General features: G+C 35.9%; 1 protein-coding gene across 1 annotated transcript; it reads right to left on the reverse strand.

Annotated features, from left to right (window-relative positions):
- Positions 1-3,567: 3,567 nt before the first annotated feature.
- Positions 3,568-25,613, reverse strand: LOC142348650 (membrane progestin receptor alpha-like). The gene is made up of 7 exons (XM_075400079.1): positions 25,338-25,613; positions 13,714-13,915; positions 12,487-12,578; positions 11,768-11,954; positions 11,217-11,452; positions 8,720-8,935; positions 3,568-3,817 (listed from the first exon to the last, which is right to left on the reverse strand). The coding sequence occupies exons 1-7, from the start codon at positions 25,546-25,548 to the stop codon at positions 3,666-3,668; spliced, it is 1,296 nt and encodes a 431-aa protein (XP_075256194.1). The 5' UTR covers positions 25,549-25,613; the 3' UTR covers positions 3,568-3,665.
- Between the last annotated feature and the right edge of the window lie 46,476 nt (positions 25,614-72,089).

Consider the following 72,089-nt stretch of genomic DNA (forward strand, 5'->3'; position numbering starts at 1 on the left):
TATGTCAAGTAACCCATCTGCAAGACATGAAAAACTTCGTTGGCCAGTATTGATAATTAAACTCAGAAAAAGAAAAATATTCAAAATTTTTGAAAACAATAGCAAATTTTAACAAAATCTTGCTAAAATTCAAGATATTAAAATCTTCAAAACCATTTCATTGTCTCAAGAGAATATCCAGTATCCCTATTTCAAGATTTAAAAAGTTTCATTGTCCCATAAAGAACCATTAACTTGGAACAATATAATAATCCGAAAATTTGACATAATAAATTTTATTCAAAAATTGCAAAAGCTGGTGTAATTAAAATATTGATAACAATTCCATTAACTCTAGAAACTTATATTAACATAACCAACTAACGTCGGGCGAATTGCTCTCAAACGACCAACGAGCGGTTGCCTTCGTCAGTAGCTAGCCACGGTTTAGTGAGGCTAGATTTAGCTTGATTCGACTCTCCAACTTTCGGTTTTCTAGCCTTGTTAGTAAGTAAATAAATCAAATAAAAAACTGATTTTTTAAAATTTTGCAATATATGACAAAAAATTAAATTTCATCGAAACATTGCAAAAGCTGGAGTCATTAAAATATTGATAACCATTCCACTAACTCTAACTCTTGGTTTTCTAGCCTTGTTAGTAAAATAAATCAAACAAAAAACTGATATTTTAAAATTTTGCAAAATATGACAAAATTAAATTTTATCCAAACATTGCAAAAGCTGGAGTCATTAAAATATTGATAAGCATTCAATTAACTCTAGAAACTATGCGACAGTTTATCGTCAGACCTTGCAGGAGGTCGCTAGGACCCTGGTGCCGGAAAAAAATGATAAAAATTCAAAAAAATTCAAAAAACTAGAAAATCGCAAATATTTTTTTAAAAATTGCTAATAGTGAAATCTTCTAACAGTTAAAAATTGCTAATAGTGAAAAATTGCTAATAGTGAAAAAAATTCCATTACATCTAGAAGCTATGCATTAACCTATAATCAAACCCCAGAGGAGGTTATGTGGCTCTTGAGCCTGGAGAAACCTAAAAAATGACAAAATTTCTTAAAAGTTGCATTAAAAAACTGCTACAATTTGTGATAAAAGTTGAAAACTAATCCATGGCCAAAAACTTTTTCCAGTAACTTATTATAAAACCGTAACGGAGATTTTCTGTTAGGCTGAAAAACCTGAATAATGACAATGTAAAAATTGTAAATTAATTGCAAGTTTTGTAAAAAAAGCTAAAATTCGTGGTGTCGAAATCTTCAAAAACAATTCATTACATTTAGAAACTACACAGTATAACCTATTGTCAAACCCTAGAGGAGGATCCTCGGCCCTTGACGCAGGAGAAACCTAAAAACCGACAACAACTTTAAAAAAACTTGAAAAAATGAAGGTTTTATCAAAAAAATTGCTAAAATTCGTCATATTAAAAAATTGAAAGCTATTCCATGGCAATTAAAACTTTTCCAGTAATTGGTTATCAAACCCTTGAGTACGTTTTCTGACGCCTGCGTCTGGAAAGAGGTGAATAATGAAAAATAAATGTCACAATATTGAAAAAATTTGCACGTAGTCAAAAAATGCTAAGTTTAAACCATGCAGTAACCTATTACAAAATCCTAGAGGAGGTTCTCTGACACCTAGGGCTGAAAGAACTCGAAAATGACAAAAATTTTCAAAGGTTAAAAAAATAGTGAAAATTAGTATAAAACTGCGTGTTGTCAATGATCGGTTGTTCGTCAGTAGCCACGGGGGGGGGGGGGGATGCACCGGGGCTGATGGGGAGGGAATGGGCGTGGGCAACAGTGGGGTGGGGAGCAACAGCGCGGTGGTTCGGGTGTGGGACAATAGCGGAGGGGGGTCAACAGTGGGGGTGTCTTCAACCTCTAAGAACCGGCCTTCACATCATAACTATAAGTCTTCAAAACAGTTTGAGCTGAAACAGAGCTGAAAGGCTCTAAGAGCTCTTAATGCCCGCTGGACACTACCTGTTTATCCCGTTTTGGGGGACGAAAAATCAAATGAGTCAGATGAAAAATCGGTCAAGCGAAAAATTGCATTAAAAAGACAAAGAGTACTAATATAATTGCTACAAAGTTCGCGGGGATTCAACAGTGGGGGGAGGGGGGTCTTCAAACTCTAAGAACCGGGGGGCACTTTACGACATAGGTATAAGCCTCCAGAACAGTTTGAAACACAGAGCTGAAAGGCTCTAAGAGCACCTAATGCCTGCTGGGCACTACCTGTTTATCTAGTTTTTGGGGACGAAAAGTCAGAAGATTCAGACGAAAAATCGATCAAGCGAGAAATCGCATTAAAAAGACCGACAGGACTCAATTACAAACCACTAAGTGCCAAAAGAATAGCTCAAAATTGAGTTTTAAAGTCGATTAATGCTAAACGGGTCAAAACGCTCTCAAACGTACAACTCATACTAAAATATGCAAGGAAAACTATTTTCGTCCAAAAAGTTTTGAATTTAAAGATAAGAAATTACCGAAAAATGCGCAAGTGTACAAGAAATCTCTCTTCCTTAGCAAAAAATTTTTTCCACATCTTTTATTTTTCAATCTCAAAATAATGAGTGAACAAAAAGCCCTGTTTTCTCAGTCCCCTCTGCTTTGACTTATGTTCACAAGAGTGATCAAAACACTTTTACATGCTGCATTGACTTTTACATCCTGTTTCACTGTCATGTAAAAAACCAACACTAGGCCAATGATAGCTTCTCACAGCTATCGCAGATATTAACACCGTTTCAAAGCTGTTCAAAATCATCTGCATATTGGAATATTGTTTGGCTAAATACCACTAACCTTACAAACAGATTAATTGCAACCGCAAAGTTGTAACATTTTAGAAGTTTAAACGATCTAGCCATTATTCCTCCTTATTGAAAAACTTTTAATATGCCAAATATTTATTGCTAAAACCGTTTTTATATAAATTTGAAAATAATTACTAGCCAAATATATATAAAGAACGTACAATACCCATACGCTACAAACTCATCTTTAAACTAAATAACTTACAATCTGTTAGAAATGATACAACGCAAGACCGATTCACTTCAACTTTAAGAGAATTGAAACATTTCATTCTATCAGTAGACAATTATCAAAATCAATTTAGAATTGTAACTGAACGTAATTAATCAAAAAAAAAAATAATTAAAATAAAGCCACATCTGCGTGAGGATTGTTAATGGATCACTGCAAAATTGTCCCCTCCTCCACGTCGTAAGAATATAAGCTTATCTTGGTAATTACTATTTCTACCTCTTTTCGAAAAGACACCAACTCAGAAGATTCAATTCTGCCTTTCATTTATTTGTCATTTCGTTTTATTGAGTTCTTCTTTAGTTTCTTGAGAACTAGTTCACTCTCAAAATTTTCAGATTTACATCACTTTTTGAAACATGAGATTTGCAGCTCTTTTTAATATCTATAGAAAATTTCGAAACTAACTTCAGAATTTACTTTTCTGTGTCCTATCACTAAATTTGGGTTCATATAAACGGCCTTGTACAAAGTTGTAACTCTAGATAATATTTTGAAATAATGAATCTATCCTAGGCCGTTTCTCATGCAAGAGGCGTTATTTCTCGCAGGAGAATTAATGCCAAAATTTTCTTCGGGGGAGGGGAGGAGCTGAAACAAGTGAAATCACTGTTTCAAGACAGATGTCTTTCGGAACTGTCTGATGAAACTGAAGAAATTTTCGACTAGCACAAAAATGACACTGAAGTTGGACAAGGATACAATCAGTGCGATTGTTGACACATTCTGCAGGGCCCACAACATCTCTTCTGATTGACCTGAAATATTTCAACAAGCAAACTAAAACTATAACTAAAGGTTAAACCTTTTTTCAGTACAAGCATAGCCGGCAGATTGCCGGAAAATAGCCGCCGTTGACGCGCTAGACGCACATCGAGATTGAAACAGAAAACGAAAAAAGATTGAAATTGACAAAAATTTTTCTTAAGTTTCAAAAATTATCCTAGTTCAGTGTGCAGTTTCAGTTAGATTCTCAGCCAGACTCACTTCAGCTTCTAAACTAAGCTGAATACTAATAACAGCTAGCAATCACTCTAATGAACTTTGATAACCTAATGCACTATGACTTAATGACCCGGCTTTATCGGTTTATCCCGTTTCTTTTGATTTTGCTCTTTTGGCATTGACCGTATTCACTACATTGCGTAATTCAATGCGTGGAAGGATTTAGAATATATTCAGTTGAAACAGTGAGTGAGGTAAGTCAGAAGTCAAACGTGAAAATCGTGACTTATGCAAAACGAAAAACGTGCCCAAAAGGAAAAGCGAATTAAAAAACATAGCAGGACAAGTCCTGACGTACAATTCAAAGAATTTTCATTGACTAAACAGAAAACTAGACCTAGAACGAACTATGAATGGATTGGGAAAACCATTTAGAAAAAAACGATCCGAAAAATCGAAAAAAAACAGTAAAAATCAAAGTGAAATTGCCGCATGTGAACAAAAAACCACTAGCGAGAAAGCGAATTTTTGTTCAAACACCCTTTTCTCACTCTACTTTAATTTTAGAGTGAAAAAAATGCACGCCGCAAAACCACTCGCTTTTTCGCTCCACTTCCTGTTTCGGCGTGACCAAAATCACTACTCCAATTTGACTTCAAAACTCACGAATTGTGTGAACAGATCTTAAAAAAAAGACAGCGCCTCAATACTATTCAAATTCTTTGAATTGTAAAAAAGGAGAGCGCCTAAATAATAGCCGGCTATTAAACATTATATAAGTCATTCAAGGATTGATTATTACTATTTAAGCCAACAAATCTTCACATAGCCGGCAGATTGCCGGAAAAAACCACCGCTGATCCCACTGGGATTTGACAGAGTTAGAGAACAATAAAAAAGCCGAAAAGTGTTCTAATTTTAGTCCGCACTTCCATTCGATTCGATAAATATGGTGAACTCAACCTCTAAATTGGATGACAATAAGCTTAATTAACACTAACACCAGTGAGCAGTATACTCTAAAGTAACTTAGAGTAACTTTATGCACTAAGTCTTTACATATTAAGTCTTAGTGTCCAGGCTTGATTGGTTTATCCCGTTTCTTTTTATTTCAATTTTCGACCATGACCATATTTGAATATAATTGCGTTATGAAATTTCAGTTCCCAATGAAATTCTAGTTCCCATTTATAATATCGAACCCTCAACGGAAACCGCAAACACCCCATTTGCGGCGGAAGAAATGAGGGTCAAATCAAAAGCAATAGATAAATTTGACAAAATAATTGTATTAAACACTTTGAAAAAAAGTGCCATCATAGTATTTTAAACACGAAATTAAAACATTAAATCTTTAGACCGCAAAAAAAGCACTTATAAGAAAGCATATGAATACCTTCTTCTAAAACATCCAAGCCATCGCGATGAAAAAAGAGCAAGCACAGCACCACCCAAAAATGCAAATATTTTTAAAACCAAATGTTCAATTAGCAAAAAATAACTACAAGCTGCAACCAATAGGTAGATACACATTAGTAATATAAAGCCAAGAAGACCTATAGAAACGGATTACGAGTCTGAAAACCAAATAGATTAAGAAGCACGATCAAAAATATAACAATTTTGCTGGAAATTTCTTCAGCGAAAGAACGGAAGCTACAAACTGAACACTTGAAATAGCTTTCAATCAGAAAGCCGATGACACCTGTCATAAACAGAGACTGATCAACAAGACTCACAAATACAACACGCAGGCAAACCCGAGAAAATCACTGATGTATTCTGAACCAATTATTTGCTTCAATCGTCATACAAAATGTCAAAAACCCATTAAGCATGACATAGAAGAGCTATTTAAACTGCATTAGAGAAACAAGGAGAAGTTCCATTAGATAATTACACTAATTTATAGAACAAAAAAAAACAGCTTAAAAAACGCTCAAAACTCAAAAAATCGTTCAAAGCAGTAAATAGAAAACCAAACATTAAATAGATTCAATTAAGACTAATCAAAGGGTCAATGAGAACCACCGAAAATAACATCACATGATAGGACAACAAAGAAACTATAAAAAGATCAAAACTAAATTTCTAAAAAAAAAGTGGTATCAAATTGGTTAAAACCGTTAGATATGTATACAAACCATTAAATAGCTTCAACAATGGCTTATCAGAGAGTCAATGAGACACAGCTGTTATAGCATTACATGATAAGACAACAAAAAAGACCATCAAACGAGAACTGAAAACTGGCAAAACTTAAACAATTTTTAAAAGCAAGTAGTGGCAAAGTCGCTTAAACATTAAATATGAAAAGAACCGCTTTTATCTGAAGAAACGGCCATGTATAACACTAAATTAAATGACAAACAAAAATACCTATAGAACGTGCGAACCACGCAAAATCAGTGCAAATTTTGAAAACAAGTAGTGTCTAAGTAGTTGCGAAACGAAACATAAATAGTTTCAAGTCGGAAGTCATTTCTGAGAGTGAATTAAGTCATGTGTGATCAAAAACTTATTCACGCGAATGAACAAAAAACACGCTCTGCTAAGAGTGAAAAATGAAGTCACGCACTCAATCCAATTGAAATTGCATGAACGAATGAACAATGCAAATTTGAAGTGATTGCGACGTCATACGGTGGTAACAAAAATCTCAGTGAAATAAAAAACAAGAGAATGACAATAATAGCCCCAGCTAAGTCACATAACCGTTACGCCCCCTTTCAAAAGCTAAGCGAAAGCAGCATTAGATTACATGTTTCAACTATTAAATTCATTAACTCCGAAAACCCCAAGATAAAGAAACAGTGAAAACAAAACTCAAATTAGAGCACGTGAAAAAATTTTCTCTTGACACAGATAAATTGTTCAAACACTGTTTTATCACTCCATTTTACAAGCAGTGGCAAAAAATGATTGTCCGGAAACAAATCTTAATTTCCAGTCTTAACTTCTCAGTTTTCGCTTTTTTATAAGACCAGAATGACTAAAATGACTACTCTCATTTGACTTCTCATTGACCTCAAAAAGTCAAAAAAGTGTACAAAGATCTTAAAAAGAACGAGCGCAACTCAATTGAAATCTTTTAAATAAAAGAGAGCACCTAAATAATACTCTTTTAGAGGATGAAGGCGGCAATTTATTACAAGAAAATTAATAAATTTGTTGGTTTCAACCAAACAAATTTTGAACAAATTTCATCCTGGTGATTTATATTCAAATTTCTAAAAACGAAGACTCCTTTAAGACCACTTGTTGTACACAAGTTGCCAGCACACGTCAAGAGTCATGATACAAAAAAGGCAAAAAATTGATTTGATTTTGAAGATAACAGAGGGAGAAACCTAGATTGAACTTAATCGATCATAAACAAACCAACTAAAGTCAGACAAATTGCTCTCAAACTACACTTGGGGCAATTTCATGCAGAGGGAGTTTTAGCGTATGTCTTTGGACACAAAAAATTTCACGGAGCAGGGCTCCGAGCCCGATACCTACGGCGTGTCGCACTCAAATTGCTTCAAAGTTCATTCGAGAGCAATTAAACAACTTATCTTTTTGTTTCATTCCTAAATTTTGCATAAAATTTTAAATTTGATTAGTTGCATCCACAATTCAATCAAAATTAATCTGTCGAAACTTGCTGGCTTATTGCTCAAAGTTTTTTTTATGAATTAAGATTAAACTGAGCCTAGAGGTGAACGCATATTTGCTTTTACACAGCCAGTTTTGACATTCCAATTGAACAGTTATTCAGATATTAGACATCACCTTGATATTTTTCAGGCAGATTAAAATGAATTATGCATTTTTACAAAAAGCACACCAAATTTGGGAAACCATTTAAGAAATCAGTATAGTCACAACGCTTAACAGCCAGTATAGTCACAGCGCAGTAAACATTGCTAAACATCTAATCTTTGCTACTACAGAACTAGAACTGCGCCTTCAGTTTTTTATGAATCTCATTACCTTTCATGGAATGGCAAAAAAACAAAAAAAACATAACCGACTAAGCATCGGAAGAATTGCTCTCGTACGGCCAGTGGGAGGTCTAATCAATTGCAGCCTCATTCGGGAGGGGAGCCTAAATGGGACTAAGAAGTTCAATAGTGGGCTTCAAATAACCACATTAGAGGTTAATATATACCACTATTAAGACTCAAAGTGAAAAATGGCAGCATTTTTGGTGCACATTTCTTTTGACTTTTCGTATTAAATTTCAGCTGCTTGAAATTGTGATTGAGCGGGAATTTTAGATCACGCAAAACGCAAAAGGTCAAAATAGCTCATGCAAAAAATTTGTTCAAAAAATTTTAAAGCACATGCGTTTTCACCAGCAACCTTAAAATTTTATGAGGCTTGAAGTTTCATGACAAGGCAAGAGCGGTTGCAAACACCCGAAAACGTTGGCTACAAATTCATCTTGGTATAATTTTAAGTTCAAAAGTAATTAATTCATTGGGTATTGATATTAAAATTGTTAATTGACGACCAAATGTTTCGGCGGCAATAGACACTTTAGTTACATTATTGTAAAATTAACAGTAACTTGTTATCATAATACAATTCTCGTCGTTTGTTTTTTTCTGAATTCTTAGATGAATGCTTTTCTATGGAAATTCTAAGTGGTACGAGACGGAAGGGCTGACCACTTTCAAGCTGGCTAGTTTGTATTACTTGATGGGTAAGGTTCCCATTACACTCACCAGGAAGCAGCTTCCGTTCCCAGTCAGTTTCGAGAGCTTCCAGGTGACATAGATTAGAAGCGAGGGCAAGGAGGTGGTGAATGGTGTGGCTGTGGAATATGTCCCAGAGACCAGAAGCACGAATCTTGGGAGGCAAAAGACTCTCTGGGATGTGGAACTTGTACACTGTCAAGTCACAGAAACTGACCACCAGCCATGCCAAGTACCAGTATCCCCCTGGAAAATTGGGTAAATGTGACCATAGTGTTATAATGAAAGCACTAAATCAGCTATTGAATACTACACTTCTGATGAATTTTTCAAACTTTTTCTAAAAAAGTAAGGTTTAAAAAAGATTTTAAAAAGAAATCGAGTACAAAATAATCAATTGCAAGAACATTGTGGAAACCACTGCAATGATTGCTGAAAACTGAGTCGAGTCTGATAGTCATTAATTGAGATAACTGCAATAAAGATACACACAGGTTGCAGCAATAATAATTCTCGATTTTTTTAATGTAGCAGAGAATGGCACATATATTTGAACCTTAATATTCCGCATTGCACATCGATTTGAACCTTCCGTCCAGAGCTTTTATCGAATCATTGAAAATTGCAGAATTGAGAGTTTTTACTGAAGAATTATCTGATCTACTGCGTCCAACTACAATAGGCAATCAGAATAATTTAGCACAAATTACTCTCATAGCCTTTTACACACCCGCACAGACAATCACATACACAGATGTCCGACTCTAGTGAAATAAGTTAATTTTTCAAGATCAATGTTGTCTCGCAATATGTTACAAAGATATAACATAGCTGGCAGATTGCCAGAAAATAGCCGCAATAGATTCGTAGATCGGCAGTCTAAAAAAACAGTAAAAAAGACAGACCAAAAAAATTCGTCTTTTCATTGAAGGCTGATCTGTTATATTTTGATTAAAAATCTGTATAAGTTATTGCTGCCTCCATTAGCTGATCTCAAATAACCTTCATTTAGAGTAAAGCGAAACATTTTTTTATTCGACGAAGTAAAAAAAAACATAGCAGGACAAGTCCTGACGTACAATTCAAAAAATTTTCATTGACTAAAAAAAACTAGATCTAAAACGGACTATGAATGGATTGGAAAAACCATTTAGAAAAAAATCCGGTCGAAAAAATCGAAAAAACAGTAAAAATTAAAGTGAAATTGCCGCATGTGAACAAAAAACCACTAGCGAGAAAGCGAATTTTTGTTCAAACACCGTTTTATCACTACTTTAAATTTAGAGCGAAAAAATTTCACGCCGCAAAACCACTCGCTTTTTCGCTCCACTTCCTGTTTCGGCGTGACCAAAATCACTACTCCAATTTGACTTCAAAAATCATGAAAATGTGTGAACAGATCTTAAAAAAAAGACAGCGCCCCAATACAATTCAAATTCTTTGAATTGTAAAAAACCAAGAGAAGGCCAATAATAGCCCCAGCTATCGCTGTGCGGCTATTTTCAAATTCTTTGAATACAATTCAAATTCTTTGAATTGTAAAAAACCAAGAGAAGGCCAATAATAGCCCCAGCTATCGCTGTGCGGCTATTAAAAATATCCGCTTTAGCTTTGTAGAACAATAGACTAAAAAAAAGAATTTCTATCTTTTCATTAAATGCTGAGATGTTATATTTTAATTAAGAACTGGTTGCTCTTAAATGAGCTCTAATTAGAGTGACACACACTCACTGACCTATCTCCTTGAATTAAAGTAAACAAACGTTAATTTGAGAGAGGAATTCATTTTTGAGAGAGGTAAATCACGTGTGACAAGATCAACTTTAGTTTTCTATTCGGGTTGTTAAAAACTATAACAACGTTATTAAAATATTAGCCGATTAATGTCGGAAGATTTGCTCTCGGACGACAGCCGATACTAGTGGCATTGCCTGTCAGGGGCTGTAGCCTAGATGAATTTTTCTTTATGCGGACAAAAATAGTTGCCCACGCCGGGATTCTAACCATGGACCTCCCGATTCATCACCAGAAGCATTGCCCAGTCGGCTATCAGGCCCTTCTCGTTGCTATGCTGCAATCGACTTTATTTTAGCAAAAAGCATTACTTCGGAGTGAGATCAATAGAGATCACTCAAAAATGAAGAACGAAAGCATGAAAAAGTCACTTGAGAAGTCAAAAAATGTTCTAGAAGAAAAGTGCAAAAACTGTCAAGCAAAAAAGTTGCATAAAAAGACCAACACGTTTACAATAATTGCTACGAACTTCGTTCTACTTCGGACAAATTGCAATTTGATTCAGAGGGAGCGGTAGCCTATACGTTCTTAGCCTATACATTCTTATACGCTCGAAAAAATGTTCTAGAACAAAAGCGCAAAAAACGGCCGAGCAAACATTTAATTTGACATTAAAAAGACACTCAAGTTTACAGTAATTGCTTCTCAAACTTCGTTCGAGAGCAATGAATCCCAAAAGCTATATATGAACAGCTTAATCATATTACTATATATCTTTACTAATATAATTTACCCAAATCATCAACAGTCGATCCCAGCACTTTGCCAAATTTGAGACCCCAAATTGGTAGATTGTACACCCTGATGGCGCCACACAGACCACAGAAGGCACCATTGAAGCAGTTGAGGAGGAACAGCTGAGTGGAGAGAGAAGGCCTCTGAGATAATTCATTGGTGCGTCTGTAGGCTGCCAGCGCACGTGAACAGAACCAGGGCCAAGCCACTGAGTTGAACAACGAAAGCACCAGTCTGAAGAAAAACAATCGAAGCTTCATGCAATTCAACATACAAATATATGCAAAGAGGAAGCACCTTTTATTCATGTATGCCCTTGCCTATGGCATCTAAAATCACGTATTGTCTTGGTATGTTATCTATCAAGCGCAAACCCGAATGGGGGGTCATATCATCTCTTCATTTCTTGCACTTCTTAACTGAGCCAAAAATAAACCCTAATTGCAGTCCCCGGTTGCATTCACGAAACCAATAACCTTGCGACAGAATTGATAACGAACTTTATTTATCATAGGATTCTATATGAACATCAATGACTAAGCTACTAACACGACAGTCATGAGTGTCTGAGTGGATCCGAGAGGTACAGAGTAGACGAAAGTGGCGACAGCTGCCAAGTAGAGGTAGATTGTGATGCCAAAGTAGTCGAACATGTAGAACACTCCACTGTACTCCACACTGTGGTGACACATAGTGTGTGCATTAGCAGAGGCCACATGGGTCGTAATCATTGCACCTATAGAATTCTAACCATTTGTTAAATGCCCTCTGGACTATACCTATTTTCCCATTTCTTCAAGACAGAAATTCAATCGAAAGCGTCAGACGAAAAATCAACCATGCGAAAAAAAGCGTAAAAAGACCGTAGGACTAATATAATTGATACAAAATTAAGTTGAGAGCAATAAGTAACTTTCCCAACACTCAAAAATACAATCTTTGGTCATAACTATGGTCAAAGATTGTACGTGAATATTTCACGAAAACAATCAAGACAACCCTTGCGAGCTTAACCTAAAAGAATGTACGGTGTCACTAGACATTAACACCGCACGCAATTTTGTTGAAATTTTTGTACTTGCAAAAAAATAATTGGGGTCACAGAAGTGAAGTTTTGGCATAAAGAGCCCTCGAAAAGTGATTTTTATCAAACATTTTTGGCGGTTAACAAGGGTCCTTTTCTAAAAGCATTTACAGTTAACCAATTGCTATATTTTGAATGTCAGCTCCACTTCAAATACCTCCCCCCCCCCCCCCCCCCCACTTACCAGCTACAAGAGTAATTGGCCATGCTTCTGGAGTGGAGAAGATGCTTCTCTCCATACAGTGTCTCCAGAACCACACAAAGATACAGATAACACTGAAACAGTTTCAGAGATCCTATCACCCAAAATTTGACACCTTTCATTTGCCTTTTTGTAATGAATTGCCGCCACTTAAGTCCAGAGGATGACACTTGTGAATGAGAGCGAAATTTAGATCACACAAAACGAAAAAGTCAAGGGCGCAGAAGTTACTCGAAAAATCAAAACAGTGAAGCTAGAATTTTGCATAAAAAGGCCAATACGTTTACAACAATCGCTTCAAACTTCGCTCGAGAGCAACTAAAAACAGGGGCTTATGTTCTACTTGTCCACAAGGTTCTCTTATCCTCATGATAGCTAACTTTTCGGTCACAAACCGTCAAGGTTTCAAGCTCAGTTATGTGTAAACAGAACTTCTCTGCTTTTTCAGATCGGCTGCAAAAAATTAAGCCACGAAAGTATTATTTTTTATTTAGTTAACGTTCGATTCCTCGTTATTATATACTCGTTTATTATATAGATTATTATCATGATCTTATTATACACTCGCTATTACCTGTTAGAAAAGTAATCGGCCGCTTTGACCACCGAATAAAAAATAACAACTTAAAAAACTTCCCAGAATATATAACCTGAAATGTATATTAATAACAGAAAATGGTGATTATTACATCAATATAAATGGTTAAAGCGTCAAACCTAGATGATACATTTGGTCGTTAATTAACAACATTGGAACCAACAACCAACAAGTCAATTACTTCTGAACTTAAAATCATACCAAGATGAATTCGTAACCAATAAGTGGAAATCAGGATTCGATTTAAATTTGTGATATAAAAATTAACAAGGTCAGCCTTAAACTTATTGTTGCTTGCATAATAATTCGAGGACTTTGGTTAAGTTATTCCCACTCTTAATGGCAGAGCGTGTGAAAGATTGTTGCAGTTTTTTGTTTCTGTTTACAGTTCCAGAACAATCTCTTGTCTCTTTTCGACATCGAGTTTCCAAATTATCCAATATCAAGAAATGAATAAAGACGTCCGTTTCTAATTTTCCGTATCTAGTTTTTTTTTTCGTTTCTAAGTACAAAACTGTTTTAGTACCTATAAATAGCTTTATAGGCAGAATGTTGTAGCGACATTTTAATACTCGAAGAGATTCAAACTTTTTCTGGCAACTTCATCTTGCCTGAGAATTGCGGTCCAAATATTAAGTGACTCATTATGTATCTCGAATATGGATCCCAAATAACTGGAGAACTTCTGGTGTGGTTCCCTGTAGTGTCCCGCAATGTACCTCTCCCTCAGCCCTCCTGGCATGTCTTCCACACTTAAGTCATGGTGCACTAACAAGTCACGCTCGAGCAAGGCAAGCTTCCTGTTCTTCAAAACTAAAACATCATTTAAACCAGTGAAAACTTGCTGTATAATAACCAAATTAAGTCTTTTTAAAGTCTACAGAGCAAAAAGTTTCTTTTATTCCAGGGCGGGAAAAATGTTATGATAAAGAATATCTCAAAAAGGGAGAGGGGTTGATGGCTTGGGAACAGTTCTCAGAAAATTGAAACCTGCCTAAAGTTAAGAGAAAAACTAAACATCGTGTTAAAGACATTTTAAGCACTCTTGCACTCCTGTTAATATTTACGCAACTAAAGCGACCTGAGACAAGACCGCAGCTTAAACTGCATGAAAGAATCGAATATTTATTGTTTAAAGCAATACCAAAAGTCCTTAATTTTAAAAGAGCCAGGACACATCTAGAGCGTGTTCAATTGACTCTCGTTGCGGTAAAAAACAGTTTCAACATGAAATAAACGATCGCTGAAAACAAACAAAATTGTCAGTGCCCGAGGTCTAACATTGCCTTTGGCATTTAAGTATGGAGTCCAGCGACTCTTACCTTTATACTGCTTCTTAACAGCGGCTGAACTATGTATGCTAACTATTGAACAAACAAAAAGGAGTAAAACTGATGAAATCAAGCTTTTTTCACTACCATATAATACTAAGTCGCTCTCGAAGAACTTGGCTTTGCATGGGAGAAAACAATATTTTTCAAAAAAGTTTGTTTTCAACAAATATGCCGATGTATTTAGCTGTGATGTCTTAAATTGACTTCAATTAGAGTGAAGATCTTTATTGGACTTTGACTCCCAATTTGAGAACTTGAGAGAGAGAGATTTATTTAGCTTTTTCGTATAAATACAATAAAGCAAGGATGATCAACGGGACATCAAGTTCCTCTTTTCAGATCACCCTCTCATGATGGTAGCACAAGACAATAATATACTTTGAAGAACACAAGACAGTAATACACATGACAGAAAAAAGACAAAATTAAGGAAGATCGATTATTTGGAGCGGTTGCCATAAACATATTCAACAAGTTCAGAATTATTACGGATATAAGAATATTTCAAGTTGTGACAAATATCAGAAAGGTCGTTCCTGAGTTTCTCTCAACTGAATTGAACTGAGTTTCTCTCAACTTTACTTTTTTTCAACGGAATATTAAGCAAATTCAATGTACTATTTCGTGTATCAACACCTTCAATTTGTTTTCGGAACATATCGTTACAAAATTTATTACAATGATGTCCATTTAGAGATTTGAGAACAAATTTGAGCAATTCATATAAATACAATTCGTAAACAGAGAGTATTGTATTGTTTATAAACAGGTCATTGCAACCGTCCCGCTTTTTTCAGAAGTGTATAATTTTCAAAATTTTCTTTTGTAATCGAAAAAGGGGAAAGAGTGAAGAATAGCTGCAACATCCGTAGACAAGTATGCCATATTGAATTATTGAATTTACATTTGTATTGTAATAGTTTAATAATTTTCTTCTGGGAACATAGTGTCTGAGTTTCGAAATAATTCCACACTAATTGCGAAGCTTTTTTACAACATGGGAAATTTTAGTTTTAAAAATTAGTTTTGAGTCCAAACGTACACCAAGATATTTACATGTATTGTCAACGTTTACATATTGGTTATTTAAATCGAAGCGTGGGTTCAAATTATCCGTTTTAATGTTCAATTGAATGGTTTTTCAAGGATTAAAACAAGCATGTTTTCAGTTAACCAATCATTTATGTTTTTAAGATCTGATGCTACGTCGTCATTAGAACAACCAATTGCTGCTATATTAGTATCATCTGCAAACAATATAATTTCAACGTCTTTACAGACGTTCGGCAGGTCATTTATGTAAATTATGAATATTAGAGGTCCGCCCTAATAATGAGCCCTGGGGAACACCGCATTTTACTCTTTTCCAAGATGGGCTTTTTCCGTTTAATTCCACTCTTTGCATTCTGTTCCAAGATACGATTTAAACCAAGACAGACACGTTCCTCGAATCCCATACAATTCCAATTTACTTATTAAGATGTCACGATTTATTGTATCAAACGCCTTTTTGAGGTCTAGGAAAAAAATGATTATGTTTTTGTTCTGATTTTGGCGTATTGTTTATGTTAGTTGAACCAATGCATCAAAAGTGCTGTGTTTTGTTCTAAAACCAAACTGGTTAATATCCAATAGATTAAAACATTCGATGAATGAATATAGTCGGTTGTACATGACTCTTTCAAAAATTTTGCTCCATACATTTAAAAGGGATATTGGCCTAAAATTATTTTCATCAACTCTGGAGCCTTCTTTACGAAGCGGGAAAACCTTAGCATTCGATAGTGCATCGGGAAAAACGCCTGTACTGAATGAAAGATTAATTAGGTATTCTAAGTAAACTGCTGTTACCGAACCAGAATTTTTGATTAAAACATTGCTGAGATTGTCGTCCCCTTACGATGACTTGTTGTCTAAACCCTGCATGATTTTTTGAATTTCAGACGAATTTGTTTTATATAAAAAATGGAATACGCATTGCTTTTTAATCTAGGTCTGGTATTCTTTAGGTGTTTTGTTAAGTTTGAACCAATATTGATAAAGAAGTCATTGAAAGAGTTTGCATTATCTACCTGACTGGGTCCCTCGATATTTTTCTGACAACTCTCTAGAATAGGAAAAAGTTTCGGAAGCATTTGTTTTCCCCTTGAGTTCATTAAGAAGTTTGTATGTTTGTCTTGAATTGCCAATACATTTGTCAAACTTATTATAAAATTGTTTTTTTTTGTTATGACTTCTTTAAGATTATCGCTCGCTTTCGTGAAAGCAGCAAGCGTTCGTTCACATTGGTTCTCTTTCCATTTTCTTTGAGCTTTGTTTCGTTTTGTTTTTAAGTTTTTCAGTTTGTTACAAAACAATTGTTGACATTTACTTTTCGTTTCACTGATTGTCATTGGTGCATAGACATCTGTCACCTCTAAGAAAAGTCTATTAAAAATATCAAAGGCTTCGTTTACATTGCTTTGATTAAAAATTGATTGTTCGTTATTTTTCAGATGTTGATTCAAGTCATTGACACATTTTTTTGCTCGTTCCGGACTTAAAAATTTTGTATCTCTTTACACTTTTTCATTATTTGTCGTTGTTTTGTAAAATTTAAACTTGAATTCGACTGGAATAATTAAAATACGGCTAGAATCGAGGATTTTGGAAGCCAAAGGAATTTTTGGATAGTATGGAGTGTGATAGTCCGGGTAAAATTGCATCCGTAGGTAGTAATTTTTTTTTGTAGTTTTGATTTCTGTTTTAAAAAATGTTAAAGTTTTCAAAGTTCGAGTTTTGTTGCTCAGGTCTTTCGTTATGCAACTTTTCACGTCTATTTTCACTTTCGTATGCCGGGTTTGTTCTGTTGGTCAGCTTTGTTTCAAAGCACTTTATAACCGTTTCATAACTGTATAGGACAAATTCAGCTCCTTCATAGAGGCCATGTACTTTTTCTATGCTCTCATTATCTTTCCACTCGAAAAATATTTTCCCCTCTATGATGCAAGCTTTGTTTATCCGTTCATCGTTTCTTAGCAAATTCAAGAAATTTACGCGAGCTTTTGTGGCATCTTCATATATCCTTACTTTCCCTAGAAGGGAATTTCCGTGCAGGTTTTTCTTTTTCGTTAAGAGCTCAATTTTATTCACTCTACGGGTAAACCTAGCAATTAACTGGTTTAGGTGTTCCGTTATTAGATCGCAGCCTATGAGCAATTGAAATGTCATTTTTTTCAACACGTACATTCATTTCTTGAGCAACTTTCTGTACAATTTCGGCTGTTTCTTGATAGGTTTCTCTCTGGCCATGAGCTAAATTTTGTTCGAGACCTAGTATTTTAAAGTTATCACGGCGGTTATAAATTTCGAGCAGTTCACATTCAGATAATGTTTTTAGTTTACCTTTTTCCTGCTGTGTTTTATTCTAAAACCAAACAGGTTAATATGCAATAGATTAAAACATCCGATGAATGAATATAGTCGGTTGTACATGACTCTTTCAAAAATTTTGCTCCATACATTTAAAAGGGATATTGGCCTAAAATTATTTTCATCAACTCTGGAGCCTTCTTTACGAAGCGTGAAAACCTTAGCATTCGATAGTGCATCGGGAAAAACGCCTGTACTGAATGAAAGATTAATTAGGTATTCTAAGTAAACTGCTGTTACCGAACCAGAATTTTTGATTAAAACATTGCTGAGATTGTCGTCCCCTTACGATGACTTGTTGTCTAAACCCTGCATGATTTTTTGAATTTCAGACGAATTTGTTTTATATAAAAAATAGAATACGCATTGCTTTTTAATCTAGGTCTGGTATTCTTTAGGTGTTTTGTTAAGTTTGAACCAATATTGATAAAGAAGTCATTGAAAGAGTTTGCATTATCTACCTGACTGGGTTCCTCGATATTTTTCTGACAACTGTCTAGAATAGGAAAAGTTTCGGAAGCATTTGTTTTCCCCTTGAGTTCATTAAGAAGTTTGTATGTTTGTCTTGAATTGCCAATACATTTGTCAAACTTATTATTATAAAAATGATTTTTTTGTTATGATTTCTTTAAGATTATCCCTTGCTTTCGTGAAAGCAGCAAGCGTTCGTTCACATTGGTTCTCTTCCCATTTTCTTTGAGCTTTGTTTCGTTTTGTTTTTAAGTTTTTCAGTTTGTTACAAAACAATTGTTGACATTTACTTTTCGTTTCACTGATTGTCATTGGTGCATAGACATCTGTCACCTCTAAGAAAAATCTATTTAAAATATCAAAGGCTTCGTTTACATTGCTTTGATTAAAAATTGATTGTTCGTTATTTTTCAGATGTTGATTCAAGTCATTGACACATTTTTTTGCTCGTTCCGGACTTAAAAATTTTGTATCTCTTTACACTTTTTCATTATTTGTCGTTGTTTTGTAAAATTTAAACTTGAATTCAACTGGAATAATTAAAATATGGCTAGAATCGAGGATTTTGGAAGCCAAGGGAATTTTTGGATAGTATGGAGTGTGATAGTCCGGGTAAAATTGCATCCGTGGGTAGTAAATTTGTTTTTTTGTAGTTTTGATTTCTGTTTTAAAAAATGTTAAAGTTTTCAAAGTTCGAGTTTTGTTGCTCAGGTCTTTCGTTATGCAACTTTTCACGTCTATTTTCACTTTCGTATGCCGGGTTTGTTCTGTTGGTCAGCTTTGTTTCAAAGCACTTTATAACCGTTTCATAACTGTATTGGACCAATTCAGCTCCTTCATAGAGGCCATGTACTTTTTCTATGCTCTCATTATCTTTCCACTCGAAAAAACTTGTCCCCTCTCTGATGCAAGCTTTGTTTATCCGTTCATCGTTTCCTAGCAAATTCAAGAAATTTACGCTAGCTTTTGTGGCATCTTCGTATATCCTTCGTTTCCCTAGAAGGGAATTTCCGTGCAGGTTTTTCTTTTTCGTTAAGAGCTCAATTTTAGTCACTCTACGGGTAAACCTAGCAATTAACTGGTTTAGGTGTTCCGTTATTAGATCGCAGCCTATGAGCAATTGAAATGTCATTTTTTTCAACACGTACATTCATTTCTTGAGGAACTTTCTGTACAATTTCGGCTGTTTCTTGATAGGTTTCTCTCTGGCCACGAGCTAAATTTTGTTCGAGACCTAGTATTTTAAAGTTATCACGGCGGTTATAAGTTTCGAGCAGTTCACATTCAGATAATGTTTCTAGTTTAGCTTTTTCTTGCTGTGTTTTAATCTAAAACCAAACAGGTTAATATGCAATAGATTAAAACATTCGATGAATGAATATAGTCGGTTGTACATGACTCTTTCAAAAATTTTGCTCCATACATTTAAAAGGGATATTGGCCTAAAATTATTTTCATCAACTTTGGAGCCTTCTTTATGAAGCGTGAAAACCTTAGCATTCGATAGTGCATCGGGAAAAACGCCTGTACTGAATGAAAGATTAATTAGGTATTCCAAGTAAACTGCTGTTACCGATCCAGAAGTTTTGATTAAAACATTGCTGAGATTGTCGTCCCCTTACGATGACTTGTTGTCTAAACCCTGCATGATTTTTTGAATTTCAGACGAATTTGTTTTATATAAAAAATGGAATACGCATTGCTTTTTAATCTAGGTCTGGTATTCTTTAGGTGTTTTGTTAAGTTTGAACCAATATTCATAAAGAAGTCATTGAAAGAGTTTGCATTATCTACCTGACTGGGTCCCTCGATATTTTTCTGACAACTCTCTAGAATAGGAAAAAGTTTCAGAAGCATTTGTTTTCCCCTTTAGTTCATTAAGAAGTTTGTATGTTTGTCTTGAATTGCCAATACATTTGTCAAACTTATTATTATAAAATTGTTTTTTTTTGGTTGTTATGATTTCTTTAAGATCATCCCTCGCTTTCGTGAAAGCAGCAAGCGTTCGTTCACATTGGTTCTCTTTCCATTTTCTTTGAGCTTTGTTTCGTTTTGTTTTTAAGTTTTTCAGTTTGTTACAAAACAATTGTTGACATTTACTTTTCGTTTCACTGATTGTCATTGGTGCATAGACATCTGTCACCTCTAAGAAAAGTCTATTAAAAATATCAAAGGCTTCGTTTACATTGCTTTGATTAAAAATTGATTGTTCGTTATTTTTCAGATGTTGATTCAAGTCATTGACACATTTTTTTGCTCGTTCCGGACAACTTAAAAACTTTGTATCTCTTTACACTTTTTCATTATTTGTCGTTGTTTTGTAAAATTTAAACTTGAATTCAACTGGATAGTGGTCACTGAAATTTTGGTGTTGAAGAACTTGCTCTTCTCCTTTAATGTTTTGAAATCGAAATTGATCTAAAGAGCTTGATGATGTTTCTGTTACCCTTGTTGGATTGTCGCAAAAAATATTCAAAACCGTTAGCGGCGATGCTATTTAAATACGTATCTACCATTAGGTTTTTATTCTCAACGTCAATATTGAAGTCACCACAAATTACTGTTGGGGTATTCGGGCTATTTTCATTTTCAAAAAATTTATCAAGGGTTTCTATGAAGGTCATTTTGTTGTATCGTGGAGGGTTATATAAAGCCATGAGTTTGAAGTTGAAATTTTGCATCTCTAGATTTAAGTACAACGCTTCATTAAAAGGATTAGGAATTTCTTTCACAATATTTGAGGTATTGTTACATTGAATCATAATTCCACCTCCTCGTTAATTTCTATTTCTTATTGCCCAGTTATTAAAGCCAGGTATAACACAATTTGACGGTTTGTCATTTTCACTTAACAATGTTTCACTCGGGCATAGAAAATCTGGTTTAGATTCAAGACTTAAAATTAAAGCCTCGAGGTCTAACAAATGCTTTCTGAGAGACCGTACGTTTATTTGAACATTTAAAATATGGCTAGAATCGAGGATTTTGGAAGCCAAAGGAATTTGTTGGATAGTATGGAGTCTGATAGTCTGGGTAAAATTGCATCCGTGGGTAGTAACTTTGATTTTTTGTAGTTTTGATTTCTGTTTAAAAGTGTTAACCTTTTCAAAGTTCGAGTTTTGTTGCTCGGGCCCCTTTCGTTATGCCACTTTTCACGTCTATTTTCACTTTCGTATGCCAGGTTTGTTCTGTTGGTCAGTTTTGTTTCAAAGCACTTTATAACCGTTTCATAACTGTATTGGACAAATTCAGCTCCTTCATAGAGGCCATGTACTTTTTCTATGCTCTCATTATCTTTCCACTCGAAAATTATTTTCCCCTCTCTGATGCAAGCTTTGTTTATCCGTTCATCGTTTCTTAGCAAATTCAAGAAATTTACGCGAGCTTTTGTGGAATCTTCATATATCCTTACTTTCCCTAGAAGAGAATTTCCGTGCAGGTTTTTCTTTTTCCTTAAGAGCTCAATTTTATTCACTCTACGGGTAAACCTAAAAATTAACTGGTTTAGGTGTTCCGTTATTAGATCGCAGCCTATGAGCAATTGAAATGTCATTTTTTTCAACTTAATACTCATCAGGACTTAATACAACACAAGCTCTTTTTCCACCTTTCATTAGAGGTGTTTGACCAAGATATGATAGAGGGGGGCATTCATTTTCATTTTTATTCCCATTATTATCCGATTTTGAGTTGTTAACTTCCTCTCTTTGTTTTGCAGGGGGAGCTTGATCATTATTCAAATTAGAGGAACTCATATTTCGACTTTCACTTAATGTGTAATTCAGAATACCTGCGGGGGCAACGAGCTGACTGAAAGCTCAAGAGCTACCAAGGTGTTCGGTTTTCGAAGTTGGAAAACAAATGGTTATTTTCAAAGTTCAGTAGAGTTAGAGTAGCAGTAAATCAGATTATTATGAATCGAAAAAAGCGAGAAAAAAATTAAGCGTGAAAAAAACAAGAGGGTGCGTAGGTATGTAAAAAAGAGAGTGTACGAAGTACGAGTGTAAGAGTGTATTGAGAGTGAACGAAGTCACGTGTGACAAAAGTTGTTCACGTTAATCAACAACAAACTGCTCAGTGTGAAAAAAGACGTCACGCACGCAATTCAGTCAAAAAATATGCGTGCTTGATGAACAAAAGGTGATTTGAAGCAATTATGACAAAGAAAAACATCCTGTATTAGAGTACAAAGAATTGAATACAGGGAGACCTATCAACTAACTTTATCAGACAAAGCCTTGGATTGTAACCTTGAAACTAACGCAGAGTAAAATGCCTGAGAGATTGCTGGAAAATAGCCGCGACTGATTGCTATGACACCTGTTAGAATAAAAAGTGCAATCAAACTGATTGCTTTCGAAAACTATCAAGGTTGCTTTATTTTGATTGGATTTGACAGTGTCGCACTCCTGCGACATAATGAGAGGATAGTAATTAGTATCAGTCGCATTAGAACTTACAACAACAATTAATGAAAACAGGGCTTAAGTGGCGGTCATCTAAAACGGTTTTACGCCTGTACTCCGTTCCTATTTTTGGTTTCGTTTTTCTAAATTGACTCTGCTCATTTTAGGTTACTGCTCTTCAACATCAGAATGAAAACACTTTGATCAGAACGAAAAACATACCCGGCATATTTCCGGAAAATAGCCGCGGTTGATTCTCATCAGAAAGATTGGGACTGAAAGAAGAGAAAAAATGATTTTTGTACACATACAAAATTAAAGTGCGAACTATTTTGATGTCATTTTGGAGCTACACATACTTCTGCTTCATAGTGAGACAAAACAGCGGCTAACATCTACCAATAAGCATTAGAGATGGTAACTAAGAACCAAATGCGAGTAACGGGCATCTAAAATTGGGCTTTAAGGATTTATCCTGTTTCTATTTCTGATTACGTTTTTGATACTAACTCTGTTCATTTTGAAATGTTTTGCCAAGGAACTATTGTCCAAAGGAACTGTTAACAGAATGAGAGGAGAGTGAAACTAGAGAAATCAAAAAGATTGCACGCAAAATGTTGAACAAGCTGTGAACTAAGGTAAAGCGAAGTAAAAAAAAATATAGCAAGACAAGTCCTCAAATATAATCCAAGGAATTGAATGAAACTAAGAACTACTGTATCTGAACAGCAGATTAATTAAACAATACGAGCCAAATAAGGCAGTATCAAAAGTTGAAACTCAAACAAAATAAACAAAAATATAATCATTGCTAAAGATCTTAGAGCTTTTCCCATGAAGCCCAAATTTAATCAATTCACGTATACGAGTTAACACAAGCATAATCCTAATCCTTGGAAGAGGTTTTTGGCCAGTAAAGACAGACAAAATTGAGAAATATGTCAGCTTTTAAGAACATTGAAAATTGCAAAACTTGAAGAAAGCTTCCTAGCTTCGCAGTATTAAATTATTCAAAACAGCTTTTGTCTCTGGAATCTAGCCTTTAACCCCTCTGGAAGACCTGGAAAATGTTTGTTGATCTGTACAGATTGATAAACTTCGAAAATGACAGAAAATTTCAAAAAAAAACAGTAGCAAATTTTAAAATAATGCAAAATTTTTGATATTATCTTCAGAGACAATTTATTGTCTCCAGCGGCTACACGGTTACCCAATTTCAAGCCTTGAAAAGTTTCATTGGCGCTGATCTAGGAACATGACAATAATTTTCAGAAAACTTGAACAAATATTTAAAATTTATCAAAAAACTGATAAAAGTCGTGACATTAAAAAGTTGAAAACTGTTCAATTGCCAATAAAAAAAATGCAGTAATCTTATATAAAACACTGGAGGAAGTTTATTGGCCAGAACAACAAAAAAATGCAACAAAAGTTATTAAAAAAGCTCTGCAAAATATTGCAAAAATTAGTAACGTGTTCATGTTTAGAGTACCAAAACATATAGCTCACAAAATGCTCATAAAACGCAATCATATCCTGCAAAGAATTTTATTGATTTTGAAAAACGTCAATTCGAGAATAATGAAACAAAAAACACAAAATTACGAAAAACATGAAAAATTGCGCCATTTTGGGATTAAAACTCCTACAAAGGACCTTGTAATCTTGAATTAAGCCATTCCCAGCGACTGCACAATTCTAAGAACTGGAAAGACCACTGACTCCAGCCTTAGGCTTCTAATGAGACTTAGTGACCACTGTTCTTCCCTTTTTCAAAGATCAAAGTCATTGAAAAATGTGTTAAAACATCTATAAAAGAATTAAAAGACAGAGCCCCAATGCAATCCAGATCTTGGATTGTAAAAAAATAGGACCACTATAATAGCCGGCTGAGCAGTTGAGGCGGCTACTAACCAGCAAAAACAACTAGAATGAATACTTAAATTGATTCCACACAAAATAATTTAAATGCGGGGAAAATAGGCAGGAAAAAACTGATTGTTACTCGACTAAATAAAAAATATAGCAAAATCTGACCTAGAGTTGATAAAATTTTCATTGAAACAAAAAAGACGGCTAAAAATTTAAATAGCTGACACAAAGTCAAATAACAGCACGCAAACAAAATTTGTTCGCAAAAACGAAAAATGTTGCCCCTGCACCGTCTTCTCACTTCACTTCAATCAGATTGAACAAATTCCATGCCGTTAAATAACTAGCTTTTTCGAACCCTCGACTTCAGATTGACTTGAATTTTCAATAAATTTTTAAACTGTCACCAATTGCGTTTTTAAAGACAGCTCTTAAATCACTTCAAGATAGCAATAATAACTGTTCCGAAAAGACGCAAAATTTAAAAACCAAGTGCGGCAAAAATCATTAGTTACCTTAACCATTCAATTTCCAAAACCAAACCCCTTTGCTACTGAAGCCGCTAGAGGACCCGAATTAATGTTTCCGGGATCGATGCCTAGAATGCTACGAATACAGCAAGGCTCATCGTAAGTAGCAACTTCCTTCACTTACCAATAGATACCTTCAACTGGAGTCATTACAGTAGATAACGCGTCCTACAAAAAAGGCACGAATTTTGTGCTGTATGAAAATACATACTTGAAGCGGGACTGTCCGATCTGCCCTTAGTTGGCGATGCCACATCACGATTGCCAACTACAGTTTTACAACTGCTAATTGGACTCGGTGAGCTGTTGCTGTTAATTGCGGAGGTAGATTTGGTCACATTTTGATCAGGCGGAGTCTCAATGTGTTCAGAGGCAACACTTGCAGTGTCACTTTTGGTAGCCACAGGCGTCGAATTTATCATTTTTGCTTCTGATAGATAGCTTTTGTGGCTTTCAGAAATAATAAATTAATTCTATCTACATTTTGAAGTCTGAAAGCGATCAACGTTCGAAATTATAGTACCTTCAAATTGACTTTCTAATTGTACTCACTCAATTACAAACACTCGTTAAATGAAAATTAAAAAAAAACGGTCCATAAGTTTGTTCTACTGAAACAACATAGCTGGCAGATTGCCAGAAAATAGCCACAATAGCTTCGTAGATCTGCAGTCTCAAAAATACAGTAAAGACAGACCAAAAAATTGTCTTTTAATTTTTGCTGCCTCTATTAGCTGCTCTCAAATAACCTTCATTTAGAGTGACACTCACCCATTAGAGCTTTCTAAACATAAGTATCCCTCTTGTGGAGGTTTTGCAAATTTCGTTTTGTCAAGCACAAAATGTTTTTTGCCCTATGTATCCTCATCTAGTCAAAATTATAATTTGAATTAAAATTTTAGCGTGAGTTCCCGCCCACTATTTTCATCGCGTGTTGTGAGTGTCACACGTATAATAAAAAAATGTACTAAAAACCTTGGGTTTCAAGGTTAAAGATTGAGTTTAAAATATGATTTATTACCTGATTTATGGTTGACACAAGGTTGATAGGTGTCAGAAAAGAAAATAGACCTGTGATTAGACAAAGTTCGGGCTTCGAGCGAAATCAACAACACTGACATACCTTTGTTGACTTCGTTAATTTACCACAATGACAGAACCGATATTGGGTACGGACCAAAGTGAGGAATAAATTCATTCATTGAATGTAAAAGAAACCAATTTGTCAAATTAAAATTACTTCCAATACTTAAAACAAACGTTTTCGAACTTTACGTTCATCGTCAGGTTAAAACTGTTTTACAAATTGTTAAAAGATAAAATGAATATGTATTTACATTTGTCTGAGATGACAATTAAAACAATTCTAGGAAACATTCTAAAAAATTCAATCGAAAATTTTTCCTTATATACAATATTTAGCCTATTTACAACACATATTTACATCTGTTATCAATTTACTTAAAAACATTCCTATTCCGGATTTTTCGATTTTGTCCATGTTCTTGTATTTTTAGGGTTATTCCGAATTTGCCCTAACCATAAGTATCCCTCTTGTGGAGGTTTTGCAAATTTCGTTTTGTCATGCACAAAATGTTTTTTGCCCTATGCATTCACATTTAGTCAAAATTATGATTTGAACTAATATTTTAGCGTGAGTTCCCTCCCCCTATATTCGTCGCGTGTGTTTAGTGCCGGCTTCAGCTTGCTGATATATATAGCTTCGATGATCATTAGTTTTTCTACTGACCGACAGGCGTCCAGAATTCTCCATTCAATGTCATTCGTGGCGCCACGACATTCAACTAGATGTTGACCCACCTGTTAATCCTTCTTTTGATGTTCTGTTATCCTTGAGGTAACATGCCGGCTTGTTTGCCCAACATAGATGGATCCGCATCCATTACATTTAATTTCATATACCACGTGGGATTTCAGATCTCTATCAAAGGATGATTTCAGTGTGGGGAGGCACGATCTTAATTTTCGCGTTGTAAAAACTACTTGCAATTCGCATAGTTTCTTCAATTTGCTTGCGAAGTTTTGAGTGAGGTTGCCTCTGTATTGTAGAAAAATAGTTGGCTTATCATTAGATTTAGTCTTGCTTTTTTGATGCTCTTTTGGTGTTGTTCTTAATTGGTCTTTACCGCCACTTATTATTTTTTCTAGAGTCTGATTCACAATTTTTGAAGACCATTCCTCTGGATATTGATTTTTGTTCCAGCAAGATTTGTTCTTTTCAAGAGCCTGATCGAAGGCCAACCAATTAGAGGTTGCATTAAAAACCCTGTGAACCGTCCCTTGAATCACATTTTTCTTATGTTGAAGCGGTGCACAGCTGCGAAAATTCAGTATTATTCCAGTGTCAGTTGGTTTTTGATACCAATGACAGGTGATATTATTTTTGCTGCTCACATTTACGTTAATGTCAAGAAAAGCCAAACCCCCATCCATGTTCACTTTTTCTAAGGTAAATTGCAGGTTGTTGTGTAATGAATTTGCAAATTTTAAATACTCATCCGGGTCACCACGAACCGTGCAGATAATATCATCCACATACCTTTTAAACAATTTCATCTCCTTATCGTGTCCCACTGTCTGTTGGTTGCTGCAATAAGTACAAATCCAAACCACATCCTGCATGTTGGCGTATTCCTCATTCGATATTTTTTGGCATCTTGCATGAAACCAGTTTTTGCATGACTCACATTCCACTCCTTTTCCTCGGTAGGTCACTCTCCGGTTACAGTCTTTGCAATTCCCGTTTTGGTCGCATCTGGAAAAGTTTTTACTGAGCTCTGGTTTTTGAAGTGATGCCTCAAACGATTTCATCCACACATTTGCTAGTATTACAGCCAGTGATGCACCCATAGCCAGTCCCTTTGATTGTACATACCAGATCCCATTACATTTGAAATGAGCATTCGTCACCGCAAGCTTTAGCAAACTTTTCATGGCGGACCTTGGGATATCTGGAGCTAGGTTGCTTGAATAGAGATCTCTTAGAGCAATTTCTATAGCCTCTCCAACTGGAACGTTGGTGTACAAACTTTTTACGTCAAGAGATACTATCTGCTCGTCATCTTCAAGAGTGAGAGACTCTAAGGCTTTTCTAGCATCTTGCGTGTTGGTTTCAATGTTTGCGCCCGGTAGTTTCTGGAAAAATGGTGTCAAAAATCTGTTCAAGTTTTCGTAGCTGCTACCCGGTATTGAAAGAACAGGTCGGAGAGGTGTATCTTTTTTATGTACCTTTGCCAGGCCATAAAGCCTCGCTGGTTGTGAACCTGTTGACCTGAGTCTTTGATAAATTTTGTCACTAATTTTCCCTTGCTTCATTAAATTTTGCAGGCTGTTATTGATCTGTTTTTCATTTTTGATCACAATTTCATCATTAGCTACTTCGATTTTTTGAAATTGATCTGAGTTCAGTACCTCATCAAGTTTTTCCCTGTACGTTGACTTCTTCATCACACAGAAACCGCAACCTTTGTCAAATGGTACCGCCAGCAAATCATTGGCTTTTAGGTAATCATGCACTTTTTTGACCCCTCTATCCAATGGGGTTTCACGTACGTTTTTTGCATACCATTTTGCGGACGCCTCAATTTCACAAAGTTTCTCACCCTCAGTGTTATTCTCGCGTAACTCACGTACAAGTTTGTCTACATCTGCGAGAAAGTGCACCTCATTAAACTTGTCTCTCACTGGGTGTTTAGGTCCCAACGATAGGATGTCAAGTACAAACTTTGGAAGTTCCGGGCCATCCATTATCACAACATTACTGTGGGAGCCATTCCGCAGTGGTCTATCCTGTCTCTCTGACAGTTTATCAAATTTTCCATTAAGTCTGTTCTGAACCATTGCGGAGTGACCCCTCATTTCACGCTTAATGCAGCTAACAACGGATGGCATCAGTTCTGGTCTCACCTTCTCCCTAAAACTACTCCTATCTGTCTCAAGTTTTTCCCTGAACACTTTACGGCCTTTCTCCGCACGGTTTATTTCTTGTTTTAGGAGCTTTAATTGAAAACTGTGCACCGCTCCTTCAGAAAAAATTTCATTTTTAGGAGCGCGAAACCTCAAAAAATCCGGAATTATATCATTGTTAAGGCATTGTTTTAGAAATTCAATTCGGTAATTGCAGCTAGTGACCTTATTTAAAGATTTCAAGTAATCAAGATAAAGTTTGAAACAGTTTGATTTTTTCAAAATATACCTGAGCCACGTCTTCGGTAGCAGCAACCACATACCTCAAAGAAGCTCAAGGACAGGGGGCAATGAAGCCCGATTGTTCAGGAGCTCCTCCTCAGTCTGTGTCTGTTGCACCTTCCTTGCCTTGGCTCTCACTTTCCTCTGCCTTTTGCCCAAGTTCTTGCCTTTTCCTTTCTTGAGCAGCACTCTTAAATTGTATTGATGGCGTAATACTGTCTCCAAGGTCTTAATCTCCAGCCCAGCTTCCTGATGCAGCTGAGAATACTTTCCTGGCTGCGTCTTCCTTTTTCTCTTCGAAATCTGGTGCTTGGTTACGCTTAGCACCAGTACCTCGGACTTCAGCAGCTCCTGAAAAATATCCTCTGTGCCTATACGTCGACAGTACACAATAGCACAGAAGCGGTCTTTGTTCGTTCTAAGAAGCGATGTCAACTCCGGCACGCTGCAGGGTTGGTAGTTGTTTGACTTGTGACGTGAGATTGTGTTGTTTATCAGGTCGTGCCACACTACCAAGCCCTTCCTCTTGCTCAGATGACCCTTCTGAAGGAGATTTCTCGCGTTCTTGAACCAATTTCTGGAATTTCTGTTGAAGGAGAATCCGGGAACTGATGTTACTTTCCCTAAAAACTGTTTCTTGCTTGAATATGGGAGACTATTTACGGCGTGATGAAGCGAACTTGCAGCCAAAATATGCACCATCTCGGTAAATCTATAAAATTCATACTCGCTAAAACACTAAAACAGTGAAAACTTCTCAAAGTATTATGTAATGAGCCCCTCTATAGGCCTTGTTTTCAAAATATTTGACAAAGTAAATAATGTAAAAGAAACCAATTTGTCAAATTAAAATTACTTCCAATACTTAAAACAAACGTTTTCGAACTTTACGTTCATCGTCAGGTTAAAACTGTTTTACAAATTGTTAAAAGATAAAATGAATATGTATTTACATTTGTCTGAGATGACAATTAAAACAATTCGTACGGTTCGTACAAGTTTTTTCGATAATGAAATAGCGTTCAAAATTAAGCGAAATTGAATTCGACATAATTTTACTTAAAATACTCCATTGATCCTCGAGTTTTTTGTAGTTTTTCGGGGGAAAATACAGTGTCAATAGGGTTCAAAACCTGCTGAGTCATCAGAGCTAACCACTCTATCAAAACTAGTCTAATTAAACCAAATTTTCTTCGCCATAATCTGAATAATTTAACTTATAACTTTGCATTTTAACCAAGAACCACGCTCAATTAACCAAAGACAGAGTATTGCGCTCGGGTGGCTACTATAGTGGCGACAAAGATTAAAAGTAAATAGTAAACCACCACTCAATAATATTGAGCGTTGCACTGATTTATAAAAGAAATCTATTTTTTGTTTTAAAATCAACTTTCGACACGAGTTTGACGTCTTAACATCACGACACGAAAGAGGAATTCTGAACTGGTGTCGGGATTCGACAAGAAACATTGCCATCGTCGAACTTTCAATTGAGTACTACCTAAAGTTCCGAATATAGTAAAGCGGTTCGTACAAGTTTTTTCGATAATGAAATAGCGTTCAAAATTAAGCGAAATTGAATTCGACATAAGTTTACTTAAAATACTCCATTGATCCTCGAGTTTTTTGTAGTTTTTCGGGGGAAAATACAGTGTCAATAGGGTTCAAAACCTGCTGAGTTAGAGTGTCAAAAAGTAGTTCGGGCTTCGAACATAATTATTGAAATAATTTGGAAAACAGCAGCTTTTAAATAAGACACTGATGGCGCGGCACTCCTCAAAAACGCTGTTATCGGAGCCTTTTGAGGTTTCAAATGATTTTGAAAATTATGTTACACGATTTCAACTTTTGTCACAACTTCAAAAGTGGCAAAGAAAAGAAACAGTAAACGGCGTCGAAACCGAAATTGATGAGCGGCCGCATTATTTTGCGTTAAGGCTACAAAATTCGGCTATTCATTTCTATCGTACACTTTCGGAGGACACTAGGAGGTGCTATGCTGAGACCGTAAAAGCTTTCAGACAACATTATAATGAGAAACCTGTAATTTTCGGGGGAGTCTAGCTAGGAGAGTCCAGCAGCCGGGTGAAAAATTAACATTTTCTCGGTGATTTGCAAACTTTAGCCTTGAAGGCAAACCCTCAGGAGTCTAATAAGATAGAGAACATCTCATTTTGAGGGGATGACTCTAAGGCTTAGAATAGAGTCAAGTGCGACCCGACCTGAGAAAGAACTTGGTTGACGCGGGTATGAATATAGACAAAGCTTTAGAAAGAGCACTACATATTGAAGCAATCACGCGAATTGAGGAGGATGATAATCAGCCGCGGATTTCTGCCATCCAGTCGAATGAAAGCACTCAACTAGTTAATTCGATTAATGATTTAGGGCTAACACTAAGGACTAACCAATCTAACAGGCAAGATAATCAAAAGTTCTCATTGCAAAGAGCCAGGCCAAAAGAGTTTCTGCGCGTAAGTGAACGTAGTTCAAGAGATGGAAATAAACCAGAGATAGAAGTAGAAACTATAATAGCTATAACAGAAGCAGCGCTGATAATAGACGTACCAATTGCGACAGTAGAGCGCAATCGCCAACAAAAGGAGGCGAGAACAGAAGCCGAGATTGGTCGCACGAGAGTTGTGTTGAGCATTCAAAGACAGCGGTGAGTTTTGAGAGAAAAACTTGTCGGCGTTGTGGTCAGCAAAATCACGCATCTAAGGAATGCAAAAATTGCTTTGGTTGTGGGAGTCCAAATCATTCCAAAGGAAATTGCCCGTATTTAAACGAAAATTAGCTGAAGATGGCAGGGCTTCGTTTTCAGCTAGCTACGTGAAAATTTTGTTTTGCCGAAATGGAACAGTGGAGGCCTTGTCTAACAAAATAATGGTCAAAGACAAACTGATAATGACTTTAATTGATAGTGGAAGTAATGTTAATCTTTTAAGTGACACATTCTACCAGCAATTGCGAGAACTGAGTCAGATCAGAGTGTGCAATAAAAATATAATAGCTACCAACAATGGAAAAATGCCTGTGAAAAGTTCAACAGCGATTCATGTCCAGTTTCAAAAAACTTACACCTGAGATAACAGTTGATTTTCTAGTGACCAAAATTGAGATAACGCCTTGTTTATTGGGCATGGAATTCTTATATAATTTTGACTGTATTTTAAACCTCAGAAAGAACGAACTACTTTTTTTCGGGACAATTGCGAAAACATTAAAATTGTCCCTATCAACGAAAATATAAGAAGCTGTATTTAATTGCTGCTGAGGATCACGAACTACCTCGTTGCTGCGAAGGTTTCATTAAATGCAAAATTATCGATGAAGAAGGTAACACAACACAGCAAACAGAAATTATAGTCGAACCCATGAAAAAATTTGAAGACAAATCACACTTATTAATAGCGAGGTCGCTGATTGACATGGTTGATGACGTTGTATGGGTTCGAGTTCTGAACCCTACATTAGAATCAGAGAAAGTTCTACAAAAATGCGAGAATCGCATGTGCGGAAAACATTGAAAAAATTTCAAGAGTACAACAAAATAACCCTGACAATAATAAAAAACATAGGGATGAATTTGATTTTGAGAAACATCTGAACTCAAATTAAATGTGCTTGTATTGTGAGGAAATGACAAAAGTGAGGTCATTTTGCACAAAACATGAAGTAATATTTTCGCGAAACTCAATTGATATGCGATTTTGCGAACGAATATATCGTAAAATAACATTAAAAAAGGATGCTGTGCCATTCAGACGTACATACGGCAGCATGAGCTTTGAGAAAAGAAAGGCAATGAAAAAAGTTGTTGAAGACTTGGAACGAGAAGACTTAGTCGAACCAACACATTCCGACTGGGCAGCACCATCATTACTTGAACCAAAAAAAGGTGGAAGCTTTCGCTTGGTTGTAGATTACCGTGGTCTGAACAAACAAATAGAAAAAATATGCTGGCCTTTACCACGAGTTAATGAGGTTATAGATTCACTTGAGGTAAATATGTGATTCTTGAACATATATCTCTTGTCGGGATACTTTCAGATGACGATCGAGGAAGACAGTCAAAACTTAACAGCTTTCATAACGCCTCAAGGCCTGTATAAGTAAAAAATACGCCCCATGGGACTAGCGTCTGGTCCAGGTGCTTTTCAAAACCTAAAGGAGTTAATTTTTATGAACCTGGACTCTGTTATGAAATGGCTCTAGTGTATCTAGTTAGTTGTAGACTACCGTGGTCTAAACAAACAAATAGAGAAAACATGCTGGCCTTTACCACAAATTAATGAGGTTATTGATTCACTGGAGGGAAACATGTACTTCTCAAACAGTGATCTTCTGTCGGAATACTTCTAAATGGCGCTGGAAGAAGAGAGACAAAATGTAACAGCTTTTATAACACCTTTCGGCCTATATAAGTGGAAAAGGCTCCCTATGGGACTAGCTTCTGCACCACGAGCTTTTCAAAGCCTAATGGAATTAATTTTTGCTGTCCTCTCTTACGAAGTAGCTTTAGTTTACTAGACAACGTTATAGTTTTTGGAAGAAATTTTGACGATCATCTGAAACAATTAGAACTGGTTTTCCAACATTTAGTGGAAGAAGGGATTAAAGATTAAGTGATCACAATGCAATTTTTTTTTCCAAAAGTGTCAGCTTCTTGGGGCACATTATATCCGAGAGTGGTGTCAAGGTCAACCCAGAGAAAATAGGAGCGGTAGACAAAATTTTACCCAGCGTTTTTAAACTATTTACTTGGTCAGCAATTTTTAATTATAACGGACCACCGGGCGCTTGTCTTGATCTATAGTTTTAAGGAATCAAACGGTATGGTTGCAAGATAATTAGAAAAAGTTGGGCAATTTAACTTTATCATAAAGCATAGAGCAGGCGAAAAAATCCCACGCATAAGTGGAAAAGACGCCCCATGGGACTAACATCTGGTCCGGTGCTTTTCAAAACCTAGTGGAGTTAATTTTTATGAACCTGGACTCTCTTATGAAATGGCTCTAGTGTATCTAGTTAGTTGTAGACTACCGTGCTCTAAACAAACAAATAGAGAAAACATGCTGGCCTTTACCACGAATTAATGAGGTTATTGATTCACTGGAGGAAAACATGTACTTCTCAAACATTGATCTTCTCTCGGGATACTTTCAAATGGCGCTGGAAGAAGAGAGACAAAATGTAACAGCTTTTATAACACCTTTGGGCCTATATAAGTGGAAAAGGCTCCCTATGGGACTAGCTTCTGCACCACGAGCTTTTCAAAGCCCAATGGAATAAATTTTTGCTGGTCTCTCTTACGAAGTAGCTTTAGTTCCTCTAGACGACGTTATCCTTTTTGGAAGAAATTTCGACGATCATCTGAAACAATTAGAACTGGTTTTCCAACGTTTAGCGGAAGAAGGGATTAAAGATTAAGGGATCAAAATGCATTTTTTTTCCAAAAAAGTGTCAGCTTCTTGGAGTACATTATATCCGAGAGTGGTGTCAAGGTCAACCCAGAGAAAGTAAGAGCGGTAGAAAAAATTTTACCCAGCTTTTTAAAAACTATTTACCTGGTCAGCACTTTTTATTTATAACGGACCACCGGGCGCTTGTCTGGATCTATAGTTTTAAGGAATCAAACAGTATGGTTGCAAGATAATTAGAAAAAGTTGGGCAATTTAACTTTATCATAAAGCACAGAGCAGGCAAAAAAATCCCACGCAGGTCACTTTGGAATTGAGAAAACCTACCAAAGGGCTTGTGAAAGATTTTATTGGCCGTGCATGAGAAGTGACGTAAGAAACTGGATAGAAAGCTGTTACGTGTGCCTGAAAAGGAAAGGCACTAAGCAGAAACATCGACATTCACTCACAAAATGGAAACCTAGTCATCCATTTTGGCAAGTATCTCTTGATATCATGTTTCACTTCCCGAGTGTCAGGGAAACAAGTACACTTTGCTTATCAGTGATCAATTCAGAATGTGGTACGAAGCCATAGCTGTACCCAATCAAGAGGCAAAAACCGGGTTAAAAGCGGCGTTTGTTGAGATTCGGCTGTCCAGTCAACCTACACAGTGACCAAGGGTCGAATTTTTTGTCAAAATTATTTCGTAGTCTTTGCAGTGAATAAGGAATTCAGCGGACATCAACAACGTCCTACCTCCCACAAAGGAACGTGATGATTGAAAGAATAAATCGAACAATAGAAGAATGTCTCTCCAAATACATAGGCCAATATCAACATGAGTGGACGAAATTTCTACCTTTAGCGATGAAGGCATACCAATCATCAATTTATAGTGTAACGAAATACAGCCCAGCGTATGTGGAACTGGGTTTTCCACTGTTGCTACATATAGACTGCATCTATAGTACACCACAGACCGCAATATATGCAACACTAAGTGACTATGTTTTCACAATGAAACAGAAACTACAGGAAACGCATCAGTTAATGGGAGAATATATGGGTGTCGAACAAGAACGCCAGAAGACCTATTGTGATCGCATTAAGTATGGACCGAGCTATAAAGTTGGCCAAGAATTGTTAGTTTTCAACCCAACTGCTATAAAAGGATAAACAAGAAAATTTACTTCTTTCTATAGAGAACTATACATTATTACATTACATTAATACATTATTATTGAAATTATAAACGATTTGTATTTCAAGGTAGAAGATAAAAAGACGAGGAAAGCTATTAAGGTCCATTATGACCGACTGAAGGAATATAAAACACGAGAAGAACCATTCACGCCTGAGCCTCAGGCGGAACGCAAAACAATCATTAAGGAGCAGAAGAATACCGATTTGAACAGTTCAGACGATGGCAATGTAATTGAAATAGAATAATCAACACACAGTGAAAGCAATCTAAACACCGAAAATCAATCCGAAGCTTAGAATGCCAACGATTCACTAAATGTTACAAATGACACGTCGGAGAATGAAGCTCAAAATTCCATTTTGCGAAAGATCAAATTGAATGGCTCGGACACAGTATCATTCAAACAGGCATAACACCATTATCAAATAAAATTGATGTCATTGAAAAAGTATCTTCACCATCAAATCTCAAAAAATTGCGAACTTTTGTGGGATCAGTACATCATGTCGGCAAATTTATACCAAATTTATCTCATTTGTGTCACACACTTAGACCTCTACTTAATAAAAAATCAAAATTTGTCTAGACAGACGAGCATGAAAAGCATTTCAAGTTGATAAAAATGAAAATTCCAGAAACAGCGGACAATAAACATTTTAACCCAGATCTGGAAACACGAATAAAATGCAATGCCTCTCGGAAAGGTCTGGGTTGTGCATTAGAGCAGCGAACTCCGAAAGGTTGGCATACTGTAGCTTTTGCATCCCGTTTCTTAAATTCAGTTGAAGTTCGATATAGCATTAATGAGCTGGTGTTATTGGGTGTTGTTTGGTCCATCGAACACTTCAAATATTACCTTTATGGTAAGCCCTTCACCGTCATAACGGATCACAGAGCATTATTATCTATAATGAGAGAAAACAGAGCTACCAAATCTTATAAAAGTCCTCCTACAAGTTGGGTCGATAGACTTTTATCTTTTGATTTTTCAATAGATCAACTCCCTGGCTCGAAAATGGGGCTGGATGATTATATCTCGCGCGAACCTTAACAAAAAGCTGTCCATATTTCTACTTATGATGAGCAATTCATAGTTCCCAAATTGCAGGCTATTAAACGCAGTGCGAAACGCTTTTTATTAAATGCAGTAAATTATACTGATTTTGCGGCGCCAAATCCATTTATAAAACAGGCCTCGAACTATCCGCATTCCAGTGACAAATTATGCAGCGAATTTGCACTGTGAAATCGAGAATATTCTGGGATTACGCAAAATGGCAATACAATTAGCGGTGTAACACCAAATAGCTCCCGTTCCAATGACAAAATCGAGAACGCCAACATTCCTCACTCGCATTTTGCCTTAAATAACTCTACCGATCATTTGGATAAAGAATTCAATAATCTTGAACGACTTGCTAATAGCTTTCACAATGTTTTGATGATGTCTCAGTCCATCTCTACACTGACGCCTTTAACATTGCCCAGTCAAAAATCTTCTCCAGTACGCTCATGGCAAGTCTAACTTCAAAAGATGCAATCCTCAAGGAAATCCGAGACTGCGTACTAACGGACAACGAGGACAGGTGCCGCCTACATAATCAGCGCATACATACACAGCTTTTGGAAAGGTCTCCACGTGAAGAACGGCTGTGTATGTATCAACAATCGGAACGCCATCCCCAACTCCATAAAGGACGCCTGCGTGGGAGCAATCCTTGCCACACATCCCGGGAGTTGGGGGATGACGGACACGGCGGTACATTCATGTGGCCATGCATGCATCGAGACCTCATTACAAAAACGGCCAAATGTAACCCTTGCATCAAAATTAGTAAAAATTTAAAGTCTATCTTTCTTTCTAGCAAATGGGCACCAAAAATTTTGTAAAGTTCCAAATGAGGAAATTCAAATTGACTTCGGTGGACCAATTTATAATGAAAAGAATAAAAAAAGTTGTTTTTTTATTATGCATTGATTGGTTCTCTAAATTTCGAAGAGCAGAGGTATTTGACAGGGCAAATGCTGAAAATATTTTGAAATTTCTTCAAGAGTATGTTTTGCTACACGGAATTCCCCGTACGATTAGATTAGACCAAGCGCAGTGTCAAATAGGCCACCAAATTAAAGCCTTCTGTAATCAAAATATTGTATAGTTAAGAGAAGCTCCAATACACGATCACAGAGCAATTGGGCTAGTTGAGAGGCTAATACAAACAATCAAGAATCGCTTTTTACACGGTCTCTCTAGTCTTATACTAGTATCTGGGGACGTCCACTGGAGTCAGTGGGGATAGAACCCAAACTATCCGTCTGATAACAGATAATTACCAGCTTAACTCGACACTAGTGGTTTGCACTAAGTGAGACAAGAAATGATAAATTTTGAGTGAATATAAAGGTAATATGTAGTAGTGGATAAAACAAGCTAATATATAGTAGTGAATAAAATGGGGCTATAAACAAGTAGTAGATATATAGAGTAGTGGGTGGAAGGTGCTCGAACAAGTGCATGAAAATTTTTTGAGGTGTTTTTACTATGTAAAAATAGGTCAAAAATTGAAATGCGCTTGGAGAGCACCTTTTACCCACTACTTGCCTTCAATTTTCGTTCATACAGGTATTTATTGAAATATTCTTTGGACGAAACAACTCCTTCCAATTATAGTTTATTCACTCTTTTAATTTGTCCACAGAATATTGGGAAACGAGTGGCAAAATCTATTGGTCTCCAGACATCTTCTCTAAAGTGTTCTAATGCGCATCTATTCTTGAGTGTGTCGCGTCTTTTTTAACGCATTTTTCGAGGCTCGTGTTATAAAGCAGTATTCCATTGCATTTGCTTTGCCTTATTTCTTTGATTCGTTTCTTTGAAATTTTTTCAATATAAATTTTTCGCAATTTTGTAAAAGAGGGCGATGTGGGCGACAGAGAGGGGCTAAACTTACAATGAGAGTGATCTTCTACTTGCTGCCGGAAGCCACCGGCGTCGTGGCTGAAGTATTGCCTCTCTATGGCATGTTTATCTCATAGCAACTTTTTGTTTCCATAGCTTTCAATTTATTAAACTGGTTAAAGAGCTCGCCATGAGAGAAACATTCCACTTACGATAGACAATATTTCATACACGATGCTGGCAGCTTCCTGCAGAGCGTATATTATCTTTAACAAATCATTTGCAATGCAAACAGCAAACTGATGAATACATGCGTCTCGGGCAATAAAAGTTAATAAGCTTCAAAAATACATTATATAACTTTGGTTTCAAATAGAGATTTTGATAACCCCAGAAGTTAAACTCACCGCCTTTTCAGCTTTTTGATCTTTAAGCAGGTATCTTTTCTGTAACGATTTTACTAGTAATGGCAGTTTTTCTTCTTTAATTACCGCTACCATGCTGTTATTATAAGTGCTGTCTTCTGAATAATACAGTTTTGGATTTAGAGCCTAAGATTTGACAAAATTGACCGATTTCGTTCTTTTGTGTTGTCGATCTTCCTTTACTAATTCCTTAATGTTCGAATTTTAGTGAGTCGAATTTCGAAATTCTGGGTTTTCTGCGAACCATTGCGAAATGGTTTCCTAAATTGCAATTGCATTTTTGCTTTCCACGTGCAACGCTTTTTTTTCCTGGAGATATTTAGTTTCGGTTGTATATGAGGCTGATTGAGGTTTGAATTTATTTGAGATGCATTCCGACGGGTGGGAGAACATACAATTGTGAGAACGCACACAAAACCTAATTCGGTTTGCTCAACTCCATGACCAGGTTAAAAATTTCTATTTTAAAAACTGAAAACGCTCATGAGCAACAAAACAACTAATACAGCTCATTTTTTGTCCTAGGCCAGCTAGCTCAAAAATTTTTGATGATTTGCACTTTATATACAACGGGAAATTTCCGTCAACAATTTGTTCTAATTTGAATTACTCCTTGACCCTGAAAAAAATACTTTAATCGAAACGTTTTTCATTTAATTTGCTTTTAAATGAAAAAAAATAACGAAAAAGCTAACTTTTTCCTAAAGCAATCAAGATCAAAGTCTTTTGATGCCGTACTCATAACCTAAAATGGGAGGTTCCACCCATAATTAAGGTTTGGTTTCAATAATATTTTAACTCGATAAAAGATTTCTTCATTGAACCGTTTATTTACTTATCAAACAACAAAAAACAAAAAAAGTTAAAATTATTTGAGGGCAAGATGTATCGGAATATTTTGAAAAATTTAACCTAGCATACATTGGTAAGCTTCTACGCAAAAAATAGTTTGGTTTGAATAAAAATCTATTTTTCAAAACATTTTTTAAAATTATTAGCAACAAAAATATGATATAGCTTACTTTTTTTCTCGGCAGACTAGATTAAAAAGATTATTAAGTTCGCTGCTATGGTCTGCTAAACCTAGAAAATAGAAAAAGTTTGTGAGTGGGTTTAGTGGCTTAAGAGTCAATATTTTGGACGATTTGCTTTCGAGCGCTAAGGTACCAAATTGTCAAAAAATCCTAGCCAATCAGATTGAGATTTAGGAAAACATCATAATTGTAAGTTGACATGAAGGTCTTTCGTATATAGATGTTTAAAACAATCAGAGATATATTCTTTATATTCTAATTCAAAGCCTTTACTTACAATTCATTTATAACCAGAAAACAATATGCATTTCTAAAGTCGATAAAAGTGTAGTCCGAAGATTTTCCAGTTTTTTCGCCTATATCTCTTAGTTCATAAAATATGGTTTTAAACCGGTAGATGCCTGTGATTTCACAAATATCATGTTAAAAAGCAAAGTTTAAATATGTCAGTATGTAGATTTTGCTGGTTTTACGCGTACCTCGTATCGATAAATGAGAAATATCATGTTAAAAAGCAAGGTTTAACTATGTGAGGATGCAAATTTAGCTGGCTTTACGCGTACCTCATATCGATAAATGAGAAATATCATGTTAAAAAGCAAGGTTTAACTATGTGAGGATGTAAATTTTGCTGGCTTTACGCGTACCTCATATCGATAAATGAGAAATATCATGTTAAAAAGCAAGGTTTAACTATGTGAGGATGCAAATTTAGCTGGCTTTACGCGTACCTCATATCGATAAATGAGAAATATCATGTTAAAAAGCAAGGTTTAACTATGTGAGGATGCAAATTTAGCTGGCTTTACGCGTACCTCAAATCGATAAATGAGAAATATCATGTTAAAAAGCAAGGTTTAACTGTGTGAGGATGTAAATTTTGCTGGCTTTACGCGTACCTAATATCGATAAATGAGAAATATCATGTTGAAAAGCAAGGTTTAACTATGTGAGGATGCAAATTTAGCTGGCTTTACGCGTACCTCATATCGATAAATGAGAAATATCATGTTAAAAAGCAAGGTTTAACTATGTGAGGATGCAAATTTAGCTGGCTTTACGCGTACCTCATATCGATAAATGAGAAATATCATGTTAAAAAGCAAGGTTTAACTGTGTGAGGATGTAAATTTTGCTGGCTTTACGCGTACCTAATATCGATAAATGAGAAATATCATGTTAAAAAGCAAGGTTTAACTATGTGAGGATGTAAATTTTGCTGGCTTTACGCGTACCTCATATCGATAAATGAGAACTAGCTAGTGCTTGGCGACATATGATCACTAATCTGTTGTAAGATTGATTCAACCATTGTAAAGGTTTTCCACATTTGAATTTTAAATGTTTAAATTTTTTTAAAATTTTTGATTTATTCTATTAAAATAGGCTCTTTATGAGGTTAGGAAACAACAAGCGAAGCCAACTTCTACACGGCATGGAGTTGTAATAATTTTTACTTTTCTATCTTTTGATGGATGTGTTTTTTTGTGTGTTATTGAAGGATTCAGTTTCTCAAAGAAGTTTAATCCAATCGTTGGCCTCATGTCATCTGAGACGGCAGTGAGATTAGCTTTTGGGGGTATTCCAACCACTATTTGAATACATAGTTTTAAGCGAAATTGTTATTTTTTGTAGCGCGATTGCATGTTTTCAAGATTTCGCGACTTGTGTTGAGAGTGATCTCTTAGACATTTATCGTTTTGTGACTAAAATACTGCTAAAGTAAGTGGCATGTTTATCTCATGGCATTTTTTTCAGTTTCTTAGCTCTCAATTTATTTAACAGGTTTCTGAGCGAGAGGAACATGCAACTTACGACAGGCAATGCTAAAGACAGAGCGTACGTTATCATTAACAAATCACTCGCAACGCAAGTCGCAAAATTGTGAATGCAAGCTTCTGGGGTAACAAAAGCTAACAATCTTCAATATTTTCCTTTTCTAACTTTGGTTTCAAATATTGGTTTTCATAAACTCTAAAGCTAAATTCACAACCCTTTTGATATTTTTGATCTTTAAACAATTGTCATTTCTGTAACGGCTTAACCAGGAATGCCAGTTTTTTCTTTCATTACCGCTACCATGCTGTCATTGTGAGTGCTGTCCTCTGAATCATACAGTTGGATTTTGAGCTTAAGATTTATTGTCGACCAGTTTTTACTGATTTTTAATTGTTCAAAATTTGAGAGTCAGGTTTTGAACGTCTGGGTTTTCTGCAAACCATTTGAAATGATTTGCTAAACCGCAATTGTTACACGTACTGCTTTCCACAAGCGACGCATTTCATATGTCCTGGAGACGTTTAGATGCGGATGTATGTGAAACTGATTTAGGTATGAGCATTTTGAGAGGCATTCCGACGGGAGGGAGGTCATCTGAAAAACGATACAGTTAACGCTTGTCGAAGCCAGGTTGTTGTTGTGTGCTTGAGTAGGATGTTGGCTTTTTATTCCCAATTACACATGGATTGCTAGTTAGAACTTTTTGAAGCTCCGTTGGTTTCCTTTAAAATTTCCTTTTGAATGTCCGGATCAAGTTATCAATGAGATGAGTGTCTCAGCTTTGTGTCCAAGACCCCATTTTTGTTTGCTAATTCTCTAAGTTTCTTTTAAAAAAAGTTACATTGTTCCGCCCTTTCGTTGTTTTGTAATTAGGAGCACATGTCAATCAAATGCTAATTTTCGCATCGAATTTAGACTTCTACTTTATTCAAAAAATCCCAGTCAGTTGGGTCTTCCAGCACTGTGTGGGCTTTTGCAGATAAAAACACGTCTGTTTTCTACCTTGAGGCTCTATTAGAGCACTGAAATTGACTTTGTGTCTGGAATTGCCCAAGGCTGCCCCCACATGGGATACCCACTTCGGTGGTACCTTGACACTTGTTTTTCCAGTTCGTCTTTTTTGCGCTCTGTTTCTACGTTGCGTTCTCGTTTTGATGGTCGTGAGATTGTTTCCCCGTAGAAGAGCTTTCAAGGTATAAAAAATGGCGTTCTCTTCGGCTAGTATAGCAGGCCTGAAGTGATTTGCCCGCTTCTAAAGACGAAGAGGAGGGTCTTGCTTAGATTTGAACCTGAAAGCATGTGACCATAGAGGGTTTTGTTGTTATTTGGTGACTGTGTGATTTTGTGCGTGAGAATATTTGCACTCTGAATCGCGATGCCAAACAAGTTCTTAATTTTTAAGGCAAACTTTGCAATCAGATGATTGCAATTCGACTGAGCTTAGTTTACTAGAACTTCCTTAAGGGAAAACGAAGAGTGAGATCAAGATTCAATTTGGCAACTGAGCACGAGATGCAAAAGCGAGATAGTGAAGTTGTCTTTATTGCAGAGACAACTTATCATCAGAACAGACAATTATTTCAACAACGCGGGAATTAAACAATATGAGCAGAATAAAACCGATGTGTGAAACAGGTCCACCAAAAAATTTAGGGTTTATATAAGGCGAACCAACTTTGACATGGTATTAAAAGTTCACTGCAAAGAATGATTAGCTTTCGCGTATGACAAATACAATCAAGAGGACCCACATATTTTTGGTTTGAGACGCTACTTGACGCAAATGTTTGATCTCTTGTCAGTTAAAAAACACGTGATATATATTTTTTTCACAGTCAATATAGTTCGAAAACTCTTTATTCAGTTTAACAGTCAATATAGTTCGAAAACACTTTGACTCTACTTGCAACATATACAATCAGGAGAAAGCACAAAAAACTTGATTCGGTTTGAGCAACTCCATGACCCGATTAAAAAATTTTATTTTAAAAACGTGGAAAAGCCCATGAGCAACAAAACAATAAATACCGCTAAATTTTTGTCCTGGACCAGCTAGCTCAAAAAATTTTGATGATTTGCGCTTTACATACAACGAGAAGCTTTCGTGAAAAATTAGTTCTGTTTTGAGTTACTACTTGACCCGGAAAAAATTACTTTTAAAGAAATGTTAATTTGCTTTTAAATAAAAATCAACGAAAAGGCTGACTCTTTTTTGGTAGGCAATCTGGATCAAAATCTTTTGCTGTCTTACACCTAACCTAAAATAGGAATTTACGCCCATAATTAAAGTTTAGTATAAACAACTTCTCGCCTCGATGAAAAACTTTATTCATTGAACCGTTTATTTACTAATCAAACAACAAAAGGAAGAGGTTGGAAATTTTTCTAGGCAAGATGTTTCAAAAATTTTTGAAGTATTTGACTTAACATACAATGGGGAGTTGTTACGAAAAATTTAGTTTGTGTAAACAAAAAGTCTATTTTTCAAATTGCTATTTCACTTATCGAAAAAAAATTGTGATTCAGCGAACTTTTTTTCTCGGCAGACTAGATTAAAAAAATTAATAAATTTGCTGATGTAGTCTACTAAACTTAAAAATTAGCAAAAATTTGTCAGTATTTTCAACGGCTTAAGAGTCAATACTTTGGTCGATTTGCTTTTGAGCGGCGAGGTACCAATTAATCACAAAAATCCTAGCCAATCAGATTGAGACTAGGTAGGCAGATTAGATTAAAAAGTTAGCTTTGATTTTTTTAGTTTTACGTCAGAACATTTCTTTGATCCAAGAAAAAATCACTGAAACAATTATTTAATTATTAAAAGCCAAAAAAACAGCATATGTTTTTTCTGAAGCAAGACTTTTGAAAATTTTGTGATGTGTTTGACTCTACATGTTATGGGGAGCTCCCATACAAATTTAAATTTACTATAACAGTTCCTTGACCCACTAACAATTCTTATATTTGGACATTTTTTCGCGTATTAACAACAAAACAATTGATACAGCTATCATTTGGTCAAACTAAATTAAAACTGTTCAGTGTTTCAAACTCTGCGTACAATGGAAAATTCCAATAAAAAATTTCCTGGTGTCAACATTTGCCTTGTAAGAACACTTCCTTGTGCTGACGGAAATTACCAATTCCCGGAACTTTTATTCGCTTATCAGTCAACAAGATGGTTGATCTGGTTTGAACTACTCCTCTAACCGGCAAAAAATACTAATATTGAAACGTTTGTTTGCTTTTAAACAGCAAACTAACAAAAAGGCTAAACTTTTTATAGGGAATCCAATGTCGATTTCAATATTTCCCTGAACCAATGAAAATTTTTACACCAAATCCTCCGGATCAACATTTCCTAAGTTTGGGAAAAAACATGCATTGAGAAGAGTCCATTCAACATTCAGCATTGCGATGCAGAGGTATACCCAAATCGTAACGGGCAGATATGCCCGATGCGTGTATCTCGTTTTCGTTTTTACTATGTTAATACATTGAAAGTGGAACAATATTGCGGAAAATAGCTACTTTAGCAGAAACCGGCAAAATGGGAATATCGCATCCCGTGTTCGCGAAAGTGTCCTAATTTTAGCCGCGAAATACAAGTACAAACTTAATAACCTATTTTTCGCGCGACTTGTATCACGCATCCGCTCCATTTATGTATCGATTTTTCGCACGCAATTAAGCTGGATTTCGCATATAATCCGCAATTAAGCTTTACTTAATTTATAATTATTTAATTAAGCCTAACTTATTACTATTAGTAATACTTTATTACTGCTTTATTACTACTTATAGTACTTTATTACTACTTATTAGTACTATTTGTTACTACTTATTAAAATCGGCCGGTCCCACATTGATATACAAAGCCTTTGATGTGCGAGGGATTTTTCGGGAAAAAATCAGTTTTTGTGGTTGCATGTATTTAAAGCACTTTAAAGCTTTGAAAGCTTTAATTAAATCTTTATTAAAATGCTTATTGCATGCTCAAAATGCGCGTGAATAATAGGTACCTAAATTGAGCGGAAACCTGCTACAAGACTTGTAACCTACTTTTCGTTCCAAATGTTCTTTTATTTCGCAAAATTGGCGGAACCCCTTTTGCGAAAAGTAAGATACAAAGGATGCCTCCAAATTTCGTTCATTGTATGTATCTAATTTTTGAGCCAGTTTTACTAAGGCGGAAATTTTGGGGTATACCTCTGCATCGTAATGAGTTTGGTTTAAACAACTACTTGATCCGATAAAAAATGTTGTTTACTGTTTTTTCAGTTCTAAGCAACAAAACAAGCTAAAATTTTTAAAAGTTTATAATCTTTCTGTTTTCTAATTAGAATGGTGAAATTTAATTCAGAGTTTTCTTGTGGTTTGGGCAGTTAGTAGGCTTCCAAAAATTGGGAGGGAAAACTCTTTAAAACTGTTTTTTAAAACGTTTAATTGTGGCTTATGAGCAACAAAACAAGTAATTTTGCTAACTTTTTTGGCAAGCGAGAACAAAAATTTCAAATGTTTTTTCCTACAATGGGCAGCTTGTACTTTAAAATTTGACTGGATTCAGCACTTAATTGACCCGCACTTATATGACAAAATACCATTTCCTGAAACGTTTTACTGGTCAACGTTTATTAACCAACAACCTAAATAAAAAAAAACGAAAACTTGGCTTCAACAAGCTGGATCACACTTTTGCTAAAATTGGAGCTCCAAAACAAAATTTAGTGTAATTTGAACAATTCCTTGAAAAAAGACCTCTAATTTTGGACTTAAAAGCAACTTAATAGCTTATGAGCAACAGATTAAGTGATATAGATTATTTTTAAGCATGCTATATCAGTACTACTTAATGTTTCCAATGCTAGGTAGAGATATGATCTCCATTAAAAAATTAGCGCTTGGTTAACAATTCCATGATCGGGCGAATATTAACATTTACCGAAAAGTTTTTCTTTTTTTGAACAAAGAAAGCAATTACGTAAATCCCATTTTTTTAATCTTCAATCATCACGTTTTAGCAATAAAACAAGAATATAGCTGATTATCTTAGGGAAGTCAGATTTAAAAAATCAAAATTTTGTACGGAGGTTTTTACCTGTATTTTGACCTGAATTCAGTACTTCTTTGACAAAAGTGCGAAAACGCAAATTTTTCTCCAAGACAAGCTAGAGCAAATGTTTTGATAATTTAAGCACTTCATACCATGGAGAACTCAGATATTTTTGGTTTGCTTCGAATGGGTAGGAGAATTTTCCGTTTTTTAAAACTATATTTGCTTATTCGCAATAAAACAAATGATAAAATTAACTGTTTTGAACCAAAGTTTGTTGATCAAAACTTCTTAAAGATTTGAAATTAACCTGCATGAGGAGAGTCCATAGAAAAATTTGGTTTGATTTGAACTGCTCCTTCTACATAATCCTATGATCTTCTTTTTTGAAAAAGCTAGTCGTTTATGAGCAAAAAAAAACAAGAGTAATAGCTCTTTTTTCCTAGGCAAGCTCGACCAATTTTTTTGACGTTTCAAATTTTACGTAAAAAGGGGGTTTTCCAACCGTCCATTCTGCGGCATATGCTAACCTGACTAAAAATACTATTCACCGTTTCATTGATTTGCTCATTAAACAACAAAAAATGGAAAACTTGAAATTTTTCCTAGCCAATCTGTATCAATAATAATTGTAATAATGATAAATTGTCCATCTTCTGTAGTCAGGTAATGAAAAAGTAGAAAAATTAGTGTGTTCAAAAGTTTTTTCATTGAAGTTTTGACCGAAGAAATTAGCACATCATTAGATACTCAGCTGATCCGTTTTCAAGTGCCTCAAATTGTATGGAATATTCAAGAACTGTTTGTTTTAGAATAAAAAAAGAATTGAGATAGTTTGACCATAATCATGAATGGTTTTAAAAAAACAGTAGGATAGTTGAGTTCACGGGGCTTAAAATTGAAAATAATCAAAAGAAAAAATTTGAATAGCCCTGGATGTCAACTGTGTATTTTTCTAACAACATGCGGCAAAAATTTTTACCAGCTGTTTGTCATCTTTAAACCCGAGTTTACAAAGCAAAATTCAAGAAAGACGAACATACTCAACAAATTTTGAGTCTTAAACCGCAATCCTTTGGTCATTTTTTGGTCACGGCCCGCAATGCAGATAAATAGTTGCTTCACTGTTTATATCTGTTTAATTATTTGCACAACAGTTTGTGTACTTCTTAGAGTTGTAATAGTTTATAATTTCTCCTTAGAATGCTTATTGATTTGGGTTTTTGTCTATTAAAAGTTTTTTTTTGGTTAGATGTTTTTGTTAGATATCGAATCATCTAACTTTTTTCTGAGCAAATTTCTGCGTCTATAGATTAGTCAACCGAATTTATTGGTTTCTGCCTAACAACTTTCTTCTAAATTTGTACACAAATTATGATATACAGTTATTCAAAGATATTATATTGTATCAGCGTTTTCATTTCTTTATTTATCTAAGTTAAGATCATCTCTTTTGTTGTGAGTTTTTGTTTTCCAAAAAGGTGATATCGTTTTTCTAATATTGATTATTATTTTTTTAGTCAATCATTGGTTGCAATTGTCTAACGGAGATTGATGTTTCATCACTGTATCCTCTGCTCTGCCTGAAAATTCAATCACTTTATCTTCTGCAAAAAATGGTACTATTTTCAAAAATAGTCAAGCTTCAAAATAAACTTAAGTATATTGAAAACATTACCTCCCAGAGCCATTATTGTAGCAAATGCCTTATACAATTGTATGGTCGACCCTATCTAATGCCTTTTTGAGATCCAGAATTGTGAAAAAAGAATTAAATTATTTACCAGTTGATTTTGTTGAAGTTCAGTTCGAAACAGAACAGCGTCAACGGTACTTCTTTCGGCATTGGAATGAAACAGAGAGTTCGAGGGCAGTTGAAAACTTCACAAAATACAAATAATTTCTTGCTGAATCAATTTCTCAACAACTTTTGCAATCGTTGGCAGTAACGACGATGAAGGCCTCAAATTCAATGGAAAACTCTTATCTTCAATTAGTTTTAATAGAATCTAACGCCCAATTTGAAACTTACATAGAAACACTCAGAAACATTTTGAAAGAAGGAGACCCATCACATTAGAAAACTTCCTGATGCAGTAATAACAGAGGTTATATTCGTGTTCAATGTACTTATTCGAAGCAATTTTTTATATCAAAAGCTCTTGATTAAGAAACACAGATTGTTCTTTTCGATGGTTTGTTCTGGGAAAGGGTTTATGTGCTAAATATGCAGTTTTATTCAAAAACTTTATATTCTTGCACTGTTTTTGCAATCGTTTTTGGCTGATATTGATGATTTCGCGGTAATCTTTTCCACAATTTGTTTCTTTACTGTAGCTTTTTTGACTTCATTGTAAATTCAATCTAACAATCAAAATTATTCTTATTAAAAAAAGTGATCTAATGCTTCTTGTACAATTTTTTGCAAGAGTTTACAATTCATGTGTGATTAATTCGTTTTAAACGCAGCCATAGACCGAAACCTGTTTTTGCTGTCAAAAATATTTTCCAGTTTTGCCCCTTTTTTTATTGAATTAAATTTTCTGTTTCTAAATCTATTTTATTTGGTTAAATTCAAAGAAAGCGAGTAGTGATTAGTAATTTTTTTTCCCTTTGGGTGGCTATTTTTGATGTAAATTTGGCAGAAAACGGTACATTGTAAGTACTTGACTTTTTTGGCTATTAGTTTGGTTCAAAATGTTTCGGTCCTATATGGGTTTGGTTGTTTCCTTTGGAGAGAAAATTTACAATAAAGTTGACTGCAAAACATTCGCAGGCTTCGTGTTCTGCATGACGGTGCATTATGTTCTAAGAAGGTATCAACATTTCAGCAAGCTACAAACCCTGCATTGGTTGTGCACTGAGTATAATTTTCCCGGGCCGACGTTTCACCCCTATTCCACCCCTAATTAGCGGGAATTAGGGTGTAATCCGTTTTCCACTGTTATTTATCGGAGAAAACAGTGGAAGAGTGTAATTTTAAAAAATTATACTTTAATTACACTCTTTTGTCCACTCTTTTTACACACTTTGTAAAGAGTGTAATTAAGGGTGGTATTATAATAGATTACACTCTTTTTTCCACCCTTATGTTAAGTATCAATTATTTTTACACTCTTACACCCTTATTTCTAAGACAGTGTAAATTAAGGTGGACGGATAAAAGATTACACTCTTATTTCCACCCTTATATTAAGTATCAATTATTTTTACACTTTTACACCCCTATTTTTAAGACAGTGTAATTTAAGGTGGATGGATAAAAGATTACACTCTTTTTTCCACCCTTATTTTAAGTATCAATTATTTTTACACTCTTACACCCTTATTTTTAGGACAGTGTAAATTAAGGTGGACGGATATATGACCGAGCAAAAAATCGACCCCTCCAACCTGGGTTTTTGAACTCTTGCTATAATTTACGTTCAATCTACCCTTGCGTTCTTTAAGAGTGAAATTATAAGAGTGTAAAAAAAATTGAAGTGTAATTTTTAACAGTGGAAATAATTATTTTTCCACTCTTTCTACTCTTAATTTTTAAAATTCCACTCTTTCAATTCCACTCTTCCACCCTTAATTAAGCGGAGAAATAGGGGGAATTTTTTTTATTTTTACACTCTTTACACTCTTTTCCCCGGTATTTTTGGGTAAAAACCTCGGCCCGGGTGAACATTCTCATGAAGAGAATACCTATGAGAACACCTGATGACTTTGACATCACGTACAATGAGAGCGCTCCTCAAAACTTAGTTTGGCATAAGGAAAAGGAAAAACTCCTTCACCCGGCAGAAAACGCATTTTAACAAGTTCAATTGCTTAATAGCGGCAAAAATTAGAAATTTTTGTTAGGCAAAATAGATCAGAAACTATTAATGTCTCAAGCTCTACGTACAATGAACAGTTTCGACAACAACAACAAGTCTTGTTTGAGCCCTATTTAGTTTACATTTTTGATACAAATATCAAGATAAAAAATTAGAGGATTTAATTTAGGCTCTAGATACAATTGAGAGCACCCATGCAAAATTTGGCCCGGTTCCAACAATTGCTTTACGCTTTGGGCGTCCTCTTTCGTGATAAGTTTTTTGACTGTTTGCAATCAATTGAACAAAGGAATCAATATTTGTCTTTTGTTATTTATTTCTATAAATTTAAATGTTATGTATCTTCGAATTGATAGCTCATTTTACGGACTGGTGCTATTTTACTACAATCACGACTCTGCAAATAAAGTTTTGATGAAAGCCATTGGACCGGGTTTCAAACAAATTTCTTTCAGTAATTGTTTATTTTAAATTTCTCTGGCCCTTTGCTCCAAGGCAATAAAACAGTATTTCTATAGCTAGTGAATATTGAAAAAGCACTCCCCGCGTGTAGAAATAAAGAACCTTGTTTAAATCCGGATAGTAGATGCTTTTTTGAGGCTAATATTATAACTCGAATTGCTGCTAAGCTTTGCTACATAATTAAGAAGTGCCGATTTATTTGTAGGAAACTTTTGAACGATATCAACCTTCGAAAAAACTTGTATATCAATTTCAATGTTGCTTACACTTTGCGTCGGTTGATTAGTTTCTATTTTGGGTCAATTTCTTGCGGCAAGTCTTGACAATGTAATTTTGAAGATCACAATGCTATCATTTCTAAACCACTGCTGGACTTACTTGTCTATGAATTGGTAATCAATTCTTCCCACAATTTCTGCATTGGTTGTTTGCCCTCGATTATTGTCACTTCTCCAAGGCTGCATTTTTGCTGTTTTGCGACACAAAAAATGACCTCAATTGCATATATGATAGACGTGTTGTTAAAATGTTCGCTGCTTGCTTAATGAACCCAACTCCATTTTGATTGATAGACTTACAGCCCTGTCCGGGGTCACCATAACTTTTAGTGATTCTCCTTGAATATCGTCGTCTGACATATTCGTGATGAATCTATCCGGAATTTAATAGTTTTCGCTGTAGTAGAAAAAACAATTTTCACCCACTTCTTCGAGATTTTCTCGAACCGTTCCACTGCTTCATCTCTTTTTTTTCAGGAGAAGAAAATGTCTTGGTCGATTGCTATATTCCTTGGTCAAATGAAAAATATTTCCAGCATTGCCCATATCCAGTTTTCTCGTTTTTAAGTAGGCCAAGGAGGTCTTCATAAGGAAAATTTTCTTTTTGGTACGGCGCCCTTCTGATCCAATGCTTAAAAAGTGAAGTGAAACCATTTTTGATCACACAAAACCTCTGAAACTTCCCTCAATTGTTCTCTTTCCATTTGATTTTCCATTGTAATTTCAGCAGAATTTTGCGGATCTTCTTTTCATTTCTTGAATTTTTGTTGGGACTTCTATTGGACTTTCATTTTGTTTGTCTCTGGTGGATGATAAACGTCTCTTAGTTTTTCCTTTAGTATCACAGACGAAAGTTATCGAAGACCATATTTTCCCTTGCTATTATTGCGTGCTTCACTTTTCCCTTCTTATAGGCGGTTTCAACGTTGGCTCTCAAACGTAGTCCGGAAATTGAATTTTTATGAAATTCTAGATTCGAGCGTTGTTTGCGCGGAAAAGTTCTCGTGTTGAAATGAATAATTATTATTTTAGGTTTGACAAAGCAATTGTTTTTGTTTGTCTTACACAAATTACGAATGTCGCTGAATGAAATCTCTTGTTATATTTGACTTGTGGATTTGTCTTGCAAATCATTGTTTTAAGTCTAAATTTCATAGGGATTTTCTCATATTCGCAACAGATATATTGAAAAAGAGCAACTGATTTTTTCAGTTGACCAGCGAAGAATGGAATTAAGTTAAAGTTGATAATTCAACAAAATTTATATCAGGTTCATTTCACTAATTGTGCTGAACAATATCATAAACTTTTGAACAAAATAAAGAGACCAGACAGGAGGTGCTATGAACAGACAATGGCTAAAATTTAAACTTAGAACGGGAATGAACTAAGGGTTAACGAATGCCAAATTACGGAACAATTTTATATAGCTACTCTAAAGGTTAAAACAAAGAAATAAAAATAAATTTAATTTTTTGAATTGAAGATTGAAATGAAAATATAGAGTGGAGGTACCAACTAGTGCAACGCGCAGTTGTGGCATTTTGTGAGTTGGAACACTGCCGATTGGCAAATTGTACACTGTCTTTGAGCAGTGAAATGTGTTCCCCATAATCATTTATCGTTGAGTTGGCATGTCTTAATTTAATATAATACAAAATAATATTTCAAAGTAATATTTCAAAATTACTTATCAAAATTAATGTGGCGGCTGAGCTCACTAACTCAATTACCAAATTGAATAGCGCTTCAAGGCCATTTCAAGCCTCAAAGCTAGAATAGCATGACAAGCAAAATTTAATGCTACATTCTGTCGAAGCCATACAGATTTGTTCACTTTGTTCAACATTTGTATTTAGCTACTATTATTAGTACACAATCGTCATACATGAAGTAAAACTCAAACTCGAACTTCCTCAACCACCAGCAAAACAATACTACGACTTAACAGTATTGCATCACATTCTTTGCGATTGGATTGCGAATCAACCTGTTGTTGATACAGAATATTCGACAAAATTTCTACATGGTTAACAAATTTCCCATGACGTCAAATTTACACTGAAAAAGCAACGTTATGGAAAAGTGTTCACATTCTGTCGACATTCTTATCCACAACCAATCAACAGTTGAATTTGACATGTAAATCCACGTGACCAGCAGCATAAATGAAGCTTGAAAAACTACCAAAAATCAGTTGAAACTTGTTAATTTTGTCTTATTAAACTGACATACAGTGCGTATTGAAGCACACTTTCTTGAGCGGTAAATTACTTGTTATCGTGTCTTGTTTCTGGTGATCATATTAGTGAATGTACAGAATAACTTAATTTTGACTTGTGAAAAGAGAATTAATTTTGATACTCTCAAAACTTTCTTTCTGAGGAACGAAGTTCCTAAGTAAGAGAAACTTTGTGCAAAGCATAAAATCAGTTTCTCTTACTGGCTTTAATGAAGCCTAGCATAGTTCACTAATTGCGTTGTTGAGCAATTGAGTGAAAAGCACAAAGCGAGAATTTGGTTACACTTGTTAACTTCGTTAACTTGTTACCTTATCCCGCAGAGGTCTCCGAAAATATTGACACATTGAATCTAGAAACAAATTGGCCCAGTCAGTTCCTACCACAGTTATCTAGATCTGTACATCTGGGATTTTGCAATTTCGAATTATAACTTGAGTTATTAACATAAAAATTCATCAAAAATTGGATTGTTTCAATTTGAATTATTTTTTTATTCTGGGAGAAACAAGTTTGTTATACAGCAAAGCTGAGCTATTAGTTATCAGGAGTAATTGAGCAACAAGTAATATTGAGACATTGATTATAGAAAAAAATTGTCCCAGTTAGTTCCTACCACAGTTATCTAGATCTGTACATCTGGGATTTTGCAATTTCGAATTATAACTTGAGTTATTAACAAAAAAATTCATCAAAAACTGGATTGTTTCAATTTGAATTATTTTTTTATTCTGGGAGAAACAAGATTGTTATACAGCAAAGCTGAGCTATTAGTTATCAGAAGTAATTGAGCAACAAGTAATGCAACGGCACTCTACTTTATAGCATATATTACAGTTCATAGAAGTCATCTGCAAAAACACAATATCCGGACAGATTTGAAACCGCTGAAACGAATTGGGCGGCGTAAAGTTTTCCTAGACTTTGATAAAAGAGCAGCCGTTACATTTGGTCTGCCGACCCAGACAGTGGAGGGCAATCTTCTGTCCAATTTGATCAGGAGATTGCCGAAGGCACCCCCAAAAAGAATCAAACAAATCAACACCAACAGGCCAGTGACGCGAACAGAAGAGTGCAATTCAATAAAGAAATTGAAGTGCGAACCCTGCTCAAAGGAAAGCAAGAACACAATCGTCATACATGAAGTAAAACTCAAACTCGAACTTCCTCAACCACCAGCAAAACAATACTACGACTTAACAGTATTGCATCACATTCTTTGCGATTGGATTGCGAATCAACCTGTTGTTGATACAGAATATTCGACAAAATTTCTACATGGTTAACAAATTTCCCATGACGTCAAATTTACACTGAAAAAGCAACGTTATGGAAAAGTGTTCACATTCTGTCGACATTCTTATCCACAACCAATCAACAGTTGAATTTGACATGTAAATCCACGTGACCAGCAGCATAAATGAAGCTTGAAAACCTACCAAAAATCAGTTGAAACTTGTTAATTTTGTCTTATTAAACTGACATACAGTGCGTATTGAAGCACACTTTCTTGAGCGGTAAATTACTTGTTATCGTGTCTTGTTTCTGGTGATCATATTAGTGAATGTACAGAATAACTTAATTTTGACTTGTGAAAAGAGAATTAATTTTGATACTCTCAAAACTTTCTTTCTGAGGAACGAAGTTCCTAAGTAAGAGAAACTTTGTGCAAAGCATAAAATCAGTTTCTCTTACTGGCTTTAATGAAGCCTAGAATAGTTCACTAATTGCGTTGTTGAGCAATTGAGTGCGCTGAAAAACACAAAACGAGAATTTGGTTACACTTGTTAACTTTGATTATCGCGCAGAGGTCTCCGAAAATATTGAGACGTTGATTATAGAAAAAAATTGTCCCAGTTAATTCCTACCACAGTTATCTAGATCTGTACATCTGGGATTTTGCAATTTCGAATTATAATTTGAGTTATTAACAAAAAAATTCATCAAAAATTGGATTGTTTCAATTTGAATTATTTTTTTATTCTGGGAGAAACAAGTTTGTTATACAGCAAAGCTGAGCTATTAGTTATCAGGAGTAATTGAGCAACAATTAATATTGAGACATTGATTATAGAAAAAAATTGTCCCAGTTAGTTCCTACCACAGTTATCTAGATCTGTACATCTGGGATTTTGCAATTTCGAATTATAACTTGAGTTATTAACAAAAAAATTCATCAAAAATTGGATTGTTTCAATTTGAATTATTTTTTTATTCTGGGAGAAACAAGATTGTTATACAGCAAAGCTGAGCTATTAGTTATCAGAAGTAATTGAGCAACAAGTAATGCAACGGCACTCTACTTTATAGCATATATTACAGTTCATAGAAGTCATCTGCAAAAACACAATATCCGGACAGATTTGAAACCGCTGAAACGAACTGGGCGGCGTAAAGTTTTCCTAGACTTTGATAAAAGAGCAGCCGTTACATTTGGTCTGCCGACCCAGACAGTGGAGGGCAATCTTCTGTCCAATTTGATCAGGAGATTGCCGAAGGCACCCCCAAAAAGAATCAAACAAATCAACACCAACAGGCCAGTGACGCGAACAGAAGAGTGCAATTCAATAAAGAAATTGAAGTGCGAACCCTGCTCAAAGGAAAGCAAGAAAGCAAAAGCGAACAGGAACCAGGCAAGTCAAGCACAACCAGCAGTGAGGAGCTTCAATCAACAGCTCTCAGGTACGATAAGAAGCTTCAAGAGTTAGTGGAAGAAGTTAACACTAAAAGAAGACTTGGCTACAAAATAATCGAAGATTCAGATCGACCCAACAAACTAAAGGTCCTCTATCAACAGACTGTCCACCTCCTAGAGGAAGAAATACCCAAGCAACTGCAGCGTCAAAACAAGCTTGTGCCTTAACAAGCAAATTTCGTTGAAGAACATCTGAAAGAAGCAAGGAAGTGCAAAGCAAGTGTGGACCATCTTTGGCTTGCATATATAAGCAAAGGCACGCAACCAGAAACGAATGCAGAGCAAAGCAACGCAACCCAAGCCGTGAACGACAACCAGAGCAACAACAACATCACAACGGACAGCCCAGTTGCTCAAACAGTGCAGAATGGAGCAACAGCAAGTGGCCAAGAGACGGAGAATATTTCGGAAACATCATCAGCAAAGCAAAGGGGAGAGGAAAGGATGAAGAAATTCGATATCGAATTCGAAACCCGGATGCGACTGGAACAAGCACGTTTTCAGCGGAGGAGGGCAAAGCTGGAAATGCAAATGAAGGAACTGCAAACCAAGCATCAACTACTGGAGGAAGAGCGCGAGCTGGAGCGCAAAGTGAAGAGAACAGCATTAGCGAACGATGATGCTCGTTCCCAATCAGCCAGTGCTCAAGACAAATCACCTTTCAACTGGACTGCCAAGAAGAAAGATGTTTCTGACTGGGCCAGCAGAATCGACAACCTTCTAACACCAGATCGATCAACAGCTCCCTTCGAAGTAACCCCTGAAGCGAACAGGCAAAGTCACTTCTCACGATGTCGCAGTTCACGAGACCGATCCTCAAGTGTTGAAGACCGGGAGGTGTCCCCCAGAGCTGGTCTGCTACGATACAACAGTGGGTACGCGGGTAGCAGTAGCCTACCAAAGCTCAAGTTGAACAACTTCGATGGGCTAGTATGTTCATTGCTACAGTGGATCAACAACCAATACCAGACTCAGAGAAGATGAGCCATCTGAAGACTCTACTGACAAGCAAGGCAAGGTCAGTAATTTCTGGATTGAGCTATTCTGGACAATTCTATGGTGCTGCATGGAGCATTCTGGAGAGAAAATTTGGAAGGCCATATGTGATTATTGATGCACAGCTGGAGAGTCTTCGCAAAGCAAGTCATGTGAAACCTCACGACTCAACAGGTCTGATCATTTTCTCAGTTATTGTTTCGAACTTTGTGAAAGTGCTCAAAGAGTACAAGCAGATTGGTGATCTGCAATGAAGCTCGACACTGTACGCGGCAGTAGATAAACTACCTCAAGTTCTCAAAGAGAAGTGGTGGTTCTATGTTGATGATAAAGATGAAGATTGGCTTGATCGGATTATGTTTGAAAGGTGGCTATCTATGATAGCATTCGTGCGCGAAGGGTTTTCAGTTTTCAAGAGAGAGCGAAGAGAAGAAGATCGAAGAAGCACAAATAGAGACAAGTGGTTCTCGAAAACATCGAACTTCAGTGCAAGTTCGAACGTGAAAGAAACGAAGCAAACGCAAATTGATCACTGTGCGCTAGCCGATGGCACTCATAAAATATGGATCTGTCCACAATTCAGGAACATGAGTGTGAATGATTGGTACGCAGCAGTGAGGAAGCAACGCTTATGTTACGGATGTCTAGGCAAAGGACATGCAATCAAAGATCGTAAAGTCAATGCGTGCTGCATCAATGGATGCATCAAGAAGCCCAACCGATTGCTACATTCAGAAAACCAAATGGACAGGGGCAATCACGCAGTCAACGTTAGCGCAGCAACAATCAACTAGAGTAACGAAGTTACTAGCTTTCTTCAGATAGTTCCTGTCTCAATACAGAGCGGTGGCAACAGGCTGAACACATATGCTTTCGTCGATAGTGGATCAACGGTTTCATTCATCGAACAAAGTGTGCAAGAGAAGATACGAGCCCAGGGCACCGATTTGACGCTCAACATAGCTGGCATACACGGAACAAAGGATCTGAAGACAGAAAGGTTCCTCTCAAAATAAAGGGACTAAATTCAAAGTTGCATTCAATCGAAGCGTTTGCACACCCGTCAATCTCCTTGGGAAACACAAACCACAACTACAACAAGCTGAAGCAAAGCTTTAATCACTTGAGTGTTCTACCCAACAAAAGCTTCAACTTGATGGAAGTTGGCATCATCCTTTGTCAAGATGCTTATGAGCTACAAGGCCCATTGGAATACAAGATAGGAACACGAAGTGAACCTTTCGCCGTTCTAACAGAGCTAGATTGGGTAGTCAGTGGACCCATGACGGGCAAAAGAAGACAAAATGTTTGTCATTTCGCCTTCACTCAAGATGTGAAGGTGGCTGAGAATATCCAAACCTGGTGGGACATAGAAACCTATGCTTCCAAAATCAACGTCGTCAGTCAATCAAAGAAAACACTGCAGGCACAGAAGGTGCTAGAGAGTACGATGAAGTTCACAGGCGAACGGTACGAATTGGGAATGCTGTGGAGTGAACCAGAGCCAAACCTACCGAACAACTACAGCTCAGCCTTGGGTCAGCTTTACTCACTGGAGCGAAGATTCCAAAGGGACCCAAACCTGAAGAGTTTGTATCATCAGTCAATAGATACAGATGTAGAAAAAGGATTCGTAAAGATATTGGACGGGTCCGAAGTGAAAGGCACCTTCGGAAGGGAATGGTATTTGCCACACCATCCAGTGCCAAACCCGAACAAGCCTGGCAAAGTAAGACGTGTTTGCAATGCTGCCTCAAAGTATAAAGAAGTATGCCTTAATGATAAGCTACTAGCAGGACCTGATCTGCTACATGGGTTGATTGGAACAATATTCAGATTCCGTGAAGGTCCAATAGCCCTAACAGCTGACATCGAATCGATGTTTCTACAAGTGCAAGTTCCCGAACAGGATAGAAGTTGCTTGAGGTTCTTATGGCGTCCAAGCACAAATGAATCTGTTCAGATAAAGGAATATCAGAGTCACGTATTTGGAGGCAAGAGATCTCCAACTTGCGCAAACAATGCTCTCAAGCGAGTGGGACCGGACAACGAAGAAGAGTATCCAATAGCAACAAAGTCAATACAAAACAACTTCTACATGGACGATTTCATCAAATCAGTAGAAACCCCGGAAGAAGCAATTGAAGTCCTCAATCAATTACATCCTCTTCTCTCCCAACATGGATTTGAATTGAAGAAGTGGATAGGCAACGACGACGCAGTTATCGAAGCAATCGCAGAAGACTTGAAGTCAATCAGCAACACGAAGCAAGTCGAAGTGGAACCCAGTACGGAGGGATCCTCAGTGCTAGGACTACAATGGACCATTACTGATGATAGCTTTCAAGTGTGTAGAGGTACCAACAAGGAAGTGGAAACCCCTATAACCCGGAGGAAGAATCTGTCAGTGGTATCTTCAGTATTCGACCCGATCGGATTGTTTGCTCCGTTCAGTGTTCACATGAGACGACTTCTGAAAAGCATCTGGACTAAGACTGGACAACATTGGGACAACGAAGTGGAGCCTATTGAAGAAGAAGAATTCCTGAGATGGAAAGAACAACTTCCAATAGTGGCTGAAACAAGCATCGATAGAAGGTACTTCAACAAAGAGAGGGATAAAGCCGAACTTCATGTGTTTGCTGACGCGTCTGAAGACACGATGTGTGCAGTGGCTTATCTACGTTCACAACCAAAAAAGTACTCAGCTGACTTAGCATTTGTCATTGGAAAATGCAGAGTGGCACCGATGAGGCATCTTTCAATACCGCGATTGGAATTGCAAGCGGCAGTCATGGCAGTGAGGTTGAAAGAACAGATAGTCAAGGAACATGAAATGCAAATAAATAGTTGCAGTTTTTGATCAGACTCAACTACAGTTTTGCAGTAGATACACAGTTTCCATCGCAAGCAACAAGTGTTTGTGGCCAATCGCGTCGCTGAGATACTAGATACAACTGATGTTTCACAGTGGAAACATGTCAGCGGTATTAACAACCCAGCGGACATTGGCACCAGAGCAATCAACATTGAGGAACTCAAGAAAAATGAGTGGCTCACTGCGCCGGCCTGGTTGAAACGACCAGAAAGCGAGTTGCCAGAGCAAGTGAACCTAATCTTTGCATCAGATGAAGAGAATATACCCTCATCAGTCTTCATGGTACAGGCTAAAGAAAAGAAAGCTGTTATTCAGTGGGAACGATTCAGTAACTTTAAAAGACGAGTAAATACAGTGGCATACGTACAGAGAGCATTAAACAAACCCAAACCAGCAACACTCAAAGTCAGCATTGAAGACAGAGAAAAAGCAAAAGCAACAATCTTCAAGTTACTACAGCAAGAACAGTTTGGTGAAGAGATGAAATCTCTCAAAGCTGAAAAAGAAATTACAAAAGGCAGCAAAATTCTACAATTCTCCCCCTTCCTAAATGAAGAAGGACTTATTCGAGCCAAAGGCAGATTAGGCAAAAGTCAATTGGACTTCAATGCAAAGCATCCAATTTTGCTACATTGGAAAAATAATGCGGTTGAATTATTCTTGCGAAACGAGCTCAAGGACAATCAACACGAAGGCACTGAGCATGTGAGAAACATTGTTCAGCAGAAGATGTGGATACTAGGCATACGGAACGCCTCAAGATCAATCAAAAACAATTGCGTTACCTGCAGAAAAGTCAGAGCACAAACGATAGCACCAGTGATGGCAGATCTACCCGAAGAGCGGTTAGATGCTTCAACAGCCTTTACAAATGTTGGAGTTGACTACTTTGGCCCTTTCATTGTGAAGATTGGGCGGAGAAACGAAAAACGATGGTGTTTTCTGTTTACTTGTCTAACTATGAGAGCGCTGCATATAGAAGTGGTACCCACGTTGGACACAGATAGTTGTCTCAATGCAATAATGAGATTTTGCACGATGAGGCAAACCAAGTACAATCATCAGCGACAATGAGACAAACTTTGTTGGAGCTGAAAGAGAGTTTGCAGAGTACGTTGCGACATGGAACACAGAAGGGATCGAAGAACATCTGATCCAACGAGGAATCAGATGGAAGTTCAACCCGCCCGCAGCACCACACTTTAGAGGAGTATGGGAACGGTTGATGAGAACTTGCAAGAAAGCGATGTATGCAGTATTGGGGAACAGATCAGTCACCGCGGACGTTCTTTCAACATCGATGTGTATTGTTGAGCAGACTTTGAACGCAAGACCGTTGACTCCAGTCAGTTCAGATGTTAATGACTTAGAAGCATTGACACCCAATCACTTCTTGCTTGGCGACAAGAACGTTTGCTTACCCTACCTACCGTGCGCAGAGGAATTTGTTGATCATCGAAAGTTCTTTCGACAAACTCAAGCATGTGCAAATCTCATATGGGACAGATTTCGGAAAGAATATCTGCCAACTCTGAATAATCGACAAAAATGGCGATCTACGGCAAACGAAATCCTTAAAGAATGCGATCTCGTTTGGTTGATCGAAGACAGTGATAAGCGTGGATATTACAATCTAGGTCGAGTTGCGGAGACCATCGATGGGTCTGAAGGTGTGATTCGATCAGCGAAAGTTCGAACGAACGACGGAGTGTACAAGAGACCAGTAGTGAAGCTCGCCCCAGTACTACCTGGTAAAGATGTATTCGCGATGGAAAACAGGGCCGGCCATGTGGCGACTGAGCTCACTAACTCAATTACCAAATTGAATAGCGCTTCAAGGCAATTTCAAGCCTCAAAGCTAGAATAGCATGACAAGCAAAATTTAATGCTACATTCTGTCGAAGCCATCCAGATTTGTTCACTTTGTTCAACATTTGTATTTAGCAACTATTATTAGTACACAACCGTCATACATGAAGTAAAACTCAATCTCGAACTACCTCAACCACCAGCAAAACAATACTACGACTTAACAGTATTGCATCACATTCTTTGCGATTGGATTGCGAATCAACCTGTTATTGATGCAGAATATTCGACAAAACTTCTACTTGGTTAACAAATTTCCCATGACATCACATTTACACTGAAAAAGTGAAGTTATGGAAAAGTGTTCACATTCGGTCGTCATTCTTTTCTACAACCAATCAACAGTTGATTTTGACATGTAAATCCACGTGATCAGCAGCATAAAAGGAGCTTGAAAAACTACCAAAAATCAGTTGAAGCTTGTTAATTTTGTCTTATTAAACTGACATACAGTGCGTATTGAAACACACTTTCTTGAGTGGTATATTACTTGTTATCGTGTCTTGTTTCTGTTGATCATATTAGTGATTGTACAGAATAACTTAACTTTGACTTGTGAAAAGAGAATTAACTTTGATATTCTCAAAACTTTCTTTCCGAGGAACGAAGTTCCTAAGTAAGAGAAACTTTGTGCAAAGCATAAAGTCAGTTTCTCTTACTGGGTTTAATGAAGCCTAGCATAGTTCACTAATTGCGTTGTTGAGCAATTGAGTGCGCTGAAAAGCACAATGCGAGAATTTGGTTAAACTTGTTAACTTCGTTAACTTGTTACCTTATCCCGCAGAGGTCTCCGAAAATATTGACACATTGAATCTAGAAACAAATTGTCCCAGTCAGTTCCTACCACAGTTATCTAGATCTGTACATCTGGGAATTTGCAATTTCGAATTATAACTTGAGTTATTAACAAAAAAACTCAACAAAAATTGGATTGTTTCAATTTGAATTATTTTGTTATTCTGAGAGAAACAAGTTTGTTATACAGCAAAGCTGAGCGATTAGTTATCAGGAGTAATTGAACAACAAGTAATGCAACGGCAATCTACAGTATAGCGGATAATACAGATCATAAAAGTCAACAGCAAAAACACAATATCCGGACAGATTTGAAACCGCTGAAACGAACTGGGCGGTGTAAAGTTTTCCTTGACTTTGATAGGAGAGCAGCAGTTACAATTAAGAATATTAATTTTATAATATACTATAATATTTATATATTTATAATAATAATATAATATTAATTTTAATATTAATAACAATATTGATATTAATAATTACGAAATATAAATAATACATAACCGCTCTAGTTTGGTATACAATTTTATTGTACCGTTTGTATTTGCAACGGCTCAGAATTGAAATTTCTCGAGCATATTTTACTGTAAACAACCCTGGTAGATTCTTAGCTGTTTTGTGAGAAACTTTGAATAAAGAAACTATCAAAATCAGATCTGAAATTGTCAATTTTGAAAGAAAGCAAAAGCACCTTTGCTGTATGAACTGCGGTTTTTTAAAACTTCGTGTTTCTGTTCTTTAATAATAGCAACCCAGTACTAGATTGCTCATTGTAAACCCGTTAAGCCAGTTGATCGAGTAAAATGATAGATTAAAAACACGTAACTGCACATTAATCAAAAGGAAGTGAGTTTTGTTAGAATTAATTGGTTCTTAGGAGAAACGGGGATTAATCAGCAAGCATTTTGATAGGATACTAGAATCACTGCAAATTAACAAAGAAATTCGCGCTTTTTCAAGATTGAGTTTTTTTTCCAAATTTTCAGATCCAAAGAACAATTTACCGTTCATTTTGTTGAAAAATGAGTATCGTTGGGTCAAGAGCAGCATCGATCAAGTTTCAAGTCTAATCTTGTAAACTTTTTCGCAAATGCGTCCCAATTTCTGCCTATTTTCCTCAAAAACTATTCTGCCAATCTTTGCCTTAATCAAATTATACGTTGTTCAATTGTAGATTCAAATCATAGCCATTTCCTCAGAATAAATTAGATTTGATTTCACATTGAGAACTCTCGCAATGGTCTATCTCTTTGATATCTACAAGAAACAACGTTTTGTGTTATCAAGGATTTTCAATAAAGAGTGATTAAAGATCCTAATTTTTGATGTGTTTGGTTACCTGATGTTTCTTTTGTGAACTACTCATAACTCAATCACAGAAGAAAAAACACTTTAGCACGACCATGAAACCGAATGACTAAATTTATACAAGAATTTATTTATTCTGACATTAACATTTCTCTCTTGTCAGTTGTTTGTAGTGAGAATATCATCAAAATAATGTCATCAAATATTCTATGTTTTTCGAAAAAACAAGCAGTCAACCACATCTTTTTTGTTTCCGAAGATAACCTATCTTGTAACTGCCGGTAACAATGTGTCATTTTTCACAAGTTTGAACCCAAGATAAAATTTGATAGAAATACAAGGTTAAATTTCCGATAGAATGACAATCAATCGTCAATTTTGTTTCAGTCGCTTTTCAACCTTTTTAAGAGGATTTTTTTAATACGCTTGTCCACAACCATCACACTATAATACTGCTAATGATTGAGGCAATTTTCTACCCGTACCAAACGTTCAGAATAATCAGTACTGAATACCACTACTGAATCAGAATAATTCTCAGAAATATATCAGTATTAATTCAGACTCTGTTCATGTCACATTTAGGTTTGAAATCCTCTGATTCAGACTCTGATTCAGACTCTGAATCAGTCTCTGACTCAGACAATGAATTGTCCTCAATTAGACTCTGCCCAGACTCTGAATCAGAAACTAACTTATTCTGAATTAGACTCTGAATTAGACTCTGACTTTTGTCTGAATCAGGTTAACTTCATTACTATGTTCCTGAGCCAAGCTAAGTTTCGCCATTGCTTTCGCTCTCAGATCCTTAAAAAATAAATTTTTACAATACCTGTAAAAATTGAAGAAACTATACAATAGGTTGTCGAAACCTTTCTCAACTCAATTTAAAAACTGACTTTTTGCTATTTTCCAGTATGCTCTGAGTGATTAATACCCTCATCCTTTTTTATTCCGCGCTGGGGACCGGCAGTGGCCGAGTTACTGAAATAGTCTATAGGAAAACTGGTATAACATGGTAATAAACTCTGCTTGTACAGTTATCCAAAACATAAACAAGACAAATATAAACATTAAAACAAGACAAAACTAGGCAAAGAAAAAACATAAAATATTGACAAATTTTTTCAAATAAACGTATTTTCTTTCAATTAAACTTATTCCGACGAAATATTTTAACGATTCAGAGTTCACTTAGCCTATAGTGATGATTATTAACCAAAATTACCGGAAAAGACTGTTGGAATTGTTGGAATTTTAGTGGCTTCTTCACACTAATCATGTATACTTTGAACAAGTAGGCATTCGACAAATAACTTTGTCAACCGTTTCATACCATTTTTATATGGGGTCACATTAATTGTTCACTGATAGGTAAAACTTTTTTGAATTAAAATACGCACGAATTGATACAATCTAATGCTTCAGACGGGCACAATCTTTTTGTGCTATATATTGATTCACTCAGCGTTATTTAGTATAATGAGAAAAAATTCCACTGTCAAATTTGACAGAAACTTTCACTTCCAACTCATCAAGGAACTCAAAAAGAAAATAATGTGTATATGGCACTACAGGAAAATCGGAGGGGCAATTTAAAAATGAATGAAAGAAATAATAAAATTTACATTAATTAAATTATTTTCAATGATTATGAAAACCTCTAAAAAATCACTCATTTCTATACCACAGTTTCAACAATATTTCTCCAAAACTTTAACACGAAAACAAATTGAACCAATTACCATGTATCTCCTTTCAACAAAACGCATAATTTTTGCTGTAACTAACACATATTGTATCTGAGCTAAATAAAGCATTTTTGTTTGAAAGTACACACAAGTGGAATTTTCTAGAATATTCTTATTGCGACTACTTCTCTTAAACGCGTAACGCATTTTAGAAACATTCAATTCAACTGCGAAAGGTCGTTTTGTTGATTTGAAGCAAGTAAGCGGCGGTTTTAAGTTAAAATCTAGGAGTAATATTTTGGGATTAGAAATTAAGAGTGGTAATTAATATTGCAATAAAAATTTACCTTTGAATTTTCAACTTATATTTTCCTCTTTCATATGATAAAAAGTGCGTTCAATTACAACTATTTCGAAGAATTCTTAATATTTGAAGTGATGGCAAATGACTGAATATTGCTCTAAAACATTCATTTTTGACTGAAAATTTTGCTGTATCAAAATTTAACATACATTTTGCTCTCTCTCTCTCTATCTCTCTCTCTCTCTCTCTCTCTATCTCTCTCTCTAAAACTAAAGATTTGAAAAACATTCACAAATAATAATTAACAAAATTTATTAGTGTTTAAACAGATAAAAAATGACTTAATTTTGCATTTTTTTCGACTAATTTTTATATATTAGGTTTCGAATGTAGGTCATGTAGTATCAAATTCTAACCTAGGTTCTTCTTTTTCTCATGATTTTTTTTAAAAAAACATTCAAAATAAATAATTAACAAAGATTTTTTAACGTTTAAAGTGGTAGAAAATCATTTAATTTTGCTGTTTTCCTCCAATAATTTTTTAATTATTCATTTCTTATGATAAGTGATGTGACAATAAAATTTACCTTAGGTTTTTCTCTTTCTATTGAAACAAGAAGCGTTCAAAAATAAATTAAATATCAAATGTTTTTTAATGTTATTAGTGATCAAAATGACTTAATATTAATGTTTTTCTCAAATATAAAATAATTGAAGCTATGAATAAAGCTAAATAACTCTAATATACTAGGTGTAGAGTAAAACTTAACATGAGACCCACAAACTATTGTAGTTTCTTCCTTTCTTCCATGTGCAGAGCTTTCCCTAGTGCTTTCTTGACATTATAGATAACTCTCCTGCTTCTTGATACTTCTATGATGTCACCCAGACCAGTTTGAAGGTGTAACCATATGACCGTAAATTTGCGAAAAAACAGCCATCGTTCCTGTTTCTGGTAACCTCCTGTTCACCAACTTCATGTACCACTTTTCAACAACCTGCTTCAGGAAAAAATGCTTTATTTTGAAGACATAGTAACTTCTCCTAATCTGTCTTGTACCTTCCAAATCACTGTGGGTGTTCCACTGCTTCTTCCCCTTTTTCAGAATAAAAGAAAACCGTTTTGACATCAAACTGGTGCATCAAACAGACCTGCATTGCCGATACTTGAAGAATAATCTTTTACAGATAGATGCAAATTTCTGAAAATAGTTCGTGCTTCAACATGCTTGAGACCATCTTGCCCAAAAGGGCGCTTTGTAAATGACCATCGGATCCCATTTTCACTTTATTATCTCATAAGCCCGGGGTTATGTTTCTCCTTTTGGCTGGTCTCTTTAGTGCCCAAGTCTTGTTGTCTTTGACTGCCTTGACCTTGTCCTTCCTTGCCCGTTGTCACAAGTCCAAGTCATCAACTTGCTCGATACCCGAGACTTTCTTGGGTTCCAAAAATTAATTTTAGTCACAACAAGACGAGTCCTGACTTCTCCGAAAAATTCGGAACCTTCCTTGTTCGCTCCGATGCAGAGTTCTGCCTTTTTTGCTTTTTTCGATGAGTCTTGATTGATGCCACCGGTTGTTTTGGCTAAACGCTCTATGTCACTGTCAACTAGTGACTCTGAGTTGTCTATAAATCCATCTTGTTGCAAGAATTTCTCTATGGTGCCACTTCTGCAACATCTGCGGACTCTAGTCCTAGCGCTGTTTCTTGAGTTATTATGCTCTCTAAGTCGCTTCACTGTTACTGTTTGGCAGTAGATGCAACCAAAATTTGTGCTTTGCCCTTGTAAGCTTTGCCTTGTGCCAGAATCCTAGTTTGCTGACCTCTCTTGCAATAGATCAGTCATGTCTGTGTTGTCTGGATGTAATCCCGCTTATGACACATTGTGATGATCACATCTTGATCTGTCCTTACATTGCGTGGGTTGGGAATGCACACCTGGTGTTCGTTGTTACTTTCTGTGTTACTCACAAACTTTAATTCCAGTTCGGGATTTCAGTTTGCTTTTGTCTTTTATGAGGACATTTGCAACTAAGTAAAGAAAATTTATTATTTGTAAACTTGGTTTCTGTGGATCGCACTACATCGTCTAGTCATTTTTTTCCTGCTGCATGAAAAATTGCTGCTCCTCATATCAGTTTGGGAAGTATTCAATTAATGGTCCAAAAACTTGCTGCCTTAAGCAATGTTCTACCTCTCAGTTGACTCATTTTGATTAGCGTCTTTGGTATGGTCTTTTTCTTTAGAAAGCGTGTCTTTAAAAAGTACGTTTGGATTTGCTATGACACAAACTCATTTTCATTTTCTATTTGCAGTATCCTGAGCATTTCCACACTGAAAATAAATTTCTTTGAGCTAGACAGTGCTTCATTATTTGCATTCAACAACTCGATTTGAAACTTGACATTGACTCAGCTGTGAATTGTCCCATCACGTCTGTGAACACCTTTTCTACTTTCTTTTCTGGTTGTGTTTCCTACAGCTTAAGTCTTTCCTCAAAGTGAAGCTTGCGCCCACTCTTTGCAATTCGAGACTGCCAGGAGGTTCGAACAACTGTCACGAACACATAAAATATTATTGAGTTCGCATTGGATTTCACCCCTAATTGAGGGTATGCTGATAATTATCCAGCCTCTACCTAAATCTAGAAGTCGTTTTGTTGCGTTTCGTAAAATTAAATGATTGAATTTGCACAAAGTCGAGAAACTCACGAATGTTTGGTACTATATGCTCTCTGCAACTACTGCAAGCTCTTTGTTTTCAAAGGGGGTACGAGCTGCCCAGTACTCGTTGTTTGGAGTAGCCAATGCTAAACTCTTTGCCACTGACACATGTTTCCTCCTTCTTTTTGTCTTTTGTATACCCTATATAAATGACGCTTCTCGCAAAATATATGCTGCCTTGCGCTGTCGCTTACATCCTGCGGCTCTTGGCAATGTGTTCAAGGATACCACTACATAAAATAACCGTCTTTTTTCGGTTTCATCTTGACGTGACTTTTCTCTGATGTTTCCACAGAGCCACTGTTTATGGAATAGCAAAACGATTTTCAACTTCACAATTTGGAGATTTAATGGAGAGATCTGAAGAGAATTATCGAGTTTAATATTAATTCTAAAGATGGCACAATGATTCATTGTGAGGGTCGTAGCGGGTTAAAAACATGGTGTTCCGATATGGTTAACATTTATCTTCCACACTTTCCCCAGACAACACTCGCAAAAGTGGCCATAAATCGTATGCCATCATTTTTTTTTAGGATTTCGTTCCTATTACTCCTCGTATCATAATCATTTGAAATAAGCTGGGAAAATTTTGCATCGAATAATCTCAATCTAAAAATAGCTCTCTAGAATCATATATCTGAACCCAATAAGTATTCCGAGCACAATTTTTGACGATTCATATAAAAAATTATGTGACATGAGTTAATTTGCTCTTGTCTGATTAAACTGGTAAGTAAGTTTTCTTCCTAATATCTTTAACTAGGCTTGAAAATTTAAAACGAATTTTTAACATCCTGTGAAACTTTCCTAGAAGTTTATGAGTTCAACTTTTTCTCTGTTTCTAAGTTGCTCATTCTTTGATTTTTTTCTATTGCCCATTTCAATATAGATGCTCATTAGTTTGTAGCCCGGATGAATTTGATTAGATCGGAGATATGTGGCAAGACGTACTTATGCACATTAAAGGCTGTTGTAATGGAAAATTACGTAACTTGTCACGGATTACATTAGTGTGCCTTGAAAAATCTTGTTTTACATCATTTGATTCCATCAAGACTGATTTCTCTCTGATGGAATAAAGATAGATTTCTCGCTCCTTATGTTATGTACAATACAATATCTGAAGAATGTATAAGGCTTGTAAATTCAAGCTGTGGAGCAATACATTTTTATTTACTTATTTTACTGCTATGATAAAAAATTAGCAATCTATTTTCATCATTCTTTTTTCATTTGCACGGAAACTGTGAGACGAATCATGAAAACTTTTGGCCTAGGCTATGACCATTGGGATATATGAAGTTACATGAAGTATAGAACCGATGGATGAAGTAATGAATTGCCTACTATTTTTCGATTTTTGAGGTCGTAGATTGTTTGTTTGGATAAATTTAGAACTTGGGAAACTTCTTGTTGGGACTAGGCCGAATTTTATTCACAAATAGTTTGAGCACAAAAACTGACCAATCAAATTTCGAATTTTTGTGACAACAGTCTGCTGTGACAGATTAGTTAGATTCCGTGCTCCAAAACGTTACAGTTCGGCGCCAACTTCTTTTCGAACAATTTTCGTCTCTGTGTAGCAACAATGTTTTTAATGGTGTGTTTACAGCAATGGTTTAGTCGATATACTGACCTCATTTCTAGGTTGAGAATCAATCCTTTCAAAGCATATTTGATACTTTAAACTTGATAAATTTTTATAAAGCTTTGTAGATTTTTCAGGATTTTTAAATTCATGAGAATGGCGGGAGTGCACTGCTACCAATTTTAAAGAGGATCGGGAACGTCACAAGGTTCAGTCTAAGTTTGGGGTCCTACTCTCCCCTCTAAGCAATAAATTTGGACATAAAATGTTATTAAATTGAAGTATAAACAGTTGAAAAAAATTCCAATACGTTCTTACAAACTTGTAGGTCGTCAAGATGCATTTAAACGTATGTTGAAAATAGACGGCAGCCTACATAAAAGCTGTAGCAACCCAAAAATTGACCAATCATGTACCGGTTTTTGAGATCAAGGGTGCTGTTACTATTGTTTAGGACTTGAGGCTCAGAAACTTTTCAATCATTGACGCTACTTTCATAAAAAGAAGTTGTTCTCTCTATTAGAACCGAAAATGATTCTACTGGTGTGTTTGACAGCGATGTTTTCGCTTTTTCTTCAAATTGGTGAGTTATTTCTATCCAGAGAAACGATCTCCTTATAAAGTCTGACACTGGAGTTTCCTTGTTTTGATCAAAATAGTCACAAAGCTTGCGAGAATCTTGGGGAATGCAAACTTCTGTCAGGATTCTTGCATGAAATTCAGTCCACCTGCAAGCTTCTCGCTTGATATATTTAATAGAAATCAAAGATACCAAAAAATAGCATGACAAGTGTCGGGTAGAACTGATTATAACCCGGGTAGAATTTTTTCTTCCACCAAAAACAAAGCTCAAAACTTTTACACTTCTGTTGGATTTTGATTGGCCTCGCTATTTAAATTTTTTCAGTGGTTTTTCTTTTTGTACTAGAGAAAAATGAATCTACCTCGGATTTCATTTATCTTTCTCCTTCCAGATATGGCTGAAGCGTGCACTAAATGGTCTCTGAGAGTGAAGACTGCTCATGAATTCCTCTCTGGCACTGACGATAACGTATTCTTCGAAGTCAATGGGGATCCTAAGTCCAAGACCGAGTTGTCGAACAAGAATGTGAAGACGGATGGTTTCTTCGGTTAGAGATTAGAGACTTCTGTGCTTGTCAAAAAAATTTCATGTAGGAAAGGTTTTCACCCGGAAAAATTGGGAATAAAAAGCTTTCACCGTGAAAAGCGCAAATTTTTTTGCTGCGAAGCTTTCGCATCTTTTAGCGATGAAAGCGGTGAATTGCTGAAAGACATGAGG

The sequence above is a fragment of the Convolutriloba macropyga genome, chromosome 10 (assembly GCF_964194025.1).
Source record: "Convolutriloba macropyga chromosome 10, txConMacr16.3, whole genome shotgun sequence".
NCBI lineage: Eukaryota > Metazoa > Xenacoelomorpha > Acoela > Convolutidae > Convolutriloba > Convolutriloba macropyga.

Excerpts from the sequence above, each read along its gene's own strand:
- LOC142348650 (XM_075400079.1), bottom strand. The coding sequence starts at position 25,548 with ATGATAAATTCGACGCCTGTGGCTACCAAAAGTGACACTGCAAGTGTT. Across the intron at positions 11,453-11,767 it reads CAGACACTCATGACTGTCGT|ACTGGTGCTTTCGTTGTTCA; the intron begins GTTAGTAGCTTA and ends GTTTTTCTTCAG. Across the intron at positions 8,936-11,216 it reads ATCGACTGTTGATGATTTGG|GGGGATACTGGTACTTGGCA; the intron begins GTAAATTATATT and ends CCAATTTTCCAG.